Raw genomic sequence first — 53,776 nt, forward strand, 5'->3', positions numbered from 1 at the left:
TGGGAAGTGCTTGGGCCCTGAGGGTAGAGCCCTTGTGAATGGAATTCCTGTTCTTATAAAAGACCTCACAGAGCCCCCTCCCCTTCCACCACCTGAGGACAGATCTGAAAAACAGAGGTCTATGAACCTGGAAGCAGGTTCTCACCAGACACCAAATCTGCCCCCACCTGGATCGTGGACTTCCAAGTTTTTAGAACTGTGAGAAATAAAGGCCTATTGTTTATAAATAAGCCACCAGTCTGTGGTATTTCATCATAGCAGCCCAAATGGACTAAGACACGAACACAGCCAGGCTCATTCTTCATCAGCCCTCATCAAGGCTGTGGTTCTCTGCTATTGTTCCTCCACTCTGCATGAGAGCAATGCTTAGCCAAAGCATTCTGAAGGGACCCTGTGCTTTCCCTCTGAACCGAGAGCCATCTACCAAAATATTCTGCATGCAAATATTGTTTGCACTGGGCAAAAATTTTCTCTCTCGCCTTTCTCAAAGTGGATGTATTCATGTCAGTCTTCGGAAAGACAATGGTAAATAGAAAGAGAAACAACATACCAAATGATGACAACAGAGAACAATTATATAGAACTATATACTTCTGATAGGAAAAAAATTTTTAAATCGACTTAGCATTGGAAGCACCTAAAACATTTTACAGATTATAAAAGTAACATCATTTTCTAAACAAAACTATGTGATTCTAAAAGTAAAACACAATGGGGCACCTAGGTGGCTTGGTCGGTTAAGGGACTGACTCTTGATTTTGGCTCAGGTCATGATCTCAGGGGCGTGGGATTGAGGCCCACATCAGGCTCCTCTACACCTCCATGCTCAGCGGGGGTAGTCTGCTTCTTTCCCTCTCCCTCTGCGCTCCCCTCCCACACACACACCCCCATGCTCTCTCTCTGATGGATAGATAAATCTTTTTTAAAAAATAAAATAAAAGATTAGTTCTCAATAAGAAAAAATTTTAATATGTATAATATAATAAAAAATAATAATCAAATTGTATCTCAAGACTGCCCTGTGAATTAGGCAGGTCAGAAATCTCAGACAGAGGGACTGAGGCTGACCAAGTTCAGAGTCCGTTAGTGGGGGATGGTGCCTGGTTCTCCAGTCCCAGGCTCCCAATTTCAGGGAGCACCTGGACCAGGGGAGAGGAACAACAATGGCCCAGTGCCATCTTGTCTCTGATTGGCCAAAACAGAGAATGATGTTCCACTAAGGGGAAATAAATTTCTTTGTAGAGTAAATGGATCCAAGGGAAGGGACTTTCAAAAAGGCCTTAACAAAAGTCCTAAATAAGGCTTACTTAGAAATAAATTCACGACACAACTGAGAAAATGCTTTAACAGTCACTGAACCGAGCGAGGGGCAGGGAACTCAGAATAAGCACAAGCACTTTCACCCTCGCTCTCTCCTTCCCACCCCTTCCCCCCGCCACACACACCCTCATTTCCATTCTGCTCTCTGAGGATCCTGGGAACAAACAAGCTTCCCCCCTCCGGAACAAGTCACTTCCCCATGTACAAGTAGCTGGTGAATTGCATGACCTCCAAGGGCCCTTCCAGCATCAAAATGCTTTTATTGCCCAGAAAAGGGTTGGGTTGTTTTTTTTTTTTAAATACCACTTATCTGATTTGTACCTCGACCTCTCTACCGCACTTCCCCGTGCCAGGCCCCTTTCCGGCCCTGCGCCTGCTGGCATGCTTTTGAATGCTTTTCACCTCCTCTCCAGACACCCACGTTTTACCCTTCCTGCCACAGCAGCTCCACTGTCTTCTCTCATCTTACCAACTGCTTTGTTAGCCTCCGAGAACTCTCCTTCCAACAATACTCCGAGTATCTTTCCCCCTGATTTCCCAGAGAGCACGGGCGGTTTTGTGCCCTGTCCTGCCCCAGTGCCCCATAGCTAGCCGGACTCCTGCCAGAGGTGTCGCTGTCAGTGCGCAGTGAGGGCGGGGACCATGCCTCTCCCCTTCGCGGCCACAGCCCAGCGCCCAGCAGAGGGCTAGCTCCTAGTGCTCATTAAATATTTGATGGTCATATTGCTTGTGATTCCAGATCCCTAACTTCTCACTTCCTGTTCCCTTGAGAGCCCTTTTTTAGTACAAGTCTTCTGGGCTGGAAAGCTCATCAGTGGTAGTCCCTGATGCCAGGAACTGACCTAATATTCACAGCTAGATCTCATTATTATTACAAGCTGGTCTGACCCTGCCAAGCCATTTTGTTTTCCTGTTGGACAGAAACATTCCGCAAGAATATCAACCTCAGACAAGATGCTAGAGACTGAATGTGTCCTCTTAAAATTCTTACGCTGAAACCTGATTTCCATTATGATGGTATTTGGAGGTGGGGCCTTTGGGAGGTGATTAGGTCACAAGGGGAGAGTCCTGTGAATGGGATTATGCTTTTGTAGAAGAGGCCCCAAGGAGTTCCTTGTTCCTTCTGCCACAAGAGGACAGAGCCAAAAGACAGAGGTGTAGGAACCGGAAGCAGATTCTCACTAGACATCAAGTCCGCCTGACCTCGTTCTTCCCAGCCTCTAGAACCGGAGAATAAATTTCTGCTGTTTATAAGCCACCCTGTTTAAATTTTGGCATAACAGCCCAAACTAAGTAAAACACAAGGTTACTCTGACACCATGATAAAATGAAATAAAACAGAGCGACTTCATAATTTTGTCTAATCATAAAAATAAGGTCACTGAGCCACGATCAAATACTCCATTATAGAATAGCCCGCTTTTTCTGACAGCATCCAATTCAAAGCAAAAGCCTGCTTGCTTATACCTTTTCCCAAATCGTCTAACCGAAGGCTACACCCTTTAGGTTCTTTCTACCATGCTATTACTAAGACACCTTACTGTAATCGGCAATAACATATTTAACTGCATGTGTGTTCCTAGCGTGGCCTTTGGCTGAAATGCACGGACAGTTATAGGCTGTCATTTCATATTCACTGATATCCACAAACATCTTAGGGGTAAAGTATTATTATTCCCAATTTATCCCCCAGGGAAACTGAAGCTGAACAAGGTCTAGTGATTTAACAGAGATCATATGAGGAGACTTCTAGACCTAACCCTGTTCACTTAATATAAGGGTCAGTCCAGGCCCTTTTACAACACCCAGATGTCCTCAGCCATGGAGAATCTGTTTGCTTCCTTTACCCCAGAGGTGAAGTCAAACAGTAAAAACACAATTCCTCTCACCAGGAATATTTCTCAGACTTGAGAGGCCTTTAAACGGAAGCTAAACTCTACAGTGAAGATGTATGTTCCAGTATGACTGGGTCTAAAGCAAGGCACCCATTTCGAGCACAAAATTTAAGGGGCACCCAAAATCTCATTAATCAAGATAAAATCAATTAAAAATCAAATCAGCAAACTACGACCCAAAGGCCGGTGCCTGTTTTTGTAATACAGTTTTATCCTAAGTTCCAACAAGCATGTGTCTACTCAAAAACCAAGGTCCAGCATCAACAATACCAAGTGCGACTCCCCCTATTCCCCCTCAAAGAAACAAACAAACACGCTTCGAAGGAGCCGAGAGGAAAGGGAGGTCAGTTCGCCACAGGGTGCTAGGGGAAAGCAGGTGAGTAGGAAGCCTGCCCTGGTCCTGGCTCCTTAGCAGCTCTCTGCCCCGCCGCCCCCTCCCCGCAGCGCGGGTCCTGCCACTTTAAATCCCCGGGGCTTGGAGGCGGGCGGCGGGCCGTTGCCCAGGGAGACAGACGCACAATAGCAGGCACGACCCTAGGCCTGGACCCCAGGCCGCGCCGGCCACTGAGCTAGCGGCCACCCCGCTTCCCGCGCCCCATGGCCAACTTGTACTCGCGTCGCAGCTTCAGAAAGCCCGAGAAGGAGGAGGGCCGGCAGGAGGAAGAGGAGGAGGAGGAGGAAGAGGAGGTGTTGGTAGAGATGGAGGAGGAGGTGGAGGAAGAAGAGGTGGTGGAGGAAGAGGTGGAGGAGACCGGGGACGCGAAGGAGAAGACGCTGGAGGTCCATGGGGCATTCAGCGATGAGTACTTCTGGAAGTCTGTGGAAGTCGGTGACAGCAATGGAGAAAATTCAGAGCCCTTCCTTCCCCGCTTAGCCAGCGTCGTCAGCCCCAGCCTAAGCCCGACCCCGCCGCTCAGCCAGACGTCCAGCCCGTCGCGGAGCGAGACCCCAAGCTGGAGCTCACAGTGGAGCACCTCCTCCCAGAAAAGTACAGCCCCTGCCCGCCCCTTCCTTTAAGGCTTCCCGGGCCCTAGGGGCCGCCGGTCCCGCGACTCCAGAGCCTTGGTCTCCTCGCGCGTCTGGTTTCCAAATACATGCACCACTCCACACACAACCCCGTCTATCTCGGGCCCTTCTGTCAAAGGCACTGAAATCTTGGCTGAGCCTTTGCGATGGCTCACAATTTAGGACATCGTTGAAACGTTTGTTGAAACTGGAAGCTTGGGTAGTGCCCTACGGAGCCCGTTTGTAGTACTCCCCTGTGCGTTCAGGTCCTGATCGTGTTCTCTCTCTCTCTCTCTCTCTCTCTCTCTCCCTCTCCCTCTCTCCCTCTCTCCCTCTCCCTCCTTCCCTCTTTCCCCCCCTTCCCCTCCCTCTCTCCTACTCTCTCTCTCTTCCCCTCTTTCACACACACACACACACACACACACACACACACACACACACACACACTGGAAGACTAGTGCCTTCGGAGTATTGTGCTACTAAGACAATCCTCTAAAAAGCTCATTTTTGTGGTTAAGTTCCTGTGCTAAACCCACTCTAGTCACTTCCTTAAAAAGAGAGGCAGAGCATTTATTTAGAGGAGGATGCCCAACCTCCCAGTATTGACATTTCTGTCAGGATCCTTCTTTGTTGGGCCAAGGGTGGGAGGGGGCTGTCCTCTGCATTATAGATGTTTAGAAGCATCCCTGACCTCTAGCGGGGACTATGCCATTAGCCCCCACTCTGTGATAATCAAAAACGTCTTTAGATGTTGCCAAAGATTGGGGGGGGGGGCAAAAATTGTCCTTTTGAGAACCACTGATTTAGAAGGAGTGGCTAAGTTTTTAAATGTTTCATTCAACAGGTTTTCCTAAAATATTTCAGACATTTAGGAAAGACTTGTCTGGAATGAATTTAGATAGGTAAGAAAATGTTTTGTTTTCATATTATTTTTGTTTTCATATTATTTTTGGAAGCTGCTGATGTTTACCTCTTGGGTAAACATGTCTGGAAATAGAGTGAAATAATCCAGGGCACTTACAGCTAATTTATTCAAAAGGTGTTTTTTTTTTTTTTTAATCATACTTGTTAGACACTTTGGAGATAGAAACAAGGTCCCTGTCCATCTACCTGCAGAGATGGCATGTCCACTTAATATAATATGAAATAATAACACTGTGCCGGGTGGGCAATAGCAAGGGCTCTGAAAGTCTGTATTGGCTAAATGAGACCGTGATTACAGACACCTGTGAAGGAGACTGGAAATTATAGTCTTTTTTTCCCCTCTCTCTTTTTCTCTTTGTTGTTATTGCTACTAGCTTTCAAGCACAGGAAGACACCAGAGAAATACCTTCTGGAACATCTTTATAAATCTTCCCTGAAATCTCACACCAAACCTGAGTCCACAATCTTGAATTACTGCTCACCTAAGCTTTGCTTTTACAAGCAACTTTTAAATTCCTAAGCATCAGGAGGATTGTTCTGTCCCACTTTTATGTTTTTATTTATCCTTTTAGTTCAACTTTTTAAGAAAAAAATAGTATGTGGTTAAAAAATATTTAAGTATACACAGGTATAAAATAAAAAATCTCCATGCCCGTCTTCATTCCCACACTCCCACTCACCAGTTAATGTATTGTTAACAGTTTGTTTCTAATACAATTTTATTTTTATTTATTTAAGATTTTATTTTTAAGTAATCTCTTCACCCAATATGGGGCCCGAACTCACAACCCTGAGATCAAGAGTTGCATGCTATACTGACTTTGGCCAGCCAGGTGCCCCTCCAATATAATTTTAAATAGCATATTTTCATTCCCTGATTTATCCATTTTTGACATAATTACAGGCTTCCCACCCATGAAAGATGAGGAATATAACTCATACTATTTCTCTCCTCTTCATTTTTGGTAGTTATGTTATTTTTAGTTTTTCCAGCCTTTAGGATTTTAAGGTATTTAAACCTCTACAATCTGATTTATCAACTTTAGTGACTACTTATTAACTCTTATTATGAAAAGTTAACACACTAATGCACTTCTACTTTCTTCTATCTCTCCTCTCACCCCTTCCTCCCCCAATTAACAAGTTATATACATTTTATAACAAACTATGTTAATGTGTAATATATATTCATATAAAGTCATTTTACTTTGCCAAGTTTTGTTACGTTCATATTATGTTTTCTAATCATAATTAACTCAGTACAGGTTAATTCTAAAAATTGAAAACCAATCAACAATATAATTTCATGCTAAGAACCCAATAATGTGATTGGATTCGTGCACAAAAAACCCCCAAAATCCTGTCAGCAAAACTTGGCTCCTAAAAGGAGAACTTTTCAACTTTCAGTTGTTTTTAATTATCTTCCGGTTTCCTGAGTTGGGTTCAGTGGCTGCACTTTTTTGATTCCCATATTGCTTGCTTGCTTCTGTTCCCTTTCTCTTGGCTGGAGAAACTCCACAGGTAATTATCTCATGAAGATCTCATGGGCAGTCAGATTTCTGAGTTCTTGCCTGTCTGGAGATGTTTTCATTTTACCTTTATACTTAATTAATAATATAACCTGGCATAAAAGAAGACATTTAAAACCCTTTTCCTGGGGCGCCTGGGTGGCACAGCGGTTAAGCGTCTGCCTTCGGCTCAGGGCATGATCCCGGCGTTATGGGATCGAGGCCCACATCAGGCTCTTCCACTATGAGCCTGCTTCTTCCTCTCCCACTCCCCCTGCTTGTGTTCCCTCTCTCGCTCGCTGTCTCTATCTCTGTCAAATAAATAAATAAAATCTTTTAAAAAATAAAATTAAAAAAAAATAAAACCCTTTTCCTCAGAGCTCTGAAGACATTGCTTCTTTGCCTTCCAGTACCCAGTATTGCTGACCATTCTGATTCTCGGACGCTAGTGATATGTGATTACCTCCTTCATTTGTCTCTGTGCTGTCCTTTAGAACTCCTACTGGATAGCTGTTGGCCCTCTTGGATATCTAAGATTTGAGGTGTTTATATGATAATATGCAGCCCTTGAACAAAAATTTTTATTTTGGTATTCATATTTGTCATTTCCAAGAACCGGATCTTGTTCTCTCTTGCTGTTCAAATAGTTGTTGCTTCTTAACAACTTAAATCTCTTTTGAGAGTACTCTTATTATTAAAGTTCTTTTTTGTTCTTTGAAGTTCTTTTTTTTTTCCTTCAGGATTAGTTCCGTTAATCTTTGTGCTTCTCTTCCATACTATTGATGGCCCTTAGGTGACAGGTAATCCTTGGTTATCAGTTTGTATTGATAAATGAATGGCCAGTAGGTAGCTAGAATGGAGTCCTTCTGCGGCGGAGCTTTCCTGGAAGGGTGGCTGTGAGTCCTATGTGGGTGGATGGGGGATGGCAGAGCCAGCCTCTTGTGGAGTGTCGGCAGGAAGCGCGCAAGCTGGAGTCCCCACTATGACTAGAGTTAGGATAAGGATACCTCACTGTGTGGTCAGAGTTCTTCATGCATTTCATTTCCGGGTGGAATGTCCCTCCCTCCTTTCTCATCCAGGCCTATTGGGCAGGGCCTGTGGAACCTCATACTGTGCTCTGCTTCTCTTTCAGACCTAAAACCTCCCTGGAGAGGCTGCCCGCTCTTTGTAGGAAGCAGTTCTTTGGGCTTCCTCTGGAAACAAATACAACTGCTCTGTATAAGGGCAGAAGAAGGGGGTTGCCTGCCTGGCCAGCTGCTTTGAGTTGACTTCTTGAACCTCTCCGATGGCAGTCCCCAGCTCCCTCCGCTCTGCATTCAGTTGACTCTGAGCTTGGAACTTCCCAGAAGAACTTTACTTACCTCTCTTGTCTTGAGCTGTGGTGGTCTCCATGCTGGTTTTCCATCAAATGAAAGCATTTATTTTCATTCTTTAAGGACTTCAATATTACTTGTCTACTGGTGACACCTTTCTTATTTTAAAGGGCTGTTTTTGTATTTGTTTGTTTGTATTTGTTATTTCAGTAAGATCTTGGGAAGAAAGGAAATTGGGTGCTCAACTGCCATCTTGACCTGAACTTCCTGTTATACATAACATCTCTTTACTTGATCAAATTCTTAATTTCTCCTCATAAATCTTCCTAAGAAGATGCTTGTTTTATATTTCCAAGCATTCTCTGGTAAATTTGGTAAGATTGTGTTTTTAAGGAAATCCACCCTTAAAAAGTCATAAAATGCAACCAATATTGGCTTACCTTCTATTTTCAATTGCCCTGTTATTATTCTAAATGAAAATGGGGCCAACTGTAGATGACAGATGAATGTGGAGAAACACAGGTTTTGAAGCCAAACAGGTCTGAGCCCCATCTCCATGTGCCCCATAGAATGTTTCAGAAGTTCCCTAGAGCCTCCATTTCCTTGCCTGTAGAAAGGGAATATTAATACATGCCTTGATTAGTTTTTGTTAATATAAATGAAATAACCAGAGTAAGGCAACTACTGTGAAGGTACGACTACATAGTAAGTTCTCAGTAAATGTTAATTTTGTTATCCTCAGTCACCTGCCATCTTTACACGGAATTTCAGAAACAATCTTTGGCGTCAGTTTAAGGAAGGCAGAGAGACCTTGATGAATAATGTATTGATTTTGCTAACCACTGAATTGGGGGAAAAAAAAAAGCCAAACATTAAATGTTGTCTAGAGATTGCTCTTTCATATGCCTTTACCCTTGGTCCCTATAACTTGTTTCTCTGGGAGGTGAGATAAACAGGATTCCCCCAGAGACTTGTACAGTGGCTTTGGCAGAGTTATTCTTCACTTATTACAAGACACAGTCATTTCAGAATTAAAACACCCCGCTGATGCAATGTGTCAAGGAACCAAGCATCCAAAGAGGAAGGTGGACACTTTATGAGAACTAAAAATGGTTAAAAAAAAAAAAAGTGACAACGTAAAATTGACCTAATTATTTGAAAAAGATTTGATAATTTTAGAAGAACCAGCAAATTATTACAAAAAATTGAAATTCAAAGAGACAAAGGAACTTGAAGGAGTAGTTATTACTTACTTGTGACTGGTAACAGTCATTTTAACTAGTCAAAATCAATACATTTCTGTCTTCCTATCGTGTTAATGATAAGTAACTGAACTACTTGTAGAAAGAATAAAAATTGTTTGATTACAATGCATTTAACTTCAAACCTTTAAAAAAAAAAGTTTGGATTATTTTTAAGCTATTTAATTGGGGCACCTGGCTGGCTCAGTCAGAGGAGCATAGGACTCTTGATCTCAGGGTTGGGAGTTCGAGCCCCATGTTAGATGTAGAAATTACTTAAATAAATACAATGAACATGTCTCATTTAAATAAAAGTAAATGTTTAAGCACACACACCATCACTGCCACCACCAACACACATGCATAGATACAGTGGTGGTAATTTACTCTCCGGGGGGAAAAATATGGTATTGGGAGCCTCTGGGATTTAGGAGCACTTTCCCTATGATGCAAACACACTGTGCCTGACTTTACTGAGAAATAAGTATGGAAGAAAATATTTCAAAGAAAATAGAAACCAGGATCTTCTATGTACGTGCATTATTTGACTGTTAAAATGTGCTATATTTGGAAGAACTGCCGACAGCTATATGGGTATGCTGAAAACTAACACTCTGTCTAAACTTCAGGACTATGTATCACACGCTGTATCCAGGAATTCCAACATCAGTACAAACAGAAGAAAGCTGGCTTCAAGAATTCTCTGGCAGAAGGCAGAGAAGTGAGTAGTTTGATTTCTTAGCATTTGCTGGACGATAGGCTTGCCCGTTGGAAAAAGCGTGACCAGAGGTGGCGGGAGAGCCAGGTTTGAATCCCAGCCCAAGACAAAGTGACATGGAGATGCCGAGGCAGGTGCCCTTCGCCCCACAGAGCCTCAGGGTCACCATGTGCCGCTAATAAGAATCATACTCCAGTCCCAGAATTGTTAGGAAGAGCAACATGAGATTAAATATTTAAATTCTTTGGCACCTCGTCTGTAATAAATGCCAATGTTTACGTTCACATCAAGAAGTAATCTGCTCTTATGTTTTGCTACAGATCTTCATTTTTTATGAAGAAGTAACATGCACGCGGTTTCTAAATGCCAACCATTAAGAAATATATAATATAAAAATGAATATTTAAATTTATCCCAGTATAAGGAATTATGAATAGCCTTTCCTTTGAACTTTTCTATTTGTTTTCATCACACGCTTCCTGAGCACCTACCGCATGCCAAGCACCCATCAGAGTCCAAACCCTGTTCTAGGGAAATGGCAGTGAATAAAACCAAAACCCCTGTCTCAGTGATCTGGTGTTAAAGTGTGGAAGGTGGAGGTGATGGTGAGATAGAGAATACACAAAAGAAGCAAGTATGTAGTACATTAGGCGATAGACGTGCTAAGGAGAAAAAGCAGAAGAAGGGACGGGAGATGTTGGGTGTGAGGGGTGTCAGGAAGGTTACATGGGGTGCTCAGGGAAATCTTCACTGGGAAGCTAAAATACTTGAGCAAAGACCTCAAGGATGAGAGAGAGTGAGCCAGAATGATCTCCTGGGAAAGGATTCCAGGCACGTGGACTAGCACATGCCTCCTCCCAGAACAAGCGGCAGTCGGTGTGGCTGCGGTGAAGTAAATAGGAGGAGAATCTGAGGGGAGAGGGTCAGAGGGACAATCGAGGACCAGATCTTTTTCAACGGGAATGAAGTGGTAAGACACTAGTGGGTTTGCACAGAGGAGTGACAAAATCAAACATAAAAATGGACTAAATACAAAAAAGATGTTAATAATTCCCAAATTAATCTACACAGTCAATGTAATTCTCATGGGATTTTTCAACGGAATTTGACAAGCTGATTTGTCGCCCTGGCTTAGCAGTGTGAAAAGACAAACCGAGGCATTTTCAGATTTCTAAGTTTGAGCAAACATAGATTGAAACAGAGCAGTGCCCAACAGGAGATAGTTAGGAGGGCTCTCCAGATAAGAGCGAGGGAGAAGTTTTTACAGAGAAGACACTGGAGCAAAACAAGGACACGTTTTGATTGGCTATTGCTTAAGGGCTTGAGTTATTCGGGCAGTCTGGTTGGCTGTTCCCGAGTGGCTGTTCTTAACCTTGAGGCATTTACAGGAATTGACAGGCGCAGATTGCAGTTTGCTTACCTAGGCTACCAGGGAAGGCATTAGGGCCACCTCATCGGATGGCCGCTCTGTCTGAACCAAGCAGGAACCTCGTGAGTCTAGGTGTGCCTCTCCATTTCTTTCAGATCTTCTTTTTTTTTCCCCCATAAAGGACTCATGCAGCTCTTCCTAGTTTATTCCTAGGTGTTTCATAGTCCTGTATTGATGTAGCAAATGGACACTTTTTTCCTATTACATTTTCTAATCATTGTCAATGCATTGGAAAATTATTGATTTCTATATTTTAATCTTGTATCTGACCCCCCCTTAGTGAATTTTCTTATTAATTCTCATAGTTCGTGAGTTGAAAGTCTATGAAACAATTAACATTTCCCATGAGTAATGGCAACTTTATCTCTTCTTTAACTTTTTTACTTAGCCGTGTATCATGGACATCCTTCCATGTCATGAAAGATCGATCTAATTCATTGAAACAGCATAGCATTCCCTTATATACAGTTGTTGTGGCTTATGTAATAAAACTGATTGCTAGATATTTCGGAGTTGGTTTGGTTTGATGTTTTCAGCTCTTCCCTTTAACAAGTAATGCCTTAATAAAAAATCTTTGTGCATTCATTTTTTTATCCCTGTACTGGCATCTCTGTTGGACAAAATGCCTAAAACAGATTTAAAATTTTTTTTCATATTCTCCACATAGGAAGTGCATCATTTTCTGAAGCCCACTTCTTCCTCCAGGAGCAGTCCTTGCTGGCCCTGGCTCTGTGAGCAAACGGGCCAGCTCCCTCCCCTTACCTCTGTCCCATTGCAGGTTAATCCAGTTGGTTTTCATCATTCCAGTTCTCTCTGTTTAAATCTTCTACACATTCATTAAAAGTTGCTGATGGTCACCTTCCCCATTTCCAGTACTGCCCTGGAATCTGTGGAGGGAATAATCCTCATGGTTGAGTTCAATGTCTTAAACAAGAACCCCCAGCACCCTTCAACCTGAGAAATCTTTTACAGAATGACAGACATAAGGTAGACAAAGTAGTGCTTTAAAAAAGTAGAAAACAAAAGTGTCTGGAAACAAGGTTTATAATCAAATAAAGTGTGCAGCTCTGTAGTAGTCTAGGACCGGAAAGGAACGGGGAAACATTTTTAAATATGATCCGTCTGTTCCCCACTGTCCATAAGAAGTTATTTGGAAAAGGTAAAAAAAAAAAAAAAAAAAAAAGGTAAAACAAACACAAGGGTATTTATTTTGCTAAAAGGCATATTTTCTTTTACATTAAACTTCTTTCCTACTTCGTCAGGATTGATGACAAACGTACACTCATTTTACAGGGAAGAAACCATCCGCAGTAACTAAAGAAACTGAACACGAAAACCTGGCTTCTAAGTTAAGAGGTAAATGGATGTGTGGAGTTCTTCCCTCTGCCTGCGAAGGCAAACCGCCATTGGGGAACCAGCCTTAACTGGGACAGTGCCCCCCCCTCTGGAAAACCTCCCCTAAGAATATACTCAAGGAGGTGGTGAAGAGGTTTCAGGGCATTGTAACTGTGTGTGTGTGTGTGTGTGTGTGTGTGTGTGTGTGTGTGTTTGAGATGGGTAGCGGGTGACGAGAAAGTAGAAGACAGTTTTAAACTTTCTTTCTAAATCGATGCTTTTCTCTTCAGAAAAATGGGTAATTAATCCGAAAGAGCGAAGACTGGGTATTTTATGTGAGCTGGAGGTAAGAAATGTTATCAGTCCAATAGTACACAGTGTTCATGGTAAATATCACTTATCCCAACATCAATTCTCTGTCTCTCTCTCTAAAAATGTAGTTTAAAGACGACTTCATGACGCTGTTTGAGCCTTCTCTGAGAACGCTGCCTAGCATCGGGCCGCCGTCCATTCTGGCATTCAAACAAGAGAGTTGCAATTTAGGCATTAACTTCAAGGTGATTTTCATTCCTATTATTTTAAAATTTTAAAATTTTGTTTATTAGCACATGATGTAATAAGCCACACGATGATTTGCACAGAAGACATGAACATACTTCAAAATGAGAAACAGGCAACGAGCTCTTTCACCTGGAACAGCACCTGGGTGGCTGTGTTCGTCCGCTCGCGCTGCTGGAACAACGTACCGCCAACCGGGTGCCTGAAAAGCACAGCAATTTATCGTCTCTCGGCTCTGAAGGCTACAAGTTCAAAATCCATGTGTCAGCCAGTCCAGCCTCTAGGGGAGCATCCTTCTTGCCTCTTCCTAGCTTCCTGGCCATCGAACCCTGGCCTGCCATGGCTTGCGGCTGCTCCACTCCTATGGCCGCCTCAGCTGTGCCGGCGTTCTCTGTGTGTCTGTGTGCCGGTGTCCCTCTTCTCCAAGGACACCAGTCATGTTGGATTATGACCTAATGACCTCATCCTCACTTGAATAGCTCTGCAAAGAGCCCATTTCTACAGAAGGCCCTATTCCCAGGTACCACCGGTTGGGACTTCAAAATATCTTTTCAGGGGACATGATTCATTCCATAACAGTGGCCGCAAGGCCTGGAAACAAAGGTGAATGTTTAGCATTCTTGATCGTGCCTCTGCCTGATGGGCAAGGGAAAGGCCGCCTTCATAATTCCCACAGGACTGCACCCCAGCCGTGAGCGACTGATTGGTGGTATGATTGCTTCCAAACTCGAATGGGCTGGCGGTGTGGAGATAGCCGCACCGTCCCCAGATCGGAACCCCCTTCATTATTTCCCGTGAGGTACGCTAAAGGCGCAGGCTTCCTCCCTGGGAGTAAGAGCCGGCGGCCTAGGAGGTGGCATGCCGCAGACGTGTGTGCGAGTTGATGGCGATGCCGGGTGCGCAGGCTCACGTGAAGCTCGCGGCCACTCTGGGCCGCGCATTCAACTGTACAAGCCTAGTGAGGGGGGCCCGTTAAATATGTCATGTACTGTAATACCAGTCGTATTTGCTGTTTATGTTTGTCCAGGTTTTTCTGAACTTTAGGGTCACCCTTTAGACTCTTCAGGCTGAAACTCTTGTTCAAACCCAGCTCCTTCCTCTTTCTGAACCCCAAAAGCTTGTACCCGAGGAGATGGCTGGAGTTTTCTTCTGCTGACACCCAGAGATGGTCCTGAACATGAGGAAAGCCTGGTGGTCTTTCTTCCAGGGGGAGTTGTCCCTGCACTGGCCCCCGGATCTTGGGCAGATCTTTCAGGCCCGCTTGCCTGGGGCTTTGACAGGGGCGGCCACAGCTGGCCTGCCAGCTCTCCTCTCCAGCTGCACCCTCTTCAGGGGCAGATTCCAGCCCCACTCGTGGTCTTTGGAAGCATCTCCTACTTGCTTCCCTCGCAGATGAAAGGGTAAAGGGACTATGGGCTGAGGAGCTAATTACCAAGACCCTGGTAGGGAAATGGCCTGGCGTCGCCACACTCTCTTTCTCCCTGCCCTGTCACCTGGGAGACAAACTAGATGTTTTACCACCGTCTCTCCATGGCGGGGCGTTACCCCCCAAGGGTTCTGCTTTCAGCCATGTGCAGTACTTATTATCAGGTAGTTTCAACAGCCTCAAGATAGTGGCCATCACCCCAGAGTGGTGACTGTCTGGCTGCACTGGCCACCTCAGCCACCATTTGGCCACACAGTGGCCATTTTGTCAGTCCCAGAGAACGGCAGAGACAGCTGGCCTGGTAGTGTTCGTGACCTGCAAGTCTCGCACGCTGTGGGTTTCTCCTGGAGGCCTGTGCTGAGGCTTGGCTGCTTGCCTGCCCAGGAGCCCCCTAACTCCAAGTCTCCTGTGGTTTCCCCTGGCCTCCCACACCCCTTCTGAATTAACCTCCTAGCACAGACAGGAGATTTCAGAGTCCCAACCTGGGGCTAATGTGTATTATCCTTTGTCTCCTGCATCTAATCACACACTGTAGCCCTCCCTCTGATGACTCCAATGTCAGCAGTAAAGCCATTTGTGCAACTTTCTTCTCGCACTGAGGAGGCATCCTAAGGATCCACCAGCTCCTGATGGGCTCAGCTGCGCTCTGGTGAACCAGACAGAGGCCCTCAAAACACCACCTCAGCCTCTTCAGGCCTCAGCAGCCCTTGAATAGAAATAAGGTTTCATTACTGGAATATACAGATCTTGCTGGCTTGGCACCTTCTGGTATAGGATCTCAGCCCCCTGCAAATTCACCCCCAGCTATTTCAGCCCCCAGGGATTCGGACTGGTTGGCACATCCCCCCACCCCCATCCCTCTTGCTCCCCTACTGGACATTTGCTGGTCCTGCCCAGAGCCCTGGCTCCTACTGCTCTCAGAGGCTCTGGGCTTCCTTGTGCACACCGATTCATTTTTGTTTTTCCCTCACTGAAGGAAGAAGAGGAGGAAGTATCACCCCGGTGTGAATTTTGTGGGGGCGATCTAAGAACATTTCTTTCCAATGTGGATATTTTCTCTGATGATGATAGCGCGGAATCAATAGAAGAAGTAAGTTCTAAAGCAGGTTTACGGAGGAAATGGTGTTATTTTTAAATCTATGAAGTATTTTCTCCTGTATCTTCCCCTGCACTGAAATGCTTAAAAGAGTTACGTGTTAGCTGGTGGGGAAATGCACATCATAATCACGACGAGATACCATCTCATACCCACTCTGATGGCTATAATAAAAAAGACGGATGATACTAATAAGTGTCGGCAAGGTTGTAGAGAAACTAGAAGATAATATGGTGCAGCCACTTCGAGAAACAGTCTGGCAATTCCTTGAAAAGTTAAATATGTGGGTACATATAGCTCAGCAATTACACTTCTAGGTTTATGCCCAAGAGAAGTGACACCCTCTATCCACACAAAAACTTGAACACAAATGTTCGTAGTAACATGATTCATAACAGCTGAAAAGTGAAAACAACCCAAATATCTATCAGCTGATAAACAGGCGAATAAATGTGGTGTGTCCATACAATGGAATATTATTCAACCATAAAAAGAACTGAAGTACTGATACATGCTACAACAAGACGAACCTTGAAAACGTTATGCTGAGCAAAAGCCGATCACGAAGTACAACAAGTGTCTGATTCCACTTATTGAATGTACCGAACAGGAAATCTAGGCAGACAGAATGCAGGTTAGTTCCTTCCAGGAGCTGAGAGAAGAGGATGGGGAGGGCGTGTTAAGGGATAAGGGTTCATGTTCTAAAAGTTTGCTGCAGTGATGGTTTTGCATAACTCTGTGAATTCACTAAAAACCACTGACTCATCCACTTGAAATGGATGCAAATTACGGTATATGAATTCTATCTCAAGAAAGCTGTTACCAGAAAAAAGTTACCATAGATCATTATCTAAAGTTCATTAGCCATTTGGGGTTTTTTCCCCTAAGTATCTTCATCGAAGACTAGTGAGATGAAAAATGACCTTTCTGTTTTTCAGGCCTCCTGTTGTAGGTATTTTCAAAATCTGGTTGACTACATCTATGAGGAAAAAAAAAAAACCCAGGGCCCTAAAGCGGAATTAATCTGTATTGACCCTCACGCAGCCCATGGCACTGAAGTTGATAGACTCAAAGCAAAGGAAAAAGCCCTGCAGAGGTAACACTGAGCCTTTGATGTTGAAACTCAGGCCCACTGAAGTAGAGAGCTTTTTGTCAATGAACTTAGTTTTTTAAAAATATATAATTTTGAAGAGGTGTTCCAGGTAAGAAATAAAAATTGGCCGATGCAAACTCATTAAAATTCTGGGTGGATGTTGTTGAAATTCAGAAGCTCCCAGAAACTCCGTGAACTCACCAATTTAAAGTCGAAATCTACCAACTGCAAATTCTCAGCTCAATTTAGAATTCCCGTGTTGGAGAAATTTGTCGACTAAAGAGAGTAGAGACCCATGTGAACTGATTAAATGCCTGGATTCACAAGTAATGATAGATAAAAATAATAAGGGATGGCATTTAAACAGTTGAAATTTGTACTAAAATTCGGTTTTAAACTTCAAACACATTTCAGACTTTTGCATCATATTTTTCAATCTTACAGAAAACAAGAGCGACAAATGGCCAGACAATTTGCAATAATGACAAACGGACAGACGAATTTTCCTGAAGAAGGTGAGTTCCTCAGCACTGATGCTATCAATCAGTTGTACATCAGAAAGCTCAGATGTTTGACCAAGAGCTGAAATTGGTGTATTTAAAAAATAATATTTAAAATGTTCATTCCAGGGGTGCCTGGGTGGCTTAGTCATTATGCATCTGCCTTTGGCTCAGGTCATGATCCCAGGGTTCTGGGGCTCTGTGCTCTGTGGGGGACCTGCTTCTCCCTCCCTCTCTGCCCCTCCCCCTGCTCCTTCTCTCTTGCTCTCTCTCAAGTAAATAAAATCTAAAAAAATAATAATAATAATACATAAATAAAATGTTCATTCCGGTCAATGCATCAGTGAAAATGGTTCAGAAAAAATGGCGTTTCAGTCATGTGGCTTTTGAAGTTTTTAGTCTTCCGCTTACAGTTGTTATTCATCGACATAAATTAGCAACATCTATAGAGCACTTTACAGGTAGTTGCAAAGAGTTCCGAGTTGCTATAGTATGGGTGAAACTGAAGGAGCACTGATTTTTAGAATCAGAAGTTCTTGATTTATAGTCTTGCTTTTCTCCCTGTAGGCTGGCTGATTTGGGGTAAATTACTTAATCTTTCCGAGCATCAGGCAGCTCCTGTACCACTCAGAGCTATTGAAAAGATACGTAGACAAAATAAACGTTTGTTGTGGTTTAAACTAAATCCCTAATACAAAGTTCCTTGATAGTCAACTATTCCTTACTAAACATAAGGCCAGAAAATTCCACTTAATAAAAATCATCTTTCTTTTAACAAAGGAACGTTTTCATTTTTTAACAAAAGAAGGCACTCACTTTAATTTAATGAAGGACCTCATTTGTCTTCCATTAAAAAAAAAGTCTGATGAATCAATGCATTTGTAATAGGGTTTGAAATTTCATTTTAGAAGAGAAGTTTTGGATTATTTTAAACAAATACCTACTTTCATGTGATTCTTTTCTCATTAGATTCAAAGCACTTAAAAACAATTTCTTATCAACTTTCCGTGGATATTCCAGAAAAAGAGCTAGTTGCTGACACACTACTTGACTTCCAGCTAGAAAATAGAAACATTTCCATGGTTTGCTGTGATGCTAGAACAGCATGTGGAAAGGTAATTCTTTTTTAATTTTTTTACTCAGACTCTAAAATCAGTTTTTCCTAAAATTGTAAAAGCTATGATAATGAATGTAACAGGTTGGCTACATAACACTTTTAACTCTTTGTCAAGAACAAATGGTACAGACTGGCTTCTTCCACTAGACTTTATAACAATGCTTTTACATATATTATATGGCAGGCTATTTTGGTTAAAGCCTTTTGATTTTAAAATGTGATCATTGGAACATTTGGAACCCTTAAAAAACTAGAGAAAAAGGGGGAGAAAATCACCTAAAGCCTCAAGCACTTCCCCAAAATCATTGTTAATATTTCAATATTTTCTAGATCCACACTGCCCAATAGGGTAGCAACAACTACTTATGCCTATCTAAATTTAAAATACCTAAAATTAGGGGCACCTGGGTGGCACAGCGGTTAAGCGTCTGCCTTCGGCTCAGGGCATGATCCCGGGGTCCTGGGATCGAGCCCCACATCAGGCTCCTCCGCTATGAGCCTGCTTCTTCCTCTCCCACTCCCCCTGCTTGTGTTCCCTCTCTCGCTGGCTGTCTCTATCTCTGTCAAATAAATAAATAAAATCTTTTAAAAAAATAAAATAAAATACCTAAAATTAAATTAAATTTAAAATGGAACTATTCAGTCACACTAGGGAACTATTCAGTCACACTAGTCACATTTCTTTTTTTTTTTAAAGACATTTTATTTTTATTTTTTTAAAGATTTTATTTATTTAATCGACAGAGATAGAGACAGCCAGCAAGAGAGGGAACACAAGCAGGGGGAGTGGGAGAGGAAGAAGCAGGCTCATAGCGGAGAAGCCTGATGTGGGGCTCGATCCCACAACGCCGGGATCACGCCCTGAGCCGAAGGCAGACGCTTAACCGCTGTGCCACCCAGGTGCCCCACACTAGTCACATTTCTAATACTGAACAGCTGTGTGTGACTAAGGGCTACCATATTGCAGTGCTGATACAGAACATTCTTACGGTCACCGAAAGTTCTATCAGACAGCACTGTTCTAGACTTTTTACCCATTGGTTTTGGTTAACATACTTGTAATTATATTACATGTGTAATTTTTATCTCTTTTTAAAATTTATTAGAGAAAATATTTCCATGATATTATATAGCTTACATTAACAGCATTTTAATATCTATGTGCTTCTTTATGTAATTTATTTAACCATTCCCCTGTTATTGGACATACAGGTTAACAGGGGTTTTTTTGCTATACTAAATAACATTGCTTTGAATATCTTTGTGTATAAATGTATTTTTATATAAGTATATTATTTCAGAATAGATTTCTAGAAATTAAATTATGGAGACCAGATTTGTTTCTCTTCGGTGATATAGAATTTAAGGCATGGCAGTGAACTGAAGTGACAGAATCAAATCCAAATAGTGTCTGGAGGAAAGTCACCTGTCCCTCAGATTTCTCCTGCAAATTATCTTTCAGTTTCAGTTACTAGCACACAGTGAAAAAGAACCAAGAATGCAAGAAAACTCAACACCACAGTTGAAAACCCAGAGGAATAATATTTAATTTAAAAAAGACCTGCAAAGACTTTGGAAATTAAACTATGCTTAAGAAAATAAAATATCAGCTTGAAGATATACAGGGGGAACAGAAAGTTATAGCAACATAATCAGTGTGTAAAGAAAACAATGGAACTTATAGAAATGAAAAATATAACAACTGAAGTTTAAAAACTTAAAAGATGACAGTTAAACACAGGTTAGACCCAACTAAAGAGAGAACTAATGACCTGGAAAAAAGTTAAAAAAAAATTATAAAATTCTCCATGGTAACAAACTTAAGTAAAGAATATAGAATAAAGTGTATGATATATGAAAATGAGGTGTCCAAAACATATTTATTCAAAATCCCAAAAGGAGAGGAGAAAGAAAATCTGACAGAGACAGTATCTGAAGAGATAATGGATAATTTTCTACAGATGTAAGAAGCCCAATGAATTCCAATCAAGATGAAATAAAGAAAAAAAAAATCCTAGACATGTCAGAGCAAAACCGTAGAACACAGAGGGAAAAAATATCTTAAAAGCAGCAGAGAACAAGTAGTCCTATTTATATTCAAAGAAGAGTTAGACTGTCAGATAATCTCCCAAAAGCAACAATGGAAGACAGAAGGCAGTGGAATGTCTTTAGTGTGCTTAAAGAAAGTTATCAGTCTAGAAGTCTATAACTGGTTAAAATATTTTTCAAGAAAATGTGCCCAAAAAAGACATTGTCTAGTAAAGTGAAAGATCATTTGTCACTAGTAGCCCCTCATTAAAGGATATTCTAAAGAATGTGCTTTGTGTAATTTAGATGATCTGAGACTCAAGAAAGATGAAGAGAAAAAGTGGTACATTAGACTTTTTTTTCAAGTTGATTTATAAAAATTCCTTATACTAGGATGCAAGCCCGTTGTGTGTTGTATTGCTGCAACTACTTTTCCCTTCTTGTCTTGTCTTTCACCATTTTAATCGTAATTTATCAAATCCTTCATGGATACTGCTTTTTTTCATTGGTTGGTTAATCCTTCTCTGACCTGATATAATAAAGCTATTCTCCTATGTTAAAAAAATCTCTGTAGGTCTGCATTTCACATTTAGGTCTTTATTCCACTTGGAAGTGATTTTTACATATAATGTGAGGTAGTGGTTCTAATTTCATTTAAACAATATGGAGGGGCACTTGGGTGGGTCAGTCGGTTAAGCGTCTGCCTTTGGCTCAGCTCATGATCCCGTTACGATTATGGAATTTTTCATTTTTCCTTTTCCTTTTGTGGAATTTTGCTTTACATATATTGAAACTGTCTTAATATGGGAAAAGTCTTTTGTAATGTTACATCTTCCTGGTGGATTAAAACTTTTATCATTCTGAAGTAATCTTTATCTCTAGTAATACTCTTTAGTATTTTCATATATCATTTATAATCTTTTTGTATTCTTATATTTTAGATTTGTCTCTTGTAAATAATATATGGTTGGAATTTTTCCTTAAAAAAAGAACTAATATGACATTCTTTGTCTATTAACTGGAGCATTTAGTCTATTTACATATAATTACTGACATTCTTTAATATTTTCTATTTGTTCCTTGTTACGTATTTTTCTTTTCCTTTATCCTTCCTGGTCTTTTGGGTAGGTATTTAAAATATGTCATTCTATTTTTTGTTTTACCTCTACAAGCTTGGAAGTTAGACTCTCTGTCTCTATTGTTTCTCTGGCTACCCTAGAAATTTCAGCAAGTAAATTTAATTTATCCAAGTCTGAAGTTAAGGTATATTATTTGCCCTTCTCTCAGATATTATACCCAGAGATGGAATTGCTGAATCCCAAGATATGTCTTTCACTTTACTAGATGAAGCCAAAATGATTTCCAAGTTGTTGGACCAAATTACATTGATCCACTAGAGGCAAACATAGTGACTCTTTGTTCTTCATCCTTTCCAATAGTCAGTACTAGCAGACTTTTCATTTTCTTTGCCAGTATGATAGGTATGAACTGATCTCTAATTGTGGTTTTAATTTCCCTTTCCCAGATTACTAATGATGTTGAGCACCTCTTCATTTATTGACTGTTTGAGATTTCTCCTTTGAGAAGTGCTCAAGAGTTTTTTTGGCCCATTTTTCTCAAATGGTCATAATATCCAAGAGGAACTGGGTACCAGCATACATGCATAACCACGTTTGCTGTATCACTGTTTACAATAGTCAAAAACTGGGAATGACCCAAATATCCATTAAATAAACAGTGATAAATTCATACCATGAAACACTATACACAAATCAAAGTTAATGGACAAGGGGCGCCTGGGTGGCTCAGTCGTTAAGCATCTGCCTTTGGCTCAGGGCATGATCCCGGGGTCCTGGGATCGAGCCCCACATCAGGCTCCTCCACTGGGAGCCTGCTTCTTCCTCTCCCACTCCCCCTGGCTGTGTTCCCTCTCTTGCTAGCTGTCTCTCTCCCTGTCAAATAAATAAATAAAATCTTAAAAAAAAAAAAGTTAATGGACCACAGCTACACACTGGAACATGCGTGAAACTCACATACATAACATTGAAAATATTAAAGATTACATGATGTATATTTCTACTTATGTAAAATTCAAAATGAGAAAAATTAAAGCTATTTGTTTAGAAATTATAAAAGTGCAAAGAAATGACCATGAAATCAGAGTAGTGGTTATGTCTAGGAAAGAAAGTTACCAACTTTAAGATAGACACACAGAAGGGGCTCCTAGAGTATTGGCATTGTTCTATTTCTTGACCCAGATGGCGATAACAATGGGTGAACACTTTATAATTACTCACTAACAAAACAGCATGTTTTAGCACTTTTCTGAATGTATTTCATATTTCATAACTTTTAAAATGAAAAAATGTGTTATCTTCCAAAATAAATGGCAACATTTATAGGAATATTTAGGTGGTTTCATTGTTTAGCCCTAGAAATTCTTGAATCGATTTTACTATAATACAAGATTAGGAATACAAAGAATCTTTGATTAGAAAATGTTACTGGGCACAAATTCATTTCCCTATTGAGTATTACATATAAAATAGTTAAAGTTGGAGATATAATAAGGATTATCTCCCTGTATTTCTTTCTTCAATTTCTCATACGCCATTAGTGTTTTGCTCAAATAACTTCAAGAGCAACCTTGAAGAGACACCAGATGCTAATAGCTTATACATGAGTTTAAAGTCACTCTGTTGAGGGGCACCTGGGTGGCTTGGTTGTTAAGTGTCTGCCTTCAGCTCAGGTCATGATTCCAAGGTCCTGAGATCAAGCCCCGCATCGGGGCTCCCTGCTCAGTGGGAAGCCTGCTTCTCCCTCTCCCACTCCCCCTGCTTGTGTTCCCTCTCTTGCTGTGTCTCTCTCTGTCAAATAAATAAAATCTTAAAAAAAATTAAAATAAAAAAATATAGTCAGTCTGTTGAAATATAATTTATATACAGAATTCACCTTTTTTAGATGTACAGCTCTATGAATTTTGGCAGTTATGTAACCACTACTACAATTAGCTTATAGAATATTTCCATTGTGCTAGGGCTGCCATTTAATCTTCTGTTTTGTTTCTATAGTAAATTGTGAACAAAGTAAAAAATTTTTTAAAAAAAAGCCCTTCCAAACAGATATGAAATGTCAGATTCCTGCCTGAAAGCTTTCATCAAGTTATCTGCAAGGGTTAGGAACAATCTTTAATGATTCCTAAGGATTGTTCCCTGTCACTGTTGCAGGGCCGAAAATTTAAATTAAGCAATGGTTTGTATCACTGCCTAGCGAGCAAGGAATGCCTATTACTATCATAATTAGTATGTTGTATCTGGAACAATTAGCAGTTAAGGGTCCTTTCATTTTCTGTGGTGCGTATATAGATCATGAGGAATGAGCTCTTAGAGAAACACTACAAACATGGGAGCAAGTTTCTGACTTCATTTCCAGATGGAACAACACAAATATTGTATCCTTTCAACAAGTTATTCATATTAGCTTTAGTTCTTCACAAAAAAGATAGGAAAAAAATATAGAAAACTATAAAGAAAAGATAGATATTATCCCAAACCCTGCCACCCAGAGAAAAGCTGTTAACATCTTTTTTATGTATCTTTCCTTTTTTATTTGAGCATATATATAATTCTTTAGAAATCAATTCTTCAACTTGTTATTCATACCTTTCAACTTGCCCTCTTTGTATAATAATATCAAATAATAATGTTATGAGTATATAATATGCAATAAAGATAGAAATACACCACCATTTTTATGACCACAAGGTATTTCATTACAGGGATGTACTGTAATTACAAAGGCAGTTTCACAATTTTTTGCTATTATATACAACAGCTAAATGAACAGCTTTGGCAGACTTCATTGCATATTATCACTTATTTCCTTGAATTGAATGTCTAGGAGTAGAAACTATGGCTAAGAAATTACAGACATTTTAAAGCTTTGATAGATTTTGTCCCCCAGAAAATGTGTACCAATTTACACATCTGCGAGCAGCACATTGTTTTTTAATACAAAAGTTCGATATCCATTTTATGGAACACTAAGTTACTCGTCTCTTGCACTTCCACCTGATGGCCAAGCCATTTGCTATGTGGACATAAAGGCCATTTAATACATCAAGGAAAGTAAAAAACAGACAAAACTATGAAGTGAGGAGAGCTTTTTGGTGAATGCAGGTCCCACTTTAATAGGAGAAAGTCATGTTTAGTAATAGTTTCCTAAAAGTTTAGGACCATATATATATATATATAAAAGTTTAGTCAAACCCAGTTAATCAACCAGAAGATTGACTTTCAAGGCGTAGGAAGTATAATGAAGTTTTAGCTCAGGCCCCATGAAAGAAAGTGTAGGTTTTGTTTTATCAACAAATTTTACATAACTTCCACCAACTTTTATCATTAGTTATCATTTCATGCCCTGGCTTTAATTCTTCATTCTCGTGAAGGCCATGGCTGCTTTTCACAATGACTCAGAGTCAGTCTTGTGTATACTTTACCTCTGGGCTTCTCTGATCAGCTTAGATAGGACTGAGTATTATTAACACTAAATTATCCTCAGGAAACTTTATTCTTTTTGATGCTATTATGAATGGAATTATTTTCTTAATTACATTTTCAGAATGTTCACTTCTAGTACACAGAAGTACAATTTAATTTTTGTACATTGGTCTTGTTGCCTACAACCCTGCTGGACTTGTTAGTTCTAATATACTGTTTCATGGATTCCTTAGGATTTTCTATATATAAGAGCAGGTCTCTGCAAATAGAGATAGTTTCACATCTTTCATTTCCAATCTGGATGACTTTTTTTCTTTTTCTTTCATAAAATTTCCCTAGTTAGACCTTTCAGTACAATGTTGAATAGAAGTGGGGAGAGTGAACATTTTTGATTGGTTCCTGATCTAAGCGGGAAGTCACTCAGTCTTTCACCATTAAGTATGATGTCAGTGGTGGGTTTTTGTTAGACACTATCAGGTTGAGGAGTTTCCCTTTTATTCTTAGTTCATTGAGTTATTTATCATGAAAAGGTATTGGATTTATCAAATGCTTTTTCTGTGTATATTGAAAGGATCATTTTTTTGCTCTTTATTCTATCAATATAATATATTTCATTGATTGATTTTTAGATGTCAAGCCAACCTTGCATTCCTGGGATAAACTCTACTTTGTCATAGTATGTAATTCTTTTTATACATTGCTAGATTCCATTTGCTGGTATTTTGGTTGAGGCTTTTTGCATCTTGTAAATATATTTTGATCCCATAAAAAGCATAAAATTCTTTTTGTAATAACAGTAGCTCCTATTCCATAATCGTTTCAAAGGCTCTCTCATAAATTGAATTTATTCCCGGAATAGTCAAGGACCATTAGAACAACTCAAATGACCTTATCTGATCTCAGCTACCCATCTGGAAACCTAGCCATCATCCGAGTGCCCAACAAAATAAATGGTTTCACTTGTATAGTCCAAGAAGACATGCCAACTGACCCTGCGATCCTGGCACTGCTAGATTCTTCTGGCAGAAGTTCATGCTATCATCCCAATGGAAATGTCTGGTAGGTTTCTAGGTTTCTCCTGCTGCCATTTTGGTGGGGGGGGCAGGGGGTGGTGGTTGTGAAATTTTATTTTTTCTTTTATTTTTTCTAACTTTATTGAGATATAATTGACATATAACATTGTGTAAGTTGAAGACATAAAATGTGTTGATTTGATACACTTACATATTGCAAAATGAGTATCACATTGCATTAGCTAACACCTCCATCATGTCACATAATTACCACTTCTTTTTTGTGTTGAGAACGTTTAAGATATACCTCTTAGCAACTTTCAAATATATATATACAGTATTATTAACTATTATCTCTATGCAGTATATTAAATCCCTAGAATTTAACCCTCTTATGGCTGGAAGTTTTCTTTTACCTTTCAAATTATAAAAATAAAAATAATTTAAGAATTATTTAAGTTAGTGGTCTTTAGATAGTCATGTTCAACTCAGAGGAATTTTTTAATTTATGTTATTCCATATCTTCTCGGAAAAATCCCAGGCAACTATGTAAAACAAAGCTCATCATATTCTTTCTATAAACAGTAAGAAAATATAAACTATGTTATTTTAATATTAGAAAAAGATTCTAAACAAATTATATGGTCACTTGAGGGATTTGGGATATGAACCCAGGTGGTCTCTCTATGCCTGATGTCATACTACCTCCTCTATGGAAATAATTCACAATGGATAGCTGCTACACTATGTTGTTATAGTTGTGCGTGTGTGTGTGTTATGTTTTGAGATATATCTATAACTATTCCAATATCCCTATAGCCACAACCAACAGTAATATACAAAGTCTCTAGAGATCCCGATCCCATTTTGATCTAGAACTTATCTACGCTGTGACTTCACATTATTTCATTTAGCCTGAGGAAGTGAAATTTGGGTTCTAATTTCAAATGCAGTTCCAACTTCCTGAGCTTTTCAGAAAGAGATACTCTTTCCCTTTAAATTATTTACAGGAATGACAATCTCATCTTGAGAAACTCCTTTCATAACTGACAATGTCTGGACATTCTGCCAGTACTTGAGAAAGTTAAGACATTTGTGGTTTTTTTAGGCCTAATGCAGTAGTCAGTCCATTACCCCTATGTGTACTGAAGAATTTCTACTTATCCTTCAGGGTTCAATAGCAATCCTGGGGTGCCTGGGTGGCTCAGGCATTGGGCGTCTGCCTTTGTCTCGGGTCGTGATCCCAGGGTCCTGGGATCGAGTCCCACATCATTGGGCTCCCTGCTTGGCGGGAAGCCTGCTTCTCCCTCTCCCACTCGCCCTGCTTGTGTTCCCTCTCTTGCTGTCTCTGTCAAATAAATAAATAAAATCTTTAAAATTAAAAAAAAGCAATCCTATATTACATCTGATGGGGTACTGTATTAATTGTCACCAGATATTCATTGGTTTCTAGGACTTTCCCCTGTCTGTGAAGTCTCTGACCCACTAGCTGAACTCCTGGCCCTCTGATGGGCCTTCTGCATACTCTCACAGCCCCTTCTAGCTGCCTCTGCCTTTCGTGTAGCAAGCCCATCTCCCCTGCTGGACTGATGTTGTTTGAAGGCACACTCTGATCTTTGCCACTACAAGCATGTATCTGTACGTGATATAGACTCAAATTGTTCATTTAATAAACATTCTTTATCTACATAGTTTTAGCCAAGTATTATTTTCATCCACATTTCCAGATGAAAGGAAACTTCTTCCTCCCGCATACAATAAGATCATCACCTCAATTTCTCATTTGCACTTTTGTTATTAGATTACTGCCACTAATCAGCAGTGGGGAAATAAGATGTTATCTTGCTCTAGGGCCCCTCATGGCCAATTCATCTAGTTTTTTGTTTTTTTTTTTAAGATTTTATTTATTTATTTGACAGAGATAGAGACAGCCAGCGAGAGAGGGAACACAAGCAGGGGGAGTGGGAGAGGAAGAAGCAGGCTCATAGCGGAGGAGCCTGATGTGGGGCTCGATTCCGGAACGCCGGGATCACGCCCTGAGCTGAAGGCAGACGCCTAACTGCTGTGCCATCCAGATGCCCCCAATTCATCTAGTTTTAAAAAAATAATTCATTATCAAATTCAGCCAACTTTCTAAGTACCCAGAACTATACCTATTCCCTCTCCTCAAGGAAGGGATGGGCGATCCAAGTTGGAAGAAGGTGAGAGAGCACGAGGAGGAGATAACTAAGTAGAATGGCAGTCCTTACTGCACTGGAACACAGACTGTGCTAATATGTATGTAATGCAGTGAAACGTGGCATCAGCTACGCCAAGAGACTGGGGAGGCCCCATTAGTCTAAACTCCACCTTGTGCTCTGTCACAAGGCTCTTCGCCGGCACTCTGAGCCATCTCAGAGATGTTCCCTGAGCCTCTCCTGCCCACACCCAGCCCTGACAAGAGCCATCCTAGAAGAACCCCTGGCTCCCAGTTGCTGGACACTATTAGAACACAGCTGTCCTGACTGAGGCCAATGGGGCCTTCCCCGGGATTATAGCCACTGGTCTTCATTTCATCCTGGGGAAAATCTAAGCACTGGTCTTCTCCCCTCTTCAGGCACAGCCTGCCCGCCTCGCCTGCATGTCTTCTTGTCCAGACTAAACCTTCCCTGCTCCCCCTTCATTCTTCCCAGCACACAGTTTTCCAGATCCTTTTACCATCCTGGTTCCGTCTTTGGGACCCAGTTTGGTTTGTCAGTAGGTCTTGGGTTGGATCCGCTACTTCAAATTAGCATAAAATTCAGTCCCAGTATTACCACTCCCAAGATTACCTGAGGTTTTGCACCACGTGTAGGCTACCGGCCAGCATAAACTGGGGCTCCCCTTGGCTAGCAAGCGACAGGGCTAATTTCAAGGTTGAATTATAATGTTCCTGTTTATAATTTTTGATTTCCTTCGTGCCCAGGGTATACATCAATATCTTGGGAGGTCAATACTCAGATCAAGCTGGCAACAGAATAAGGGCTTGGAATTGGTCCAGTTCTGTTGCTTCCTCACCCTTTGTTTCATTTAAACCTGTCTTCCTGGCTTTGAACCATTACATTGGAATTCGCATCTTAGAACAAGACAAGATTTCAATCACTTTTCTAGCAATGGGCCAACAGGCAAGAATCAGTGTTGGGACCAAAGTGAAGGTATGTACATTTTTGAAAACAGTTCAAAGCATTTAGAATAATAAGAGTAAAATGACTTTTGTTAGTGTGTACCGACAGATTATAATTGTGTGCAATCTACTGTCCACTAAGAGTTTTGGAATTCATTGGAAAAATCACATAGTGAAAATTTCATATTAATTGTTTATTCTTCAGAAATTCCTTTTAGTTCAGGGTGGATAATACTAACACCGTGTTTACTCTGTGACCAAGTAGTGTTACTTTGGGAGTTTGGTTTTAGGATTTTGTATTGTGTTTGTTTTTGCTTCGTGTTATAGCAGAAAGTCCTGGGCTGAGTCAGGAGACCTGGGTTCCAACCATGTTCAAGACTAAGCATAAGTCCCGTCTCCTTGGAGACACTTCCCAGACCTTCCAGCCCTTTGCCCAATCAGGGTCCAATTCATGGCCTTCCCTGGGGTGTCCATGTACTCACCTCTGTCCTTGTGCTTGCTGGACCATGCTGCCTTACTTGCCCCTATGGCTGCCTTTCCTACCAGATGGTGAGCTCTAGAAGGACAAAATCTCTGCCTTACTGATTCCTCTGCCCCACCCAGGGCATGGCCTAGAATACACTCTCAGGACTGGCAATGGTTAAGAACATGGCCTTCAGGTTACAGGGACATAGTTTCTTACCTCAACTTTGCTACTTAGCTAAGTGGGTGAACTTGAACTTCAGTTCCCTCATCTATAAGATGAGGAAATGATTCCTACCAAGCAGATTGCTGTGAAGATTCAATGAGAATGCAAAGTACCTAGCATGGTGCTTGATACCATGGTTGGTGGTACTAAGTACTCAGTAAATGAAAGCTCCATATAGAGTTTGTCAGTTATATCTCAATAATGTTGAAATATATATACAGATAGAGAGGTAGAGATAAATAAAGGTCTATGTAGCATATCTGGTGTGTGGCTCTGAACAAGTCCCTTAAACTCTGAGGCCCTTTGTTTCATCAATTATTAAAGGCAGAGACTGCTCCAGACTTCAAAGGTATTGTCAACCCCGAAAAATTCTATGCTTAAATAAGTGGAAATATGACCTCAATATTCAGCACAGGCAGAAATATCTCATAAAGACCCAACAGAGGGGACACTTCAGAGTCAGCCAACAGGGAGTGAGGGTCTACAGTGGGCTCAGCGCTATTCCGGCCACTTTCGGTCTGTCTGGCTACCGCGCTCAGCTGCTCAGGCTCCAGACAAGCTGCTTTATTTGTTAGAAATTCATAAGATAGGCTTCTTTTGACACATTACATTCATGGTAAATGCGTTCTTACCAAAAACGTAAAAAATGTTCTCTCTCTCTCTCTCTCCCCCCTCACTCCTTAGAAATGAATTTTAATCAGAAAGAGAGTCATTTTGATCCAAAAAAACAATGTGATGTTAAAATTTTTTCCATTTCTCATTATCCTCATGATCACCCTTTCTTTAGGTTTTTAAAAATTACGAAAGTGATAGGTTAAATACATTCTCATATTTGAAGATTCAAATAATATAGAAATAGGGTAAAAAATTGAGATTCCACTTTCATCCTTTCATCTATTCTCATCCCTTTCCCAAAGGTAATCACCACCCCAAAGCTAGTATTTCTTTGTTCAGTGTATTTATAAGTTATTCATACACATCTTTTTTAAAATAAAAATTGGATCGTATTGCTTTTATTGTTGGGGGGATTTTCTGTTTTTGTTTTCCAGTTAAGGAGTACTAGAGGTTTTTCCATGTCTACATTTCCAAGCATATTTGTCTATTTTGTTTTTAATCGCTCTATAATGTTTCATATGCATTATAGTTAATTTATGCCACATGGAGTGGCCTCCCAGTGGCATCAGCCAGTTCTTCACTTCCTCCTCCTGGAAGCATTTCTTGCCTTGCTTCCGGGGCACTGCTCTCCCTTGATTTTCCTTCCATCTTGGGGACTGTTCCTTCTCATTTTTCTTTGCTGACTCTCTTCATTTCCCCATTTTCTACATATTGAGGGCTCCAGGCCTCCCCCCGGGGCTCTTCTTCATCTCCCTAGTGAATCACTCCCTAGGTGGTCTCATGGAGTCTCCTGTCCTTAAATACCACCTCATCTTGATAACCATTTTCTCTTCCACGAACTTTTAGCTTGCACATCCCGGATTCCAACCCTGCATCTCCGTTTGTGTGTCTAAGAGGGCATTCAAAACTTAGCGAAATTAGATCGCAGAGCTTGGCGCACCCTCAGTCTTCTCCACCTCAGCGATGACGACTGCATTCCTTCAGTGCTCAGTACTCCCCCTCTCCGCGTCACAGCCTCAATTCTGCTCCCAGCAGGTCCTATAAACCCTGCCTCCGGAACAGCTCTGGTCTCCAAACCTTGGTCTCGAACCTTCTTAAGTCCTCTAATACCATCCTTCTTGTCTGCCTCTTGGGCCGGGTCCATCTCTTGTTTAAATCATTATAAGAGCTTCGAAATGAGTCTCCCTGCTTCTGGTCTTCCCCAAGGTGACTCTTAAGGCTCTGTGGTCAGGAAATTCAACACGTTGACTGTCTTCTTGGTGCATTGTACCTTCTGCCTTGGGCCAGCCTGATCTTTCACCTCCCGTATTAGCTCTTCAGCTCCGCCCATTATAGGACTCAGCGTTATCAGTGAAGTTCTTTGTTTTAATTTTAACAAAAAGATTATATTATCAATATGTATTATTCCCAATGTCCCTACCAGTGACCTTTGCCTTAAATTCTGTTCTGTATGATGTTAAATTGCTACACCTGCTTTCTTTTTAGTTAGCATTTGCTTGGTACATTTTTTACATCCTTTGATTTTCAATGTTTTCATACAGTTTTAAGTTAGATGTGTCTCTTGCAAACAGTATGTAACTTGATTTCGTTGCTTTCCTCAACCTAATAGACTCAATCTTTTCATACATTTTATTTTAATGATCATTCTAAAATTGTTAACACATCTTTCTATATGCATAGCATTTCCAAGTCCTCTAGTTATTTCTTCTCTTCGACAACCATAATTCTCTCCAATCCCTCAGAAAATATTAACCATATATATTCCAGAGTGTTCCTCTGGCTACTAATCCTGTCTCCTTGAATATTGGTATCTCCGATAGGTAAATCTGGCCTCTCCCTCGTGGCCTCAAATTTCCTTAGATATTTGGTGATTCCTGGCTGTGTGTTCATTTTGTATCTGAGAATCCCTGCTTTCCTGCGTGTTCTGCTTACTGAAGTTTGTTCGCGGGGACTGTGGGAAAGCAGGGTGGGTGGAAGGCTATAGCCCCAGTGCCAGACTTCCAGCTCCAGCCTGTGCAGCCTGGGGGCACCACGGTTGAAAAAACAGGAGCATCCCCACCCAACCCCACCCAGACCCACGGAAGGGCTGCCTCCCAACTGATCAACTGATCATTCTAATATTTACCCCAGGGCCTGTCCTCCTCCTCGCTTCTGTTAACTTTGATCTCAGGACGTGTGTTTTGGGTTAGCGGTCTCATTTGGTCCTTTCTCTCTCGATGGGGATGGCCCCATCTGCTTTTTGATACTCAGGAATTCCGTAAGACTATTCCTGCTGATCAAAATCTTTTCTAGTTCCTAGAACCATTGTTGATTTACTCTCTTAAAAAGTTTTCTGTGATTCTCTGGAATTTGGGATTGAAGGGAAGTTAAAAACGCTGGTCCATTCTTTGTTATTCATCCGTCTCGCACTCCCCGTCCCTTCCTCCCTCGCTCGGTCGCTCCCTACCTTCCGATGCAGGGGGAGCGCGGCGTTCTCTCCTCTCCTGCAGGTCGGTGGCCGCTCTGCTCGCGGCAGGCGGTCGTTCCGCTTGCATTTAGGCCGCCGCACCCGGGGCGAAACGCTGGTCCTGAATCCCCACACGGGAAACACACACAGGCAGGACTGTGCGGACAGACCCCGTCCCCTTCCTGCAGCGGCAAGGAGACGTCAGCCTCGATCACCAACGGCTGTGAGGAAGGGGAAGCGCAGAGGCCACGGGAGGGTCACGGACAGGTTAAGGTGGATGGCTTCCTGGAGGTAGGGGCACATTTTAGAAGGAAAGGAGTGTCAGCCGTCGGGTCCTACTTGAACCCTCAGCTGAGGCGCCGCCTTCTGGGAGGAGGCTGCCCGCTCGGTGCCTTCCTAGCCTCCAGCCCAGCCCTGACCCTGCTCTCCCCACGGGGCGTCTCCCAGCGAAGGGACCGTGCTTGCGGCCTCGGGTGCTCCCGTCACTATATGCCGATACACTACTTGAACCAATTGTCAGCGTTTGAAAGTATCCAAATTCTATGCGGTCAGGCCTGCTCTGGCTCTCAGATCTCGCCAGCATTTTAGCACATTCCCCCTTCAGATTCCATGAACGCCGCTGACCCCCCATGTGTAGATAATGAGACTCAGGGACTCCAGCTCCGAATGACTGCCACCTGCTCGCCTCCTCCCGCCTCCCCGCTGCCACAGGTGGACCCTGAGCTTCCCTTCTCTTTCTCTTTGCTGAAAAGCTCCCTAACCCCGAGGAGATTCCCGTCCTCCGGTACCTGAATGGGGATGATCTGCTGCTGCTGGCCAACTTAATAAAGATTCGACGCCTGTTTCACAAACTTGAAGGATGTGCGAATTTTCCCTCCAGCCAGGTTTGGGAAAAATTAAAGCAACCTTCCTACCTTTCTTCACTTTCTGTAAAACTAATTGCCCTTTGTCACAATTCCGGTATAAAGAAAGATACAATAAAAACAATATCAGCTATAATAAATGAAAACACGTAACAAATGACGGTGCCTTCTTTTTTTGTTAGTTTGGGAGGGGGCGTGAGAGATTTCAAGGGAAGTGTAATAACCAGGAAGTACCAAGAAATATGCTTTATTATAAATTTAGAGCACATCCCGAGTCACCAGTAGCTTACTATGTAGTGGGAAAACGAAACAACTCACTTTCGGGAGACTGAGCGTACCCCTTCCTAAGCGTCCGTTACCAGAGCTCTACCGGGAAAGCAGAAAGCAGGGAGGATTAGACGCTCGCGAACCCCGGAAAGGCTCTGGAAGTGAAGGTCAAGGGAAACCCCTGCGGGCTCTCGGGAAATCTGGAGGAGAAGGCGTCTCCGGAGCCGGAGCTCTGGCAGGATCACAGAGCGCCCCTGGGCCGGCGGGGCTGCCTGGTGCCCCCGCCGCGGCCGCTGCTCGCCCACCTGGCCCAGGTCAGGCCTCTCGCTCGCAGCGGACAGACGTTGCTACTCACGTCTTGACCAATGTTAAACGTCTCTGTTTTTTTTATTTTTGCCTTTTCCTCTCCTCCTTTACACTGATGAATGAACTTGCAGTTTCTATCAAGTGAGGCAAATACTAAACTCATTGAACTAATACGTATCTGTATAGGTCTAAAAATAGCACATGGTACAACGCGTAACAATCACAACAAAGCCTTAACCTGTTCTGTGTACATCGGTAAGAATTCTTTTGGGAGGCGAAACCCACAGTGGATACTGAATGAGGCCTCGATTAATTGGAGGTCGACGGGATAATGAAATGACATCTTTCATCACCCCGTGATATCGCCCAGTGACTGGGTGTTATTTAAAATTATCTTCACTTTGATACTCTGGTTTTTCTTCAGATCGATAAAGCTTTCACCTTTTACAATTATCTTAACTTTGGGGCACCTGGGTGCCTCAGTCGGTTGGGCGTCTGCCTTCAGCTCGGGTCATGATCCCAGGGTCCTGGGATCAAGACCCTCATTGAACTCCTTGCTCAGCTGGGAGTCTGCTTCTCCCTCAACTTCTGCCTGCTGCTCCCCCTGCTTGTGCTCTCTCTCTCTGTCAAGTAAGTAAATAAAATCTTTAAAAGACCAATAAAGTTATCTTAACTTTAAAAATAATTACATGTAATAAAGAAATTGAGGTTGCTTCTTTAAAAATGTATTAAAAATAAAAATGTTTCCAAGTGAAATATATATCTATTACTCTATGAGGATCATATTTCAAGGCAGTTTTATTTATTTAAAGGATTGGGTTGTTAAAAATAACAATGATACATCTTATTTTGAGTATATTTTCAAAAAGTGGATTGGGGTATGCCAGAGATTTTACATATCAATGTCTGCTTTTCCATATGGCTGTTTTAGGCAATCTCAATTTTGAATAATCCGCTCTGTTAATTCATGGGTGGTTTTTTCTTTTTTTCCACAGTAACAACCTCTTCAAAAAAATTAAAGTCTTACGGCCATAAAGTTGTTATATACTAATACTACATAAATTGAGAGAGAAGAAAACACTTTAAATGTGCAGGCTTTTCCAGATTAAATGTTGAAGGAATCACTGAGGTACTCAGTGCTTAAAGGGGTACTACAAATCTTTGTCTCTCTTTATTTCTGATCTCAGGATTGTAACTTTGATTTTTATGTTGTTTATGCATATTTTAGATTTTATGTATACATTTTTGACGGATAAAATCATATTTTAAGAAGACACGTACATGCACTTCAGTGTAACTGATAAGTAAAGAAATTACAACTCTTTGCTCCAGGTAAAGTTGGCCGCAAAGTGTGCTCAGCAAAGCCCTGCCCAGATCAAGATGTAAAAAACATGTCCAGTGTATGAGCCTACACAAACTTTTTACGATAAACGAGCCAAACATTTTAAAGTACATTTCAATGGTGGCCTTTTCTGCTAATAAAAGTAGTACCAACTCATTGTAGAAAATTTGGGGCATTACAGAAGAGTATAAAGATTTTAAAAGTACTCATAATCCCACCACAGGGAGATAACCATCTTGAATATTGTGCTCTATTTCTTTCTAGTCCCTTAGCTATATTTACATATGGATATTTTTTCAAAGATTTTTTAAAAATGTATTTGACAGAGAGAGAGAGAGAGAGAGAGCACAAGCAGAGGGAGAGCCAGAAGGAGAGGGAGAAGCAGGCTCTCCACTGAGCAGGGAGTCCAGATCATTCTATTGTTTCATTTTCCTACAACAAATATTATGTATGTATATTTTATGCTCTACCTTATTCCGGAAACAATGTAAGGACGCTTTTAGGAATAGATTCAATTTAGAAAAACAAAATAATTTAAAGCATGTAAATATAATTGAGGCACTATGAAAGGAGTTAAACTGTTTCAAAAACACATCCCCAAGTCCTCTTGCTGAAAGTGGCACAAGACAATCTATGATGAAAAGATGACTCTCCTCAGATTACACACTTCCCTGCAGGGAGTGTCTTATCAAGTGTCTTACACTTGATCTTACCTAAAAGGCTGGGAAGCGATGGGGAGCAATGGGGCTTATCATTTTCTCCCCTATGACGCCGAGTGAAATCCAGGAATGAGGAATACCCTGACTGGAGCCAAACTGGCAAATCAAAAGCTGGTGATGAAGAGACTGTATGTGTGTCCGCAGGCGGAAAGAGAACCGCTGAACTTCCGCTGTCATACCTCGTGGTGGTAGAGGGCGCACAGAGGAGTCTGGGTGCAAACCAGCATTGCTAGTCACACCCACTGTTTACACACAGCTCTACAGCACTGGCACTGGGAAATGAGAACAACGGCGTAATGTCCATCCAGATTCTTCACAGATGGTGCACAACTGAGTCATCTTCCGAATACCCCAGATGCTTCCTCTGTGTGAAACTATTAAGCCAAGTGACAACACAGTGGGGAAAGAATCCGCCTCTTGCTCCCTTGTTCATGTGAAAACATACAAACACCTGACAAATGCTGAATGAATAAACAAAGTGAATTCTCTACCAGGGTCATGCACGGCATGGAGCGGAATTCTGGATGTCTCGTTGCTGCTCCAGCCGTGCTTGATATTGTGCGTTGAGGACAGACTGACAGTGCCCCGTTCAAAGGCTAGTTCTTACCTCAACAGTTTGTGGAGAACCTGGTTTTCTCTGGAGCTGAGCTGCGACTGCTTACAAATTTCTGTCAGACACACAGCTGGCACTCTCTCTGTATAAATCAAATGTATCAATAAACCAGGTTTTCATTCCAGGTCTAGAAGTCACCCCATTTATTTGTTCATTTGCTTAATAAACATTTATTAAATGACTACTTTGTGCCAAGCACTGGTGATACAAAGTTTAAAATCATAGTTTTGTCTCCTCAGGGAAAAAGCACGACACAACAATGAGGTAAGTGCAGTGACTGGAAGTAGTACAGTGAACACCCAAAAGAGACCACCTGTCCCAGCCCAATATCTAGGTGTCATGAGGGCTGGAGGGCACAAAGGTGAGCGAATCAACTGATCCATCTCAGAATAATCGCCGTATTTTCTCCCAGAAGCAACAAGTAATCCTTTAGTGGTCAACTGGATGCAGGAATCACAAGTGATTCAATGATGCCCACAAGGCCACCACCGCCCAGACGATGAGTAAATGAATCTATCGTCAGCGCCTTGAGGAGTCTTCCACACCATCGGTTAGCAAGAAAGGGCCAGAGATGAGTCAGGCAACCTCATCCTTTACTAAGCACTTCTGGAAGCCACAGTGACCTCCAGAAAGATGGTAGGAGTCATCGGTTCTGGGTGTTGCAGGTAGAAGGGGATGGCCTGACTTCAGTCCAAAGAGAAACATTCAACTGTGGAGAGTCAATGCATGAGATCTTGGGACATCCCTAGACAGGGCGCCTGTATAGGATACTATCAGGGTCCTCTACATTCACCCTAATCTGTACACCAGTGGTCAGCAAAATGTTGGGACAGTGAATGTGGGAGAAGTGATAGGAAGAGGTAACAAGCTACCAAGTGAAGAAGGCATCAATGGGTACATTCATTCACTCAATAAAAATTTGGCACATGTCAGGCATTGTATGTGGCCCTCGTGGAGTTTATATTCCAGTAAGAAAGTAAATAATTTCAAATTCTGATAAATACAATGAAAAAAAACAACAACCCAGTAACGTGACTGAGAGCTATGGGGTAAGTAGGAAGATAAATAGGGGTCTACTTTATATTATGTGGTCAGAGAAGGCCTCGCTGAGGGGCTAATATACAAAGGTTGAAAAGAAACCAGTCATGCAATGAGCTGGGAGGACAGTGTTCCAGGCAAGAGAGCATCCAGTTCTGAGGTGGGAATGAGTCTGCCTGCCTGTTCCCGTCATAGGAAGGAGGCCACCTGGAATGAGGTGAGGCTGGAGAGGCTGGCCGGGTAAGAGGAAGCCAGGTAAGGCGAGGCCGTGTGTGCCATGGTAAGGAGTTTAGAGTTTATTCCACAGGCACTTGTCCTTTTCTTTAAGGGGCTCCAATTTCCAGTCTGTGGAGTCGCTCTAACTGCACTTTTAACTCATCACCCTGCACTTTTTCTCTGTCCTGCCCAGTAAGGACAGCTGGGAGCAAGGATGAAAAGCCATGGGAACACTCAAGTACCTTTGGAGAAAATAGAAATTGGCAGCATCACTTCGGACAGCGATCTGCACTAGTAAAGCCAAGGATGTGTATACCCAACACAAGGAGACAAAAGCACACTTGTGCGCTGCGGCTGTTTGTAATAGCAAAACGAATCGTCCATTGACAGAAGGAGGGTAGATTGTGGTGTGTTATGGACTGAATGTTTGTGTTCCTCCAACACTCGTACGTTGAAATCTAATCCCCAGTATGGTGGTATCTGGAGGTGGGGCCTTTGGGAGATTATTAGGTCATAAAGACAGAGCCCTTTAGAATGGGGCGAGTGCCCTTATAAGAAGAACCCCGAGAGTTAGCTCACACTCTTTCCTCCACATAAGAATAAAAGGAGAAATCAGTCTGCAACCCAGAGGAGGGCTTTCACCAGAGCCCAACCATACTGACAGCCTGATCTCAGACTTCCGGCTTCCAGAGCTGTGAGAAATAAATCCATGTTGTTAATAAGCTATCGAGTCTGGGGTGTTTTGTTATAGCGGCCCAAACTAAGACACGGTGTCTCCATACAGGGCAATTTTCATACAACAGTGAAAATGAATAAACTAGAACTATCTAATCAATATAAACGATCCTCAAAAACATTCTCATTTTGGGGCGCCTGGGTGGCTCAGTGGGTTGAGCGCCTGCCTTCGGTTCGGGACATGATCCCAGGGTCCTGGGATCAAGTCCCACATCAGGTTCCCTGCTCAGCGGGGAGTCTGCTTCTCCCTCTCCCTCTGCCCCTCCCCCCTGCTCATGCTCTCACTCTCTCTCTCAAATAAATAAATGAAATCTTTAAACAAAAACATTCTCATTTTGAAGGAAAAAATCAAAAGGGAAGAGGAATACCTTCAGTATTATTCTATTTATGTAAAGTCTTAAAACAGGCAAAGCAATCCCACGTACCATTTAGGTAGACACACCTATGCACAGAGGTATAAAGAAAGGCGTGGGAGTGCTAAACACCAGGTTTCAGGCTGGTGCTGACCACTGGACGCATATATGATGGCGAGGGGGATGCCCGAGATTTGACCATCTCTCAAGCAAGGTGGTAAGTTCGTGGGCCTTCATTCTTTATATATATTTTTAATATCCAAAATTGGTCTTTTTTTCTCTTTTAAAAGGCTAGCCAGAAGCAGGTGAGCAAACACAGAAGATGCCTGAAGAATTTTTTAGGAGAAGCAACAATTCTTTGAGTCAGCAGAAGCTTTAACTGGATTCTTAAAATCAGAGTATGTAAGCTAGAAATTTCTTCTCTCCTCATCCAAAGAATAAGTGATGTTCCTTTAATACAAATAACATTCTTCTTTTTTTTTTTAGCTCTACCCTTACATAATTCACCAAAGACAGAGACCAGATTCAGAGCTTAACATGAACAATTTAGACATTCTTTACTCAGGTTCGTTCAATTCATGGATTATCTGGAATGCTCACAGGTAGTATTTTTCTATCTAAAAAGATGTGCTACATTTTCCTGTGTCCACACTACCTGACTCCTTCCCCCAGCACCAGAATTGGGCAGGGATACTACACACTTCCAAGCTTTAACAATCCATTCACTGTAGCATTCAACAGAGATGGGGGAAAAATCTCATTCCTAATTCCATAAAATCAAGTGATGTTTTATGAATTCCTCTGTGGTCAAAAGGTGATATGATGGGGGTGCCTGGGTGGCTCAGTTGTTAAGCGTCTGCCGTCGGCTCAGGGCATGATCCCGGGGTCCTGGGATCGAGCCCCACATCGGGCTCCTCTGCTGGGAGCCTGCTTCTTCCTCTCCCACTCCCCTGCCTGTGTTCCCTCTCTCACTGTCAAATAAATAAATAAAATCTTAAAAAAAAAAAAGGTGATATGATGATGGTTTTTTACTAATTCTATGACAAAATAAGAGCTAGGAGACACAATAATCCTCTGTCATACTCATATTGATTACAGTTCAAAAATTTCCAACAACTCAGACTGAAAGATGCTAAGTGACTTACTTAGATCCCACAGCTAACCAGGCAGTGGAGCGAGAAAACAAGCCCTGATCTTCAGATCTGATCCAATGTTCTTCCTTCTGTTCCTCACCTGGATGCTCTTTGCCCAGAGCCAGAGCCCTGAGGGCCATGTGCTGAAGTGGAAATCATCCGTTAGACATTCCAGGGGCGAGTCCCACCTCTCCACCAACTAGGTCTGTGCCCTTGGGCTAGTTACTTAACCTCAGTGAGCCTCAGTTCTCTCAGCTGTAAACTGAAAAAGATAAAATCAACTTCCCACAGCTCTAGTGACCATTAGAATATGGGTACAGCGCCCAGCCAGCGGCAAGCTGTGCTCGGTAATGGGAGCCACTGTGATCGCTACAGAGACCCGGCAAAGCCCATGCGCGGATCCCAGCAGCCCACTCACACAGTCCTCCCCAAACCAGGAAATGACCTCACCTCTCTTCTGAGGACCAACAGAATTAGAAACAGATCACAGAATTAGGTTAGGTAATTTAAAAGTACGAATAGGAATGGAAAGCTGATTTCAGAAGAGGATGATTTCACTATTACTATTAAAATAAGTTATATTAATAAGTATTAAAAATAGTGAAAGTAACTTTGTACCATACAAACACATTGGCTTCTCTGCTACCCACAGATTACAGATAGAAAGTGCTAGATTAAACATATGCACACAATTCTGTAAGTGCACCTTGAAGTTTCTGCCGTGTTTATTGTTTATCAATCCTAAAACAGATGAAGTTGCAGAGGATGAATCCGTTTCTACTTCGTGGAACTACAAAGACAAGGTTTAAAAGAAATTATATCCTAGTGAATAGCTGTAGGCCCTCCAGAAGGAAAAAAGCAATCCATCCAGACCAGTGATGGTCAAACTTTTCCCTTCTGATGCCCTTAAAAAAACATTTTTAATGCATGTTCTTCCTTGCATATCTTTCATTTGATGTCTATAATAATAGGATTCATAAATTTAAGAGGTTGTGAGGAACGTAATCTCTAATGTACTGTGAATCTTGACATTTTGAAATAAAACATTACTTTCTAAGATGAGTTCAGCGGAATCTAAATGCCACCAACCTTAATGTAATATGACACCCAGCTTTATCCATTTAAAAAACATATGAACTAGCTCCTCACCAGCATACCACCAGTTTGAAGATCACTTTTCTTTCCCCCTTGGTATACATTTTAAAAGTTCCACATAATAAGTAAACAGACAAACAAAAAGTACCACATACAACATACAAATATGTATACATACATTTTATATTTATATATATATTCATATTTTTTATATCGATACACACATACACATACACATGCACAAAATCAGATGGCCTGGTTCCAGCACTAGATTCTAAATTTAAATTGGTCTGGCATGTAGATGGGCCTCAGCATTTTTTTTTTTAAAGCTTCCCAGCTGATTCTCCAGAGCAGCCAAGGTTGGTAACACCTGGATTAGGGCTAACATCAGGGAGAAAAACCATTTCCCTAAAAGCATCCTAATCAGCACAGAGTCCTGCCGACACTGGGCCCAGCACTGTAGGTAGGGGCAGCAGGGCCTACTCCTTGTGTTCTTTCCCTTTGTGCTGGAAAGAAAAATCACCACCTCTACTCTGAAGAACTCTGGGACACAGTGGTTGTCCGGGAATCCAGGCACAGCAAAGGGTTCTTTCTCGTAAAGCGTACTGCCTCATTCAGAGATGAAGCTGACAACCTCAGACTCAAAGGAAATGTGCTTTTTTTTTGTTTAATCAACTTCCCTAAAGAATCAATACATCCGTTTCAAGTGTTGGGTTATTCCATCATCTGCTGTATCGCAGGGCTTCGTCTGCCTCTATAAGCAATGTGTCTGGTGTTCCAACAGCTGCTTTAAAGATTTTTCTCTTTATTATTGGTTTCCAGAAGGTAGAAAAGCAATAGGAAAAAAAAAAAATCAATGAAACCAAAATTTGGTTCTTTGAAAAGATCAACAGAATTGAACTAGCTAAAGTCTAAACCTTTAGCTAGACCAGCCAAAGGAAGAGAGAAGACTCAAATTACTTCAAATAGGAATAAAAGAGGGGCCATTTACCTAACCTACAGAAATAAAAAGGATTATATATAAAAAAAACTAGGGGCGGCTGTATGCTAACACATCAGATAATTTAAATGAAATGGAGAAATTGCCAAGATACACAAAATAGGGAAACTGACATAAAATGAAATGGAAAATGTGAGTTGGTCTATAATAATAATAACAGATCTAATTTTTAAATTTCCACAAAGAAAATCTCAGGCCAGAGAAAAGATAGTGTCACTGGTCTGGATTAAGAAGTTGTGGTCCATATATACAATGGAATATTACTCAGCTATCAGAAAGAACGAGTTCTCAATATTTGCTACAACATGGACGGCACTGGAGGAGATAATGCTAAGTGAAATAAGTCAAGCAGAGAAAGACAACTATCATATGATTTCTCTCATCTATGGAACATAAGAACTAGGATGATCGGTAGGGGAAGAAAGGGATAAAGAAAGGGGGGGTAATCAGAAGGGGGAATGAAACATGAGAGACTATGGACTCTGAGAAACAAACTGAGGACTTCAGAGGGGAGGGGGGTGGGGGAATGGGATAGACCGGTGATGGGTAGTAAGGAGGGCACGTATTGCATGGTGCACTGGGTGTTATACGCAACTAATGAATCATCGAGCCTTACATCGGAAACCGGGGATGTACTGTATGGTGACTAACATAATATAATAAAAAATCATTAAAAAAAAAAAAAAAGATAGTGTCACTGGTAAATTTTACCAAATAGTCAAAGAAGAATTAATATGAATTCTTCACAAGTTCCAGAAAATAGAAGAGGAATAGACACTTCCTAATCCATTTATGAGACCAGTATTACCCTAATAGCAACCAGACAAAAATTGCACAAGAAACTAAAGATCTGTATTCCTTGTGAACAGAGAGGTAAAAATTCTCAACAAATGCTAGCAAATCAAATCCAGCAACATATAAAAAAGATTATACACCATAACCAAGTGAAATTTATCCCAGAAATATAAGGCTGGTTTAGCAACTGAAAATTAATTAACGTAACAGACAATCATACAGTGTAAAGGGGAGAAAATACGATCATTTCACTAGATGCAGAAAAAGCAGGGAACTTCCTCACCCTGACACAGGACATCTCTGGACACTTCACAGCCGGCATCAGGCTTAAAGGTGAAAGACTGGATACTTTCCACCAAGATCAGAAAAAGCAAGGGTGTCTGCTCTAGTTACTTCAAATTATCATTGTACTAGAGGTTCGGGTCAGGGCAAGAAAAAGAAATAGAAAGCATCCAGATCAAAAAAGAAAAAAGTAAAACTTTCTCTATTTGCAGATGGAATGATCTTATATGTAGAAAACCCTAAGTAATCCACACATACACACAAGTATTAGAACGAATAAACAAATTCAGCAAAGTTACAGAACACAGGATTAACATACAAAAATAAACTTTCTACATACTAGCAATGAACATTCTGAAATGAAATTAAGAAAACAGTTCCATTTATATCATCAGAAAAATAAAATACCTCGTTATAATTTTAACAAAAGAAGCCAAGCCAAAACTTACACACTGAAATTTACAAAACATCATTTAAAGAAATTAAAACGTACGTAAATGGAATAACACCCATGTTCATGGATCGGAAGACTTAATATTGTTAGAATGGAAATACTCTCCAAAATGATCTACAGATTGACATAATTTCTACCCAAATCCTGGCTTTTTTGAAGAAATTAACAAGTTAATTACCTAAAATTCATGTGGAAATGCAAGGGACCCAAAATACCCCAAATAATTTTGAAAAGGCAGAAGAAAGTTGAAGGACTCATGCACTCCTATTTTATAACTCACTGCAGGGTCACCTGAGTGGCTCAGTCAGTTAAGCGTCCAACTCTTGATTTCAGCTCAGGTCATGATCTCAGGGTCGTGAGATCAAGCCCTGTATTAAGCCCTGCATCAGACTCCACATTCAGCGGGGAGTCTGCTGGAGATTCTCTCTCTCTCCCTCTCCCTCTGCCCCTCTCCTCACTCTCTCTCTCTCAAAATAAAAAAATTAATCTTAAAAAAAGAAAAAAACCTTACTACAAAACTACAGTGATTAAGACAGTGTCATCCTGGCATAAGGCTAGACATATAGATCAACAGAACAGAACTGAGAATCCATATACAAATTCTCACATTTATAGTCAATTGATTTTTTTGACAAGGTGACAGCACAATTCACCAAAGAAACAATAGTCTTTTCAACAAATGGTCTGGGATAACTGGATATTCACATGCAAAAAACAAAATTGGGCCCCCCTCCCCATACCATATACAAAAATTAATACAAAATGGATCGGAGACCTAACTGTAAGAACTTAAACTATAAAACCATTAAAAGAAAACATAAGCATAAATCTCAATGACCTTGAATTAGGCAATGGTTCCTCAGATATGACCCCAAAAGAAAAAGACACCAATTCATCAATATTAAAACATTTTGTGCTTCAAAAGACACAAGAAAATAAAAAGACAACCTCTAGAATGGGAGAAAATACTCGCGAATCATATATCTAATAAAAATCTAGTATGTAGAATATATAAAGAACTCTTACAACTCATAAATAAGACAAATACCCCAATTAAAAATGGACGAAAGATCTGAATAGACATTTCTCAAGGAAGATATACAAATGGCCAATAACAAATGAAAAGATCAACATCACCTGCTATCAAGACAAAAATGCAAATAAAACCCACAATGAAATACCACATCATAACCACAAGGATGGCTATAATCAAAAAGTGAGATAAGATAACAAGCGCTGGCCAAGGATGTAGAGAAAATATAATACTCATACAATGCTGGTGGGAATGTAAAATGGTATAGCCACTTTGGAAAACAGTCTGTTCATTCCTCAAAATGCTAAACATGAAGTTACCAAATGATCTGGTAACTGCACTCCTAGGTATATACCCAAGAGAATCGAAAATGTATTTCCATAGAAAAACGTTCACGCAAATGTTTACGGCAGCATTACCCTTACCAGGCAAAAGAAACAACCCAAAATACCCATTGACTGACGCACTAGAATGTGGTATATTCATAGAAGGGCATATTATTCAGCAATAAGAAGTCCTGACCACATGCTACAACATGGATGAACCTCGAAAATATTATGCTAAGTGAAAAAAACTAGTCACACAAGACCACATATTATATGATGACTTCATTTATATGAATTGTCCAGAATTAGCATATCTATAGAGACGGAACATAGATTAAGGTTGCCTAGGGCTAGAGGATGCCAGAATTCCGAGACGATAGCTAACAGGCATAGGCTTTCTCTTTGAGGTGATGACAATACTCTGACTGTAATTGCAGGGTTTGTTTTAGGGAGGGCAAAAATTATCTAAAATTAGGTTGTAGTGATAGTTGCACAAGGCTGTAAATATACTAAACCTCAACTGTATAGTTTAAATGAATGAATTGTATGGCATGTGAATTATATTTCAATAAAACTTTAAAAAGTTGGGGCCCCTGGGTGGCTCAGTTGGTTAATCGACTGCCTTCGGCTCAGGTCATGATCCTGGAGTCCCAGGATCGAGGCCCACATCAGGCTCCCTGCTCAGCGAGGAGTCTGCTTCTCCCTCTGACCCTCGCCTCTCTTATGCTCTTTCTCTCTCTCTCAAATAAATAAATAAATAAATAATCTTTTTAAAAAAACTTGAAAAATTTTTGGAACATTTTTCACCATTATTTTTCAAATATTTTCTTCTCCCTGTCCCCTTTGAGATTCAAAAATCATTAAAAAAATTATTTAAAAAATATATCTCATAATATTGTCCCATAGGTCACTGATGCTCTGTAAATTTTTTCAGTCTTTGGTCTCTTCCTTCAGTTTAGTTCCTTTTGCCATGTCTTCATGTTCTCCAATCTTTTCATCAGTGTTTAATCTTCTTATAAGCTCCTTCAGTGAATTATTCATACAAGATATTGCATTGTTTCACTGCTAGAAATTCCATTTGGTTCTTTTTTTATACATCCAATTTCTCTCATTATTGTATTCATGTTTTTAAATATGAACATATGTATACAAATATTAAAATCTTTTTTGCTAATTCCATCATTTTGGTCATTTCTGGGTGGTTTCTCTTTATTGGTTTTTCAACTGGCTACGACTCACATTTTCCTGCTTCTTCCCATGTGTGGTAATTTCTTATTAAAGTGTTAAATTTCGTTGTTTCTTTTACAGGGTGTAAGAGTGTTCTCTGAGGCAGTTAGTTTAATTTTGAATCATGTTGAGCCTTTCAAGGCTTGTTATTAAGCTCAAGGCTTGTTATTAAGCTCATAGGTGTGAGTTGAGGGCAGTCTTTACTCTGGGCTAGTTTAGCCCTACTGCCAAGGTGTGAGCCTTCCAGAGTCTCTATTGAATGCCCTATATGTATAACTCCATTCTGGCAGCTCAGAACATGAATGTTTCCCAGTCCTTTTGAGCTCTTGTAATTGTTCAGCCTACAACTCCCCGTTCTTTTTGCAGCCTCCTGGCATTTCAGCAATACTCAAGGAAACTCCTACAGAGACTTCTGGGGGGGGGGTTTCTTCACAAAGCTCCCACTCTGTGGTTTCTGCCCTAAAATTCTGGCCACCACCTTGAACTCCAATCTGCATCCTCAGCTTGGTAAAATTACTGTGTTCTGCTTGGGATCTCTGAACCTTGGTCTGAAAAGTGCCCCTGTTATGGACTGAATTGTGTTCCCTCCAATATGTTGAAGCCCTAACCCTCCATGTGACTGTATTTAGAGACAGGGCCTTTAGTAAGGTAATTAAAGTAAATAAGCTCATAAGAATGGGGCCCTAATCCTATAGGACTGGTGTCCTTATAAGAAGAGACACCAGGGTTCTCCTCCCTCCCTCTCCATGTGGGCACAGACGAAAATTCATGTCAGGACACAGTGAGAAGACAGTCATCCACAAGCCAGAAGGGGGGCCTCACCAGGAACCAAGCCTGATCTCACCCCGACTTTGGCCTTCTACTTTTCAGAACTGTGAGAACATAAATTTCTGTTGGTTAAGCCACCCCGCAGTGGTGTTTTGTTACAGCACCCTGAGCCAACACAGCCTCCAAGAGAAAGCCTGGACCACTATATGTGGTTCCTTGCTATTTTCCTCTTAGGGATCAAGGTCCTTCACTGCCTGCTGCCCAGTTCCTGAAAATAGCCATTTCACATATTTCATCTACTTCTAGTTCATTCAGGAAGGCTAGTTCAGTCCCAGCTAATCCATCATGGCCAGAAGGATGAGTCTCTTTGCAACATGTTTTGTATCTTTTAACTGAATGATTTTCAGAAATTACTGAAAAGAGGAAAACATGGAGAGTCACAACCCCACCATGAGGTACACTTGAGAAATCTTCAGTCACCACCCACTATTCTCTAGGAAAAAAACAAGTACATTATGCCATGTTGATTGGGGTGGGAGTGAGGATCCTGTATACGTCAGGCAGCCCAGCACAGTCCCAGCAAGATTTCAGATTTCAGCTTGATAACACTTCCACTCCTATTCATACTTGTACTGACATGGTGTTCTCATTCAGTCCAAGAGAGTAATCAATTTACTTTCCATCATACAATTTTCCTTGGAATTAATACACAAAATTAATCCCCAGGTGAATGTCTAGGCTCAGTGTCCTTCCTCAAATCAGTACTCGAAGGACATGTATTGTCCCTGGAGATTAAAGCCAAGATTATATCCTGGGCTGGGCCACAAAGAGCAAGGATGACTTCTCAGAAAAACAAGAACAATCACACTAAACCACAGGCACTTTAATTACAGTGAATTTCATGCTCTTGGGGCAAGAAGGGAAGCTCCTAAGCCGAGGAGCAGAAAATAGATACCAAGAGGAATGTAAATGATGCCCAAGGGTTAAAAGCGAGATTGTAAACACGAAAATTTAGATTTAAGGAGGAAAATTCTGAGGGAGTCTAGTTTCAGCATGACCCTGAACCCTAAAGTAAGAGAAAACTCTGGAATACAAAGGGACTGTGACCACAAAAGCTGACAGTGATTTTTTAATTGAATAAATCACTGTATATATTTACAAGGTCAAAGATCTGTAAAAGAGATACTAAAAGAATGCCGGAGTAATGTTTCTGTTAGAGCCTCTGGATATTTCTCTCTGCTGCCTCCTCTCCGTTCTGACTCCCATAGCCTCACTACACGCAGAATCACTTCTTAAAACCCAGATCTGATGGTACTGCTCATCTGCATAAAAACCTTCCGCGGCTATCATCCATAGAAGGCAGTCCAGTTCCTCAGCTCTTAATGCCCTCAGTCGTCTTTCCCCAGCCTCCCTTCCAGCCTACTTCCCACCGTGTCACCCATCCCTCCTCCCGTGCCCCTCCCCCACATGCTATGCTCCAGCCACCTTCCCCTACAGGAATTACCACAAAGACGCCGTGCCTCTGTGCTTATCTCGAAAACGCTGTTTCTTCTGTGCCTTCCCCTCTCACACCCATTTATTGAAAATTCTTCTTCAGGGGTTTAAATCCAATGCCCCATCCCTCTCTGTTCCTGTAGCCCTCATATGAGGCTTCTTTTACCAGGATTTAACACGTTTTGCTGTGTTTGACATTTTCGTGTGGTTGTCTCTTCTGCTACAAGCCCCCTGAATGCAGAAATTGTGTTACACATCTTCACAACTTTTATCTTCCATGCTACCAAACACATAGGAACCCCTCCAAAAAAAGCTTTTATGAAACTAAATGGAAATGTTATTCTGAAGGTGGAAAATTTCAAGAATAGGGTTGATTTACAAGGGTGGATTTGCTTGGCTCTCGGGGCAGATTCCAAAGCTCGTTTCCCCCCCTCAGTGAACCTAAGGAAAGGTAGAAGCCCAGAGGATTAAAATACAGGTTATTTTATTTGTCGGAAAACATTTCTGGACCCCAGTGGTCCAGAATGTTATCACTTCTTCCAGTAAAGAAACCAGTTCGCAGAGGCACAGGCTTTGTCCAAAGTCAGTCTTTTTTCCCCCTTAAGTTATATATTTCAAATAAATAAATAAAATCTTTTTTTTAAGTTATATTTCAAAGCTGCTTCTGATCACAGCTTCACTTTCCCACACGTTCCAAGGAAACAAGAACTTCCCTAGAAAGCACTGTGAAACCTCTTCTTTCTGTACCCTCTTCTGTCCTCTGAGGTGGCCCACTACCAACTTTAAGCCCTCGAAGTTCTCTGGCATCTTCCCCGATTCAAAAAGAAAAAGGATTTCATCAGAGCCATTTCTCTTTGTTGGCTTGTTACATTTCATAGTCTTTCTCATGAAAATGTTTGTCACCTTCAGTTTAGCCTTTATTTCATTATTGGAATGAAAGACTTCCTCTGCTGAGGTAATTTTAAACATAAGCACAGAAAAACTTCTCAAAGACGCAAAGGAGACGCTTTGAAAGCACACTAGGCCCCTCTGATAGCAAATCCCTTTCAGGCTTGGCTGGAAGAGAAGGGCTGCCCTCTCCCACCCTAAGGGGCAAATGCGGCTAAGGCATCTCCCCGCCTGGGTTCCAACTAGAAGCTGTGGTGGTGAGGCTCCATTCCAGGACCCCAAGAGGCACTCTGCACAAGCATGTCTCCAAGCATGTGTCTCCTGACTGATCTTTTTCTTCTCCTTTCCCAGCACCCTCCTCCAACTCTCTTAACCTTAACCCAGAGTTCTCAACACCAGCCCTACTGACGCTTTCGACCAGATTATTCGTTGTGGTGAGAAGTTGTCTTGGACGTTGTAGGTTCTTTTGCAGCATCTCTGGCTCTACTCAGCTGCCAGGAACAATGCACCCCTGCCTCCTAGTCATGACAGTCAAAAGTATCTCATCACCCATGTCCCCTAGACAGTAAAATTCCCAGTTGAGAACCAGTGCCTTAACAAAACCCATTCCTCCATCTACCCATTGGCTCATAGGCAGCGTTTATCGCACCAGCTTTTTTGCCTTCCTTAAGATTTTCAGGGGCTTATGTTCTCAGCATATTTGTCATTACTTTAATCTGTACAGTATTTAATTAGCTTTCTGGTATTATAATTCTCTTTATGTAACATTCTAGAACTCATAGTTGTCCTCCTATATGATCTTCCCACATGCATCTTCTGGAAACGAAATTTCCTGGAACATATTCCTTCAGTCACTAGAGTAATTCTTAAGCACGGCGCTTTACTGCAGATTATACAGAAAGTTCATATAAGTTTAAAGGAAGTGAGTCTATAATGTAGGTCACTTTGTTTCCCAGGATGATGTGTACACACAAGCACACTCCCCCAACACCCCAAGAGAAGTAATATGCAACGGAACAGAAGTTACACATAGCCTCAGGAGAAACACAATTTTGTAACTGTACGAATTTTGCTTGAAGCTTCAGAAAGAATAAAACAAATTTTTTATGTTAAAACCAGTATGAACAATTTGGAGTGAAATGAATTTTTTTCGCATGAATTTTAAACTAAAATACGTCAACAAAGTTTTTTTGCAATGGGTCACATCGAGCCTCGGTCCTAGGCGGACCTGTGCTTCAGGAGACACACTGAGACACCCTAGTTTAGTGGCACGAAGAATCTTCCTTGAATTAAAAATTCAAGAACCTAAAGAGAACACATGATCCAAACTCCAGCTCAGAGGCAGGTGCGGTGTTTTTAAACTCATCTTATGGATGAGGTAACTTTCTTGCCGACAACTAAATGGAAATCTCTCCACAGGCTTTGCAATTATCACATAAGCGGCGAAGAGGATAAGTGGTCAGGAAAACCGCAATTCATAAATTCGATTTGAGGGAAGGGTCTTTCCGAGTGGGGAAAGAGGCTGAGTCAATCTGTAGCTTGCATTTGCTTGTGTTAGGATAAGAATTTGTCATGTCAACTTGCCTTCTCTCCTGGTGTCTCCTGCACTCCCTTGCCTTTTTTTAGTTGTTGATTTGGAAAATACCAGTCCATCTTAGCTAAAGTAAAAGTAAAATAAACAGTTGTGAAGTGAAACTGAGATTAAAATTTTAAGTCTGCTGTTACTGTCTCTTCTCTTCCTACCCAGAATAATTTCTAATGAAGCCCTCTTTGCTGTCACTCCTTCTTCCCCAAGCCGCACCAAGGATGCAGTTGTTTTTCTTTCAGTTTTAGCACTGCCACAAACTACAGAATCATGGCAAGATACTTAATCTCTCTTGCCCTTTCCTTCAAGTATTGAAGTAGATCTCAAAATCTTTCACACCACCAAATTTCTATATATCTGTATGTTATAAAATTTTACTCGGACAATCACATTAATAGGTAACCTATTGTTTAAACATATATTTTAATACCTTAAAAAAAGCGTCTCACCTCTAGATTCCATCTAGATTCCACCTCTAGAAAATGTCGTCAGCACACTTACCTGCAAACAGATGTGCTCCTAGCAACTCAACAGTAACAATAAACAAAGGAGCAGTAACTGTTTTTTCTCTAGTAGGACTTGCTAGTACACAAAGTAAATGAGCATAGCCAGTGGCCCGAGGGAATTTGGGAACCCACTGCCCAGGTTTTAATACCTGTATTAACCAGGCCAAGTGACCCAATGCTGGCTCTATCCATTCCAGATTAATTCCCAAATAGCAAAGCACTTAATCTGAGCAGTTTATAAACCCACAAAGCCTAAGTGGAGGGAGTGAAGTCATTAGAGGAAAGGAAGGGTCAACAGAGCACAGTATTTTTAGAGTGGCTATCAAGTGGGAAATAGGATTCAAAGACAGGAACGTGACCCAAGTTGCACCAGAATTTTCTGAGACCTCCTCCATGCGCTTTCCTCCCCATCCTCCCCAGCCCCACAGAGTCTTCTCCCACTTTGGTGAAGGCTCAGGGAGAAGTAAGACCAACTTAGATGGAAAGTTCTGACAATCACATTTGAATCCCTGAGGACAACTCTACACCGGATTTTTCAGTTACATGAACCAATAAATCCTTTGCTTTGGTGGGGAGGACTGAATTAATAAATTGAGATTGGGTTTCCCTACTATTTTATGGGTTCTATTACGGTTACTACAACGAAACTAAAAGTATGCATTTTCTCTACTCAGAATTGTAAGCATTTAAATAGATCTGTTTTGCGAGGCCTGGGTGCTCAGCTGGTGAAGTGTCTGCCTTCAGTTTGGGTCATGATCCCAGGGCCCAGGGATCGAGCCCAACAGTGGGCTCTCTGCTCGGCGGGCAGCCTGCTTCTCCCTTTCCCTCTACCTGCTGCTCCCCCTGCTTGCGCTATCAAATAAATAAAATCTTTAAAAAAAAAATAAAAATAGATTTGTTTTAGATAAAGATCAAGATTGGTTGTGACTATTAAACATAAGCATAATGTAGCCTCTGGGAAAATCTAGCAATTGAAAGCAATTTTATATCCAAAGATTTAACATTTCCTTTTAATGTCATCTAAAAAGTTTCAAAATACAAACTCAACAAAGTATAACTAACAAATAGGCTGCACTGATAAAACAGACTACTTGGGACAATGAAGTCCTCAATGTTTTCTAGAAACAAAATCTCCCTCTCATCTCGCTGTTTCTCTCCTGAGCTCCCATTTTACTGAATTCTTATTAAGTCATTCTTTTTTTTTTTTTTTTAAGATTTTATTTATTTGAGAGAGAGCATGCACACAAGCTGGGGGAGAGGCAGAGGGAGAGGGAGAAGCAGGCTCCCTGCTGAGAGAGAGCCCATGTGGGGTTCTCCCAGGACCCTGAGATCATGACCTGAGCCAAAGGCAGATAATCAACTGAGTCACCCAGGTACCCCTCTTATTAAGTCATTCTATAAATGTGAAGCAAACAGACAAAATTTTCTTCTGTTCCTTGAATTATGTTTTCTTCCGGGATGAGTCGTTTGCATTCTGCTCTAGGTACAGCGTCCTCAGGACCAGACTGATGGCGCCGTTACCTGGAAGCTTGTTTGAAATGCAAATTATTTGGTCCCATCTCAGACCAGCTGAATCAGAATCTCCATGGATGGAATCCTGGATTTTGTCCCAATGATTCTTAGGCACATGCAAGTCTTTGAACTAATTCTGCTGCATATTTACATAGTTATGTTTCTTTTATTTTGCTCAAGCTTAACATAGGCAACAGAAGTCATTCCATAAGCTTTGATGGAGTGGGTGACTTAACACTCTTCCCACTCTGAGACCAGTTTATATTATTCTTTAAGATACAGTTCAGAGCCGAGTCTAGATCTATTTGCTTTTCTGA

The 53,776-nt window shown here is 41.2% G+C and overlaps 1 protein-coding gene across 1 annotated transcript; it reads left to right on the top strand.

Moving 5' to 3' along the window:
* The first annotated feature begins 3,752 nt into the window (after positions 1–3,752).
* On the top strand, positions 3,753–33,925 carry ERICH6 (glutamate rich 6). Its single transcript, XM_008710992.2, has 14 exons — positions 3,753–4,203; positions 5,065–5,122; positions 9,836–9,927; positions 12,647–12,709; positions 12,979–13,034; positions 13,129–13,245; positions 15,649–15,762; positions 16,707–16,864; positions 17,306–17,376; positions 18,331–18,476; positions 23,872–23,957; positions 25,909–26,064; positions 28,963–29,191; positions 33,662–33,925. The coding sequence occupies exons 1-14, from the start codon at positions 3,813–3,815 to the stop codon at positions 33,923–33,925; spliced, it is 2,001 nt and encodes a 666-aa protein (XP_008709214.1). The 5' UTR covers positions 3,753–3,812.
* Positions 33,926–53,776: the final 19,851 nt, after the last annotated feature.

Source organism: Ursus maritimus, unplaced genomic scaffold, assembly GCF_017311325.1.
Source record: "Ursus maritimus isolate PB19 unplaced genomic scaffold, ASM1731132v1 scaffold_20, whole genome shotgun sequence".
Taxonomy (NCBI): Eukaryota; Metazoa; Chordata; class Mammalia; order Carnivora; family Ursidae; genus Ursus; species Ursus maritimus.

Coding starts and splice junctions, on each gene's coding strand:
- ERICH6 (XM_008710992.2), top strand. CDS start 3,813: ATGGCCAACTTGTACTCGCGTCGCAGCTTCAGAAAGCCCGAGAAGGAG. Junction 15,763..16,706: donor GCGCGGAATCAATAGAAGAA/GTAAGTTCTAAA, acceptor TCTGTTTTTCAG/GCCTCCTGTTGTAGGTATTT. Junction 23,958..25,908: donor GATGGAACAACACAAATATT/GTATCCTTTCAA, acceptor ATCTGATCTCAG/CTACCCATCTGGAAACCTAG.